This window comes from Lytechinus pictus, chromosome 2 (genome assembly GCF_037042905.1).
Source record: "Lytechinus pictus isolate F3 Inbred chromosome 2, Lp3.0, whole genome shotgun sequence".
In the NCBI taxonomy this organism is placed as follows: domain Eukaryota; kingdom Metazoa; phylum Echinodermata; class Echinoidea; order Temnopleuroida; family Toxopneustidae; genus Lytechinus; species Lytechinus pictus.
In genome coordinates this window covers 64,584,239-64,656,327 of record NC_087246.1, presented here as the reverse complement: position 1 = coordinate 64,656,327, position 72,089 = coordinate 64,584,239, and the positions used below count along the sequence as shown (strand labels likewise).

General features: G+C 35.7%; 3 protein-coding genes across 3 annotated transcripts; 2 read left to right on the top strand and 1 right to left on the bottom strand.

Moving 5' to 3' along the window:
- Positions 1–25,533: 25,533 nt before the first annotated feature.
- On the top strand, positions 25,534–34,560 carry LOC129253797 (p53 and DNA damage-regulated protein 1-like). The gene is made up of 5 exons (XM_054892225.2): positions 25,534–26,020; positions 27,236–27,323; positions 28,092–28,169; positions 28,793–28,873; positions 31,218–34,560. The coding sequence occupies exons 1-5, from the start codon at positions 25,931–25,933 to the stop codon at positions 31,310–31,312; spliced, it is 432 nt and encodes a 143-aa protein (XP_054748200.2). The 5' UTR covers positions 25,534–25,930; the 3' UTR covers positions 31,313–34,560.
- A 543-nt stretch (positions 34,561–35,103) lies between these two features.
- Positions 35,104–45,954, top strand: LOC129253798 (cilia- and flagella-associated protein 418-like). The gene is made up of 5 exons (XM_054892226.2): positions 35,104–35,378; positions 37,658–37,733; positions 38,633–38,784; positions 40,622–40,770; positions 41,275–45,954. Exons 1-5 carry the CDS (start codon positions 35,170–35,172, stop codon positions 41,379–41,381), a joined length of 693 nt encoding a protein of 230 aa, XP_054748201.2. The 5' UTR covers positions 35,104–35,169; the 3' UTR covers positions 41,382–45,954.
- Positions 45,955–53,083: 7,129 nt separating this feature from the next.
- On the bottom strand, positions 53,084–61,375 carry LOC129253799 (zinc finger protein 507-like). The gene is made up of 2 exons (XM_054892227.2): positions 60,877–61,375; positions 53,084–57,184 (listed from the first exon to the last, which is right to left on the bottom strand). The coding sequence occupies exon 2, from the start codon at positions 57,139–57,141 to the stop codon at positions 54,091–54,093; it is 3,051 nt and encodes a 1,016-aa protein (XP_054748202.2). The 5' UTR covers positions 57,142–57,184; positions 60,877–61,375; the 3' UTR covers positions 53,084–54,090.
- Positions 61,376–72,089: the final 10,714 nt, after the last annotated feature.

Here is a 72,089-nt window from a genome sequence, read left to right as displayed (position 1 = left end):
AATTTTCCACAAATTCTAGATGATTTATCATCATTTGCACAAATGACATAATAATTTTTTTTGTACATAAATCATGCAAGAATTTAGCTCTTCATCCTAAGTTTATCACAATACATCTTAAAAATAGCAATCCACAAAGAATTTATGACAGCATAGCTGCTTGTAGCGATGTCACAAAATCTTTGATGGTTCTTCATTCATTGACACTGCAGGTCCCACTGTCATTTATCTTTTATCATACAGCTTGACTCCATGGTTTACTTTCCCTTAAATGATTTGGGAGTGAATTTAAGTTATTCTCTAAATCAGTTTTTCATTCTCTTACAATCAAAGGGCTGTTGTAAAAATGTGATTGTATTGAAATCATTTAGTTTTTCTTATATGACTGGCATATCCAAGGTTTTTGATGTTGGTGTAAAGAGCAGTTACAGTGAATAGGAAAAATGGGTTGAAAAGAAAAAGCTTATTTACTGCTTCAATCTGTGTGTGTATGTGTGGTGGGGGTGGGGGGGGGGCAAGGATTATGACTCTCCAATTTATCAACTATTTAGTAATTAAATTTTCTTAGATTGTTTTCCGTAGTGAATTAGCAATTAAAGTAAAACTCAAGGAACTGAAACAACCTGCCCTTGTTGAGCAATCATGTCAATCTATAAAAATTGCACAAATCAAAGGTTCTACCCAGGGCAGACATCAATTGTTTAGACTAGATTAAGTTCATGTCTTTTAATTCAACCCTCTCTTTCTCCTTTTATTCAACATACAGTCATAAGCTGTATCATTCATTGTCAAGATTGTAGTCTAGAATTCAAGCCATTAGTATTATTTCAATGATCAATGTTGTAGTCTACCTTTAAGGTTGAAAGACTATTATCTTCGTTTGAATCTATTAGCAGTAGATGAAATATGCATTACTTTAAAACTCATCAAGTGTTTAATTTATTTCTCTTTTACTTTAAATTTCATAGGATTCTTTATCTAAAACTTAACTACAGAGTCATTGCTACTGATCGTAAATATTAAACTCAGTATATGGTATGAAGTTTCCCCTGGAAGTCAGGCTAGGCTTGAGACTGGCGTCGTTTGGGTTCGTCCCGAAGCCTTCTCTCTTCATCACCATGTCCCTCTCACGTCCTAATCCTATACTGACATTCCAATTTACCGCTCATCTTCATCCTCTTCCTCCATGCCTACACCCCTCTAGCCCCCCTTACAATGGGGGAGTGGGGGGCAGACACCTTACAATTAGTCCACCTTCCCTAATCCCCCCGCCGACAGATCATCTAAAACATTAATGCACCACCGTAATAACCACACTCATCAAGTCCATCAAATTACATCATGCTAGAACCGTCTTTGGGTTAGGGGTTGCGGGACAAGGGCTTTCCTTCATGTAAACTGTCGCTGACGATACGACGTGGATACACAAAGAGTAACTCAATGGACTGATGAATGAATGAATGCCCTGATTCAATTGATGTGACACAAGTCAGATTTGAGTCAAATTTATGCGCTTGTATTACTTAGGCTCCCTGTTATCGCGAATCCGTGCAATAGGGAATACATAATATGCTGATCATAAGTTATTGAGGCAAGCCAACATTTTGAGTAGGGTAAATTTATTTGTGTTCCTGTGTAGATGTATATTAAGGACGTTCCACAGTTAAAATGAAATCCATGTCGTATTCACAAAATTAAGCACAGAGTTACTTTAGCACCTAAGTATTCCAAATATGCAAAATTAACATGGGTTCATGTGCTTGATCTTTTGCTATCAAGCTTTAAAGTTCACACGTTTGCAAGGTCTCGAGAAATATGCAATGAAAATAATTTTGTGTTTTTAAACCCCACAAGATCACAACGTTGGGTGTAAACCTCTATTACTCAGTCAAAATCCATCTAAATTTCACAAAATTTTACATTATAGTTTGCAGTCAGACCGCAGGTCCCTATGCTAATGAGGAAAAAGGCCAGATTCATCCAAATCATCTCGTGGCTGAATCCTCCTCCTTGCAAAATCTCGTGATTCGTGAGATTTTCTTTCTCTAAGAATTTACCTGTTTTAACCTCAAGTTAAATGAAATATTATTGCACCATCAGATAGAGTAAATGTTACTCTTTCATATTGGTTATTTATTTTGTATACAATATTTTGTTAAATAAGTAAATTTTTGGCCTGATAATGTGCCTCAAAACTGAATTTTCTTCCTCTGTTTTCTTTTGCAAATTGTGCAAAACTTTTTATTTTGAGCCTCAATGATATATATATTACCATAAAGCCGAACTTCTGTACTTTCTCACGATGCCACTTTTGATATGCGGCACCTTTTAATCGGGTCAAGATCACACTTTTCCCACCAAGGTACAAGACGAGATTTCTAAAATTTTGAACTTGCATGAAATCCAGAGTTCTGATTGGCTGGATAAGGTTCACAGAACAACAGGCGCGGGGAATTTGAGGAGATTACCACATGAGAAGTGTGATCTTCCATTGAACCCATGCACTGGAACCCTTGGAATTTGCCTGTGTGTGGTCTCTTTGACCAATCAGAGTGCAGTATTCTTGTTTTCAAGCTGGTTTATGTACTTGGCCAATGAAAAGTGTGATCTTGACCCGATTAAACCAATTCTTATTTTGAAACCTATACCATTTTAAAGCATACATATTCAGCTTTGTCATGATGTAAAAATCATTTGGGCTCAAACAAAAATAAAGTGTGAAAATAGCAGCTTTTGTCAGGTGAAAATAATTATTTTGTAGCATATTTTAGATCAAATATTACAAAATTGTTGAATAAATTTAAACACATGACCTGAAAGAATGATTCTTCTTCTTTACAATGATACCAAAATCATGAAATTCGATGCACAATTAGAGCAGCAATGACCGAATGAAAAGAGGTGTTTTGGTCCGCATCAAGCTCATTAAATATGCAAAACATCTCAAGTCATGAATATCACTTGGATGAAAGAAGCCACTTTCTTGGGACCTGCCGTCTGACTGTTTGGAATTATGTAATTCAGATAAAGAATCTACTCATACTGCTATTCGTTTGCTTTTTAAAGAGTAATATAGCACCTTAAATGTTAAAAATAAGGTGTGAAAGGTGACAATGACATATCTAAATAATTTGAAATTTATAAAACAAATTTAAGAAATACAATAAATGCTGCACTTTATTTAAAACACATGTCATTTTCACCAAATTTAACATGGTTGTAGAGAAAAGTATACTAAAGAGGTGTGAATATTAAAAATTGAGGGTTCATGTGCTTTTAAAAAAAAAGCAGCACTTTTGTTGGAGCAAATATGCTTTTAAAAACACAAAAACGTGTCAAAAGGCTTGTATCTTCATAAGGGAAAATTCTACACCACTATCCCAATTGATCAAACTCGAGGTCATATTCGTCATACTTTTGCAGCACTGCAGAGTAAAGTATTCTAAAGAGGTAGAGGCGTTTAAAAAGTTGGTCCATTTACTATTTCTAGCTAACAGCTTCGTAAAATAAGACATCATGATTTGCTGTTAGAGTGCAGATGCTTGGAAAAATCAACTGATACCTGATTACTCACCTGTTCACTTATTGGGACGTCAACGTGCATGGTGTAAAATATGCGCAGATAGGGATGCGCACAAACATAACTAGGGAATGTCGTTTAGTTCAGTTCAATTTAGTTGTATTTGACATCTTCAAGATATAGACACACAGTATTCATTAGTAAATGCCTGTATGTCAAGATAAATATTAAAGTTATGATAATGACAGGATTCCAAAGTAAAAGTGCCTGAAGTATAGGAACCCAACAAGTATAAATAACGGCAAGACATTCATGTACTATTGACATTGACAATACAGATATAGTTTTTTTTTATTAATTAACATTATTATGATGGTGTGTATGAAGAAGGGATTGAAGAATGGTATTAATGGAAAGATTACTTATATTACCATACATGAGCTCTTAAGAAAATAAAAGGATGAATTTTAATTGATATTTTCATTTAATATTTCTTATCAATCATTGATGGTTTATTAGATCTTTTAAATTATGCACTATTGCTAACTCATCTTTATACTTCAGTGTGTAGTGAGTTATTTTAGACATGCTCGTGCAGAATGGGGATCTTTATTATACTGGTATTAATGCTTATTGGTATGGTGACCCTAAAAATTTGAACCCAAAGTCAAAGACAGGAAATTTAGGAAATTGTATTACATTTAAATTTTTGTTTCAAGCTGGATTGCTTGAATATATTCATGTATTTTCTTTCTATTTTCATGAACAGTTTCATTTTTTTTAAATTTACATTGATGTTGGGCATAAAGAATAACAAACTTATTAGCCCTGCTACATCTTCTTTAAAATTTTCATTTTATATATTATCATCAGTTTAATGGATTTCACTTCACTTCATGCATACATTTTACATAAATTGACATTTGACAATTACTGACAAAATAACAAAATGAAATAAGATAGTTCATACATAGTTTATTCATTTGGTTGCAGAATATTGACTTGTTTTGAATATTTTCTATTAAACTTGCAACTAAATGCTTTATATACGATATTAGAAGATTATGGTGTAGTATGTGGGAGGGCCTAGGATGAAAGCTAAGCTTGAAATATATTTTTGCCCTCTTGTTTTTGTGCAATATGCGAAATGAGCAAATTTCCTCACATACATGTAATATACACCTTGTTTATGAAATCATTTTATTACTGTATCATCCCAAAATATGTATTTAATATTTAATAATGCCGCTTTATAATTTTTAAAACTTGATTTGTCATGAAACATTCTTTTTATTGCAGTCCGTGATTTGTCTATTCAATGTAAATTATTTATCCTCTTTCATTTGGTTAACTGTATTAACATTCAGTGTCATGTACATGTAAATGAGGTACATTGTACACAATTGTATCAATTGAGTCAAAAAATATGTAAATGGCAAAATCCTAGCTGCTTTCAGAATCAAAGATTGAGGTTTTTTCTTTCTTTTCAACTCATCATATTGAAAGTGATAGCTTTGATACTTTGGGAGGGAATTGCATAAACCTTTTGCTCTTTTCTCTGTTCAGTTTTCATCATTCTTGATTATCCATCCTCCATATGATTCTTAATCTCATGAATTTTGTCTTAAATTGATGTTGAAATACAGTACAAGGCTTTTGATTGATTTCTTACATGAATTTGAATAGTTATGATTAACTTGAATTAACTTTATGAAATGACCCTTTGAACATGGTGGTCTTTGATATGAATGAGAATTTGAGATAATTTGTCATTGATGAAAATCTGTTTTTCTGAAACTCAAAAGTCAATGAAAATCAACAGCATCATAGTTCAAGATAAATACCAGTTCTGGTAACAATCTCAAAAATTAGTTAGAAAAGAATCCAATTGATGAAATGACCACCCAGGTGTTTGTTGTATGAATAAAAAAATATAAATGTGTCAAATGGCTCTGGAATAAAATGTGTAATTGCTGAGAAATGAGCAAAATAAGCACAGAATTCCGTGATATGTCAGGTATTTTTCCAAACAATTTTAAAGGTCAAGTCCACCCCACAAAAGTGTTGATTTGAATAAATAGAGAAAAATCAAACTAGCAAAATGCTGAAAATTTCATCAAAATCGGATGTAAAATAAGAAAGTTATGACATTTTAAAGTTTTGCTTATTTTTCACAAAACAGTGATATGCACACCTCAAATGGTACAGTCGATGATGTCCCTCACTCACTATTTCTTTTGCTTTATATTGTTGGAATTATACAATATTTTATTTTTTATAGATTTGACAATAAGGACCAACTTGACTGAATCATATAGTATTAATCAATGCTCATTCCACATGTTCAGGGGGAATTAATCGTTGTTTCACTTGACAATAAGGAGAAAAATAGGATATTCCCTATTTTATACAATAAAATACAAAAGAAATAGTGAGTGGATAACGTCATCAGTCTCCTCATTTGCATACCCTCCAGGATGTGCATATAACTGTTTTGTGAAATTAAGCAAAACTTTAAAATGTCATAACTTTCTTATTTTACATCCAATTTTGATGAAATTTTCAGTGTTATGCTTGTTGGATTTTTCTCTTTTTATTCAAATCAACTTTTTGTTGGGGTGGACTTGTCCTTTAATACATTGTCTCATATATGGCTTTTTGTGTTACTGATCATCAGAATGATTGGTTTTCAGCTATTTCATGTTTTAACAAAGATAAGTTTATTTCAATGTACCAGAACTAGATCTATGATAGTGTTGTAGTATTAAACCTTTATTTTAAAGACTTTCTCATGAAATAATTGATTGCTGCAACTGCTTTCTTTTACCTTTGAACTGGATTTAGATTTAATAGTTAATTGAATACAATAATTTCAAAAAGTTAATTGACACATTTATCCATGTTTTCCATTTTGAATTGTGTTGGTGTAAAAAATCCACTTAACCTTCCTTTCCCATGTGTGTTAAAATGCAAAGTCCTAATGATGTTATCCATCTTTTGTCTTCCTATGCAGTGTGTCACAGCAGTGGAGTGGACAGTGCAGAATATGACAGTGACAATGACACCACACTTGAACAACCCCCTCCTGAGGTCAAGGAAGAAGTCTTGGAGGATCTGGACAAAGAATCGCCAGAAGGAAATCCGGCCACCTTGACCTCTAAGCTTTATGAGTACCCTGTGGTGAAGAGAGATGAGGCAGAATGTCCAGAGGAAGGTATCACAGTCTCCCCACTTGCGGGACTCGAAGCCATGCAACCACCAACGAGAATCGGCAAGCCAGCCCAGCATGCTGCTGAACTGGCAAAGCAGAGGCCTAGCATCCTTCTCTCATCAAAAAAGGATGTCTACAACTCACAGAACTTTATGATTGCTGCATCGCAATTGGAGTCCCACCAGAAACGAATCAGCACTCTCTCTCCTGGAAAAAGTTCTTGTTTGGGTGGTAGGCCTCAACCAAGTCCGCGATTGTTGAGATCCTGTTCGTCGACTGGCTTCCAGGATGAAGCTTTGGATCTCAGGATGGGACCAAAATCAAGAGACTGTGGAAAGATCAAGGAAGTTAAACACAAGGGGAAAAGTTTACACAGTAAATTGGACACTCTGTTGCTGAAGAGCGCAGGCAAACCTGAGAAGTTTCCCAGAGAGCAAACAAGTTTTGGAAAAAATGTACTTCAAAGCCACACAAGACATCTATTGGATCATAATCAAAATTTCTCCAGCTCTGTTTTGAGGTCAGACCATGGGTCAAACAGTGATCAGAGAACTAATTTATCAAAGAGAAGTAGCCATCATGATAGAAAGAGAGAGCAAGGAGAAATAGGAGTTATTCGTAAAACTAATGAAATGTCCAGTCATCAAAAACCAAAATCCAACGTGGCTGGAGCTAAAACAAACATTACAAACTATAAATGTCCAACGTGCAATCATTCATTTGAGAACTATCTGCGTTACACAGTGCATCTAACCACTACCGGTCATGATAAACACCTGTCTAGGGTACGCAAACATTACACCACAGAGGCCATCGACTTTCAGGATGAGAAATCTCGTAAATTGGTGATGAAGTGTGTTGTTTGTGATGCACCGTTTTCTAATCTTGAGGAACTGACATTTCATATGATGCATAGTAACCACTACAGTACAGTCCTTGGCCAGTCTGGTGCAGAAGAAGCAGCTAAGGCAATCAGCAGAGACATTTTCTTATCACAAAGTGACAATGAAGATGAAAGTAATAGCAGCTCCAATGTAGATTCTACTATCCATTCCAAGCTTTCTTCGAGAATGCTTTTTCCAATGTACAGTGCAAATACCTTACAAGTCATCACCGGGCCTTCACTCGGGCATAAGACTGTATTGACCCCACAAGCTGTTCAACAATTACCTAGTGATTCCACCGTTATCAAACAACATTCTAGTGACAAGAAAGTAGTTGGAAACCAAGTGGCTGAGAAGCCTGCTGCTGTCAAACCCACTGTGGATGTTCGTAAGAAAGTCACTAGTATCCAGGATTCCAAGATTAAATGTCATAAATGTGGAAAGGAGTTCAATCATGCAAGGAGTCTTGCCAAACACCAGAAGCTCTCAAAGAGCACCTGCAAATCCAAGCATTCAGTCAATGGCTCACTGAAAAGTGGGAAGAAGAAGAGCAAGCATCGATTTCACCTCCATCATCACCATCATCACCACCACCACCACCACCATAGTAAGAAGCACAAAAAGCGGCGGCATGAAAAACGAAAAGAAAAAGCAGAAAGGCACCGTTTACGCCATTTAAAAAGTGCAGAGTCAGAACACCATCCCAATGGCAAAATTAAGAAATGTCATAGAGAACAAAATCTTACAAAAACTGATGATAAGGACAAAGAAAATCCAACAAAGCCAAGTCTACTTGGTCCTCTGCTGCCACCGGCAGACGAGGAATTACCTGCGATTGAGCGGTTGTCCAATTGGGCCAATGCCATAGGACTCATGTCGGAGCATTATCCTCCAGCAGTTGAAGCTGAAAATGTTGTAATTCCTAAAACAAGAGTCGAATGCTCAAGTAAGTACATCAATCCTGATGAATTAGATGTGGTTCTGCCTACCGGATCAAGGGTCAATACTGCTTCTTTGGGAGGCAATCCTCTGGGAAATCTGGCAAGTATGGTTGAGACTGCAAAGGAGCTTAACTTCAGTCCAGCTGCATTCAGCAGCAATACCAAGAGCTGGGCTAGACAGAAAGAAGAATGTCTCGCAGATGTAGGAACATTCAAATCAGCAGCTATGTCAGGATCAACAGTTGTCTATGTTCCGCCAGCATTGGCCCCACTACCAGATCCCAATTCCATGATGTACTCACACTCAAAGCCCACCAATCCTTGCTCTTCTGTTCATTCTGAAAACAGTCCAGAATCCAGTATTCCACAGGGTAGTCCAAGCAATCCTAATCATTTCAAAGAGTTGAAATTCACCATGGCTGAAGCCATTGAAAAACTTGTTACAAGGTCTTACTTGAAAAGAGCCATTCAAGAAAAATGTGGTGCGACAGCTGACAAGGAAGAAAAGCAACAACAAGTGAAGAAGTCTCGGAAGCGTTCTCATTCTGATGGATCTGATATGAACAGTGATGAAGGTCAGATCCAGTCATTTTCAGAATCTACAAATAAAGTTGTCACTATTCCATCAGCTACTACTAGTCAGGGTGTCTATTATGAAGGTAACTTCGATGGAGAAAAGATTAACAACTCTTCTACAGTCATTTCAAATATTAAGAAATTGCCAGAGACAGTTGGTAAAGTGATTGTAGCTGGGATTGGGAACACTGCTATGGAGGAGGACACTGAATCCAAAGAATTGCCTGTCTGTGAGCAAAGTACATCTCCTGTCAAGACATCAAGTAGCTTGCAGCAAGATTTTAAGGAAGCTGGTCATACTCAGCATTGGAAGAAGAGAATAAAAGCCTCAGAACAAGCAGCTGAGTTGACAAGAGGAGCAAAGTCACCGATCACAGAAAAGAGCTTTTCACCTTCTGTAACCAAGACGGAAGATTCTAGTTCTTCAGAGTTTGATATTGCAAGGAGAGCAGTTCCTGTCATTCAGCCAGTCAGCAAGATTACAAATGGTCCTGAAAAAAGTGAAAATCAGCTGAAAGCAGGATATACCGATATGAGTTGTGGATCCAGTCTGCCAAAGAAAGGTGATAGCGAGAAAAATATAGATTATTTTCAAATTGCAAATGGTAGTGGTCCCTTAGAAAAGCTTGCACAACTTGCTTGTGAGGCGGCAGCCACTCAGCCAAGTACTGATGAATCTTCTCCTGAGCAGGAATTATATAAGCAGTCAGAGCTACCATCCTCTCCTAGGCAGGTACTCAAAGTAAAAGTAGAGGTCAATAACGAGGAAGAATCCAACTCAGAGCAAATCCCTGAAAATCAAACCCAGGAGTCTATTACCAGAAATACTGCAGCTGTTAATGGGTTACCAGTGAAACAAGAACCAAAAGATGGAGAGGGTGATAACTGCAGATCAGAGAGTCCTGCTCTTGAAATGAAAGGGACAAGAAGTGGAGAAGTGGTTAGTCAAGAATTGCTCACTGGAAATAGTAAGAACAAATTGGAGGATGCTATCAGTTCTTTGAATGAAAGCAGCAAAAAATCAGCCGGAAAAAGCAGCCCACCTTCCCCTGCAAGAAAGCGGAGAACTGTAAACTCCAACAGAGAAGAAAAACAAGGTGGTTCTCCATCAGGGAAGCTACCTTCTTCTGGTAAGATCATCGACCAGCCTTTGAAAGTGAAACAGGAGGTTGTGTCACCTGAACCAAGCAACTCTGATTCAGGACTCATGGATCATGACATAGGACTGTCTAATGGCAATCATACTGTCAGTGCCCTTGGAAATACATCTCCCCCATCAGGTGCAGTGCCTACCAGTCAAGCACTTTACATAGACACCCAGCCTGAATGCTCACCATTCAATGCACTTGCAAACCTTCAATCCTTTACAGATCGGGGAATATCAGCTTTGAAGAACTCTAGATCCAGCTACTTCAAATACAGAAGTGGCTTTATCAGTCATAAGCCAAAGCCAATAGAAAGTCCTGTTTTGCCCAGTCAGAATCCACCTCTCCAAAGAGATGGGGTCATCTGTGCACCAAGACGATCCTCAAGTGTCATGAGCAACAGCTTTGCTGTTAGTGCAGAGCATGGACAGGTTCACAGAATAAAGACAGAAGCAGTTGATAGTGATAGTGAGGATAAAAACCGCAAGAGCAGCAAATCCCTGAACAGCTCAAAGGCAACTGGGTCGTCAAGTAGTGATGATCAGCTCATGACATCGCCCAAGCGAAAGACCACTGCTTCTAAGGGTGATAGACCTCTCACCCCAGATGTGAATACCACCCCTTCTGTTTCTGCTTATGTCATGCCCTCCCTATTCTCCTCAGCTACTGCCAGTGAGGGCAATCCTTTGGATGCTATGACCAGGTTGGTCAATAAGACTGCTGTTACCACCAATTCCTCTCATCACATTCCAGCCAAAACTGGCAAGCTGTCTGCCCCTTTCAAGGCCCTCTGTGCCAGGAAAAGGCCAGAACTCTATGCCCCTCTCATCCCTGCTACCGATTCTATTCTAACCAACCCCCTTGAGGAAATGAATAAAATGGTAAATGGGACTTGATACTCACCATTATAAATCTCTATATTTTCATCAAAATTATAGAAAACATGGAATTCATTAATGTAAGAGTTATATATTTAGAAATTATAATCAAATGTTACGTTCAATTTGGAGAAAGTTAAGGGATATTTCCACTTTCAAATCAATCATGAAAAAACTTTTACTCTTTTAAAATGTTTGTAAATGTTGCTGAGAGAGACATGATTGCTCCCAAACAACTGTGATTTAGGCTGCAGAGTCCAACTAGGCCTCTGTGAATATGAATACTCCAAAACATATCACAGCAGTGAATCAAACTACTAAATATTTTAGTATCCTTATACATTAATTTGTTTCGGTTCCTTCAGATTTGGTGCAAGATATATTCTGTGCTTTTAACTTTTTCATTGGTGCAATTTTTTAGAGACAAGCATAGCGAGTTTAAAATTTACTACAGGAATATTAATTTCCTTTCTAAGAAAAGAGATATCTATTTGAAGTAAGGCTAACTTGATGGTTTAACATTAACTTTGATACATGTATATTTGTCAAAGGTCAACTAAAATAATACAGTTGCAACTAAATCTACAGTATTGCCTTTTAGGTATGTTTAGATATCTTGTGCAGTTTTTTGGCACTTGATGCTCATCATTCATATTCTCAACGTGACATAAGGCATATTCAAGACTGACTAGATCACTGGAATGCCTGCAAAATATCTAGCAATTGTTCAAGCCTGAAAATACCTGATAATTATTTTCCGCATTCATAACGACTTGAAGCATATCCTGTTGGGGTAAGTTCTCCTAGAAAAAGCATGTGTGATCAAATTGGTATCTCAGCCGCTCCTTGTGCTCGTCCCCACTTCTAGCTGGGCTGAGAAAATTCTCACAATTCTACAATGCAAGAACGCATGGGTCCTTGGAAAACTAGCTGCAAAGTTCTTGTGATTTTGGCATGCACCTACTATTTAGTGGGTATTTTCTTCTCAGAATATTATGGGTATTTCACTTTCAGCTTGGCAAAAATACCTGGTATTTTCTGATCAGGGTAGATCAGGATATATTTCCCGATCAGAGAATACCTGTTCTTCTTGAGCTTTTAGTCGGTCTGAATACGCCTTTTATAACACTACTTGGATTTTCCAATAGCAAAGATGTCAATCAACTTCTGTGGATTCAGCATGCGTTGCGCCATCTATCACTTGCAGCAGACAGGCCAATTTCTAACCTCAGGGTCAAGATTGAGTGCAGGTCCAGGCAGCACTCGGTGCTAGTGTACTGTAATATGACTGTGATGCTTCAAAAGTGAAAACCATATGGCAAAAGTGGAGGAAGAATTCACCGAAAACGGTCAAAATTTCGACAAGAAATATGCTGCAAATTTCTCCCCACCTCTTGGTCCCTGATAAACAGCATAATTTGATGTAAGCTGGCCAAGCTGCGTCGGCCAGTGCAGCATAATCGCATGCATGCATATAGTGCATGCACCAGATGTCAATTTTTCCCATGTAGCATTGTGAATTTCGGCCTGTCTGCAATAACCGATAGGTGGCGCACCGTATTGTGAATCCACCAAATTGAATGGGATAAAATTTATTGACCAGTGTTCATTATTTAATTGCTAATAGGTATTCTTCTACTCTTCATATTGGTAAATTTGTCTCGTCATCCATGGTCCAAATGTTGTCAAATCAAGTAAATGAATGCTTATGATTTGATTCAATGGTACATCATGAATGGCTGAGCCCCAAAGAATTATGTATGACACAGGGATTTCCATTGCTATTCAAAGAGTCTGGTGTCATTTTATGATCTACCTTCCAAGAAATGTCAAGGCAAACTAAATTTTATTCCTGACATTATCCAGTGACAATCCCAATCAAATTTTTTGCCATCTAATTTATCTTTATTTTGTATTTGTACATGTGGTTGACTTTGAGTATGATGTAGCATTAAAAAAATTGAATGTGTCAATATACAACTTTGTTACTTTTTGGTTGACCAGGTTCACCTTATACGAAGGTTAGTGATTAATTGATAATTTGAAAGACGGATTCTGATTGGCTCCTAGTCAGTCTATCGAGTAAAATGCACACGCAACGGCGATCCTGATAGGCCATTTCATTTAGTGATTAATCAAGAACCTTTGTGTTACAGGGCCCAGGTCCTGTTCAGAGGCCAAAGGTGCAGAGGTCAAAGCTAATTGAAATAAAACATGGTTCTGAATCTTATTACAGAGGTGCCAGTGGTCTTCTAGCCTAAAATCTAGGTGGTGGCTGCAGCTATATCTTTGCTGCTACGTTAAACGTAAGCAATACGTCTTGTGCGGAACACTGCAAACAGTGGCTCCAAGATGCAAAGCTGCTACTGCCTATACACTCCCGTTTTGCTAAAGTTGTATTTCTTTTGATTGACCAGTATTCTGTACGGGTTTTTTTTTCTTTTAAAACACTTCCCCTGGAGATTTGTTGATAAAAAGAAAGCAACAACTAAAGCAAGACTTAATGTAGAGGTGGATCACAGCCACTATTCATAATCTTCCATATCAGAATATTGCTTATGTTTTGCGTAACAGCATCAGACTCGTTAGTGCAAAGGCCATAGCTGCAGGCTCTGCCTATATTATGGTCTAGCTGTCTTCAATCTTTTGCCAGACTTAAGGCCCTGGGAACTTCCCATTTGTTGCTCTGTCAGGCTTGATATTACACTGCACCTATGAAGCTTTGAAATGTCCTTGCTTTGTTTTCAGACCTAGTGAGTAAAACAGACTGGCATCCCTGTTATTTGTGTGACCCTTGACCTCCCCATTTGACCTTCTGATTCTTTGGTCATCTTGGAAATGCCCATTTTAAGCACAAACAGAAACAAATGTGCTTCTTGCTTTCTATTTTCCAGTGTTTATGTTTTATTGGTATCAGATTATATACCTCAGTGTAACTAACTATATCTAGGTGCTTTTCAGTATTTCTGCAAACCGTCAATGTACAATCCTGTATAAAATTGTTTTGTACTGAAATTTAGAATTCTGTAAAATCATTGTTATCTTGAAACTTTGACACTCTTTGCACTATTATACTCACATATCAGTAGTCACTTTTTTAAAGTATATCATGTGGTTTGAAGTAATGTTTTTATGTGGTTACATGTTTGCTCTTTTGGGACAAGGGTTATCCATACGGTCGCACAGTGTTCTATTGCCCATACTGTTTTGAAGCCTTTAGAAAAAAAAAAATTCTCAAACTTCTATTACTTGAGAAGTAATGCACAAAATATCTGTTTTTAAAAATGTTTTATTTTACAGGATGTAAAGCGATTCAGTGTATCTTCATTGCACAGGTACATGATATTCCTGAATGTTTTAATTGCGTTAAAGGGATGGTCCAGGCTGGAAATGTTTTATATCTCAATAAATAGAGTAAACTTCACAGAGCAAAATGCTGAATATTTGATCAAAATCGGAAAACAAATAAAAAAGTTATTGAATTTTAAAGATTTGCATTATTCCGGTGAAACAGTTCTAGGCAAGTTTTTATGAATATTCATTAGGTGGGCTGATGATGTCATATCCCCACTTGTGCTTTTGTATTTTATTATAGGACATTAGGTTTACGGTATTCAAAATTTTTCTACCAAGAACTAAAACAATTGGATTGACAACTGATTAAGTGCATTAGTTATTTATTGCCGCAACTCATTTCATCATAATGGAGACACATCATTTACACATGTATGAAAAATTAAACATTTATGATTTCATGTAATAACATAAGAAAAAGGAATGTGGGGATGTGACTTCATCAGCCCACCTAATGAATATTCATGACGATGTGCATATAACTGTTTTCACAAAATATTGATAAACTATAAAATTCAATAACTTCGTTATTTGTTATCCAATTTTTATGAAATTTTCAGCATTTTGCTCTGTGAATTTTACTCTACTTATTTAGATTAAATATTTTCAACCCAGACAATCACTTTAAGTGCATTGTAGTGTCATTTTATGTTAAATAGGCAAACCTGTGTTACTTGCCGCCTGTCTATAGCAGCCACCTGCCTATAGTGACCATTAACACTGATTCCCATGGAGGCAGTTTATGTGTACAGGAGCCTGTCTATAAAGGCCATATTCTGTATTTCCCTTGGATGGTCACTATAGACAGGTTTCACTTTATTTTTCATTAATTAACAAAAAGGAAATAATGCTAATATATACCTTGGAAGGAAAGGGCAAATATGCAGGGTCTGTTACTATTTTTTTTTTACTATCACTACATATCCTGATTAACGTTGCCAATGAATAGAATAGTAGTTTTTAAACCAGTGTGAAGACACATGCAAATTACCGTGTGATTTCTCGTCCATTCAAGAGTCTGGATGCTACCGTAGAGTTGGGTGCTGGGTGAAATTTCCAATGGGTTGGGTAGGTTTGTGTGTCTCCCTCTATGTTTGGTTTTGGGAAAGGTAGTATTCCTCTCATAGGGACCAACCGCATTCCTGGAAGACTGAGGAATTTGCCCTATATAGAGGCCATTTGTTATACCCATTTCTGAAATCCACTATAAATTTGCTAGGAATCAATAGAAGAGTCAAGTATCTTTATATTCGAAGTGGAAAATTTTAGTCCTTATGCAGTTGGTTTCTGATTGAAATTCTTTTTGCTATGACTAAAACTGGAAATGGGTTTTAATCCAACATAATATTACTTGAGCCAAACTATGCTAATTTTATCTGAGGATGTTTCACAAGGAGTAAAGTTGAATATGAAGCATGATTCATCAGATCATGTTGAGACGACATTCATTTCTGAATGTTCATAAATGAGAATATATATCTAAAGGTCAAGTCCACCCCAGAAAAATGTTGAATTGAATAATTAGAGAAAAATCAAACTAGCATAACACTGAAAATTTCATCAAAATCGGATGCAAAATAGGAAAGCTACGACATTTTAAAGTGTCACTTACTTTTCACAAAACAGTGATAAGCACAACTCATTGACATGCAAATGAGACAATCGATGATATCCTTCAATCACCATTTCTTGTGGTTTTTATTGTTTGAACTATACGATATTTCATTTTTTACAGATATGACAATAAGAAACAACTTGACTGAATCATATAGTATTAATCAATGCTAATTTCACATGTTCAGGGATGAAATTAATCACTTGACGATGATGAGAAAATTGCAATATTTCATATTTCATATAATGAAACACAAAAGAAATAGTGAGTGGATGGTGTCATCAGTCTCCTCATTTGCATACCGATTAGGATGTGCATATAACTGTTTTGTGAAATGATGCAAAACTTTCAAATGTCATAACTTTTTTATTTTACGTCCGATTTCAATTAAATGTTCACTGTTATGCTTGTTGGATTTTTCTCTTTCTATTCAAATAATATTTTTGTTGGGGTGGACTTGTCCTTTAATGAATGTATGTGTTGGTGCTCAAGCATTATCATTATAGTCCCACTGAACTCTTTGTGAAACAGCTCTTAACTTGTAATCCATGAAGGCATTTTACTCTGGTATAAAGCCACCTTGACTATGCCGTGGTGGTCAAATTGTCAATATTCATTTCAGAGTCAATGCAACTAGTTGTGTTAGCCGATTACTTTTGCACCTTTTTTTTTAAAGATTTATATCACGTAACTTGTTACTTACCTCTCTTTACTTATGTTATTTCTAATTCATTTGCACAAAATGCTTTTGAAAAATGCATGTTTGGTATTAAACTGAGTAAATGTTTTATTTGGTATATTTCACCTCATTGCATCAGTATTACAGAGTATTTTGACTTTCATATTAGCTGGACCTCTCTTTATCGGTTGTCATGAGGGCATTTTTATGATTTTATGATTAACACAGGGGTCCATTATGAAAAAAAAATGACACAAAATCGGAGTAATCTCCTTCAAGATAACAATTAAATTAGTTTAGATTAAATGTTGTGTAGTAAATTTGTATTGATGTAATCTTATGTCCATATCTAATTCCATGTTATGTTTATATTTATGAAGCCTTAAATATCTGTCTCTCTTAACTACCTTCTGCTTTTTAATTATTTTTTTTTATATAAACAAAAATGCTTTGTCATGCTCTTTGGATAGACCTTAGCACATTTTGATCCAGGTATTTCCAAGGAGGGGGTATAGTTCAAGTGCTAATGCCAAAGCAACGATGATTTTCACAATGAATGGAAAAGGAAAATTTGCCAGGGGGATAGGTCAATTTGACACTGCTTGGATCTTCTGCTGCGATTGAAACAATGAAGAGACAGAATGTACCACCGTTAGTTGCAATTTACGATCTAAGTACAGGTACTATTTATTTCACTTTTGCTACTTTAGAAGACATTTTTTTATAATTTTTGATGTTGTAGGCTTGCCTTCACTTTTAGCCTTGTGTGCTGAAGTGCTAACAAGAATTTTTTTAAGTATTGTAATTCTCTTGCCACCTTCATATTTAAACTAGGGAGTTGCCTCCATGTTTAAACACAGAACAGCAGTACATCAGATCGTAACTCCTCACTTTCATTCGCTTATCTTGTTGTTAATGCACATTATTACATTTTCATTACTGGATACAATGTTACATTCTTAAACTGCATCATGTTGGTCATTATCTATGTTCCAGCCAGGTAAGAACATTTTGTATAGTTAAATCTCATGTTGACATGAGACAAAAATACATTTTTTGTCAAAAATTAAGGCACACTTGATATGCAGGGAAGCACTCATTTTATCTGGTCATAAATGAGTATGTCATTTTCAGAAAAATATATATATGATCATTTCACAAGTCAGAAAATTGTAAGGCCTCCATTTCAGTGAATATTATTAACTCCGGTGGATCCAGGATTGGGGGGGGGGGGATTTTTATAAGAAAAATCTGATACCCCCCAAAAAGGAAATAAAATGGTCCTCACTCACGTATACCTGCCATTTTCCACTACAAATATTTGTCCTAGATTTCAAGGGGGGAGAGGGCTGACACAGGCCGGATGTGCCCCCCCCCCCCTGGATCCGCCACTGATTAACTACAAAGTGCTATTCCTTTTTTCATGATGATAAGATATTTCATGAAATATTTGCTTCCTGTGTTCAAGGACAGTGAGAGATGGGCAAATATTTGGATGAACTTATTTCTTCAATTGAAATTGATTTATTTCTTTAATCAATTTTATTATTGCCATTTTCATTCATGTTTACGATGTACATGAATATCATATTTATTTATTTAGTGCTTATAATGATCCTCTATGATTGTGAATAGTGAGTTTTTCATAAATCTTAAGTTATGAATGATTTTACAATCAACTGCAATATGGCTAGCAGATTGTAGTACTCAGTCATTTTAAATCATGCAAAAATTGGAATATGATTGCTTAAATAACTAGCATGTGAAAATGTAGTTATTTTACATGCAAAATGCCCTCCTTATGAGCCTGTAAAAATACAAAATCACTATTATTGGCCCTTGTGCTTATAATATTGCATTCAAACAATAATTACTTTTCCAACAAGATTCATTTCTTCTTGCCTCTATAACCAAGTTGGATTATTGGAAACAGTCACGATTCATTAAAAACTTATAAGGATCTATTGTTTCACTTAATATTTTTTTTGCAAAGTCTGGTGTATCTTTATGATCTGCTGTATAAAACTGGCCTCTTATTTAAAGAAAGAAAATATAAAATGCCTGTATGGCATATCAGTAAGTGGTCAAAATGATACCTTGAATGAAATAGACTGGAAATGGATTCTTCATGATTTCAGATTGTAAAATATGTCCAATATTATGATTCAATTGTTATTAATTTCTATTATTATAATGGTGCTGAAACTGCATATTTTGTTTTCAAAACAAGTTGTAAACTCATTGTGTCATTATTGAAACCGATTGTTCATTTTATTACTCATAACTTGTAGAAAAATGTTTGGTAAATTGTTCTGTATGACAAGTATGATGCCTGATACAGGCGATTTGTGTAAGGTATTATGTGAATCAATTTAGTCCTAATTGTGATTGAATTTTGTTGTATTTATATTTTGACTTTTGAGGAAGAAGGAAAGGAGAAGAAAATGACGTCTGTAAATTGTTGATAATGAAGAAAGAAAACAGTACATTTAATAGGCCTGGATAATTTGGGAAGGAAAAAGATATATAGACATTGGTATATACCTTTAAAGAGAAAAAAAATCAATGTAAGATATTTTTACATCAAATCAGAGTTTAAATGAATATGTAATGTTTGTTATATATACATCTATATATATATGTGTGTGTTTATGTAAATATATATAACATTGTTGTTGATGTACATGTAAAATCCGAAGGAAACGTGTAACAAAGATTTGTGTTTATGTTAATTTGTATAAATTAATTCTAGCCATTAAACTATTGATAAGTGTTATTAAAGCAACAATGAAATTGTATTTGTTTTGTTTATAATCTGTGAACGTGAATATCACAAATAGATCACTTTTGCTTCACAGATTTAAGATAAGTTTATTAAACTAGATCCAAAAGTTTTGATTGCAACATGTAGTGCACACTTAGATATTTGGGAAATAATTCATTTGTATGTTGTTAAAACACATTAGTCTGAATGTCTGAAACAAATATTGGAGCCTTGGAGCACATGAGCAGACTCATCGCATGGCTTAAATGATAACTCAACTCAATCAACTAAAAAGATTTTCAAGCACCCACAAAATACATTTGCTGGAATTTACTAAAATTTGCTCTTTTGAGAAATCATTATTGTAACACACAAGAAACTTTATTCACCAATGTTTTTATTTGATCAAGAATAATGAGCAGATCCTTCAGTTTTTCATTTAAAGAAGGGGAGATGCCTCCTCAATAAGCTCAATCGCTTTGTTCACTTGCACAAAACATCCTGTGTATGCCCTTGAGAGAGGAGGGGGTATGGGTGTATATGCTTCTGTGTGAGAGAGATATGAGTTGAATTACAACAAAAAATCAGAAAAGGGGAAGAGTGAAAGTGAGTCTTGTGGAACAGGAAAATGGAATAGAATATCATTGCGAGGTATGGGGGTGGGAAGGAGAAGGCAGATTAGGTCTACAGATGCATGCATCACCATGGATACTGTAAAAAAGGGATAATTGGGCAGATGAGAGGGAGAGACAAGCATATGACGAGGTATAAAGGTGGGAGGGTTAAAGAGCTGCAATTATGTGAAAAACGGGGCCCTTGGAACGATTTTTTTTTCAATGGATTCTGTTGTAAATTTGACAAGCAAATAAAAAGGGTTTCACTGCAAAAGTCCAGAAAAATTTGCCAAGCTTAAAAAAAGGGGTCTCACTACAAAATGCACCCCGCTTCCCAAGGCCATGGGCAAAACCCACAAGTAGTTGCCAGAAATGAATTTTCATTTATGTCCACCCAAGGAATCGATGTCCCTCACTATTCTTTATTGTTTGAATTATACAATATTTCAATGTTTACAGTTTTGACAATAAGCTTAGGACCAACTTGACAACAAAAAATTGTTTCACTGGCAATTAAGAGAATGGGCTTGTTGGATTTTTCACCTTTTATCCAAATCAACTTTTTGTTGGGGTGGACTTGTCTTTTCTCCTGACCGAAGGAGAATCTTGGCTTTAAAATAATTATAACTCCCTATATTATTGGATGTTCCTAACCCTCATAAGGGAGAAGAACATTGACTACGACAGAATGTTTCTTTGATAAAGGAGGGATGAAATATTTGTCAAATAGGATTTGTCTATGTGCCCCTTCAGGAGTGAGAAAAAAGGGAATTGATGAACAAAGAACAAAATATTTTGCACAACAAAAAAGAGTCAACTTCAGTGACAAAAATGTGCAGATTAAAAGAAAGTGTTATACTTCACTAAGGGCACCGTTTAGTTTTGAAAGAAAAAATAAACAGCACATTTTTTTCCTTAGGGGGGCAATTCCCCCCCCCCCCCCATTCCACTGCCCCTGTAGAAAGGAAAGGGTGCTGATTGCAATGACCTTACATAATGAAAATTCAAGGTGAACAAAAACAAACTGGAAAAGAAAAGGGCTTTTATCTAGTAAATTAAGGACACAAATGGGGCTCTTAATCAAAGGGGCACGTATACTGCAGACTCAGAGACTCCAACACTCCCGCTTTCGGCGGGAGATCTCCCGCCGAAAGCCCTTTTTCGCAAAATCTCCCGTTCTCCCGATTGAGATTTTATATCTCCCGCCCAGGCCCTGTGTCTCCCGCATAGGATGTATTTTCTCCCGCCTTAAATGATCTTTCTCCCGCCCAAACACCTTTTTGAAAACCGGAATTAAACTTTCATATCCAAGCCGATATTCAAGTTAAGACTAAAGTAGAGCGTCAACGCTGCGCGCGATCTCGCCCATCGCTATGGCGTTTGGAGCAATCTTACTCCAGAGATCATCAAGTCATTGAGACAAGATGGATGGAAATGTCAACTTTAAGGCCGTGAGGTAGTATGTCTTCACTGGTTGATACGGATAAAGGTACCGTATCACAAAAACGTATGATTTTGTAGATGCTTATCAATTTTATATGCATGCATAAAAGTTTTATTAAGTTTTATCAAGCCAAAATGTATGATTTGATTCATTCAATTGTTAATTACTTGGTACCCTCCTAAGTCGTACAGATGGGTGGGGGGCAAAAAAGTCATGAGGGTGAAATGTGATATTATCATTTTTTAATGTGTCGAAATCTATAACAAAATTGGATTTCTGAAATAAAACATCAAAATTTTCGCTCGCTCGCAACTGTTTATCAATTTTACGCGATATGCCATATCTAGCCCCTTCGAAATTTTTAGCTCATTACGCTACTGATGCCATCATATTAAATAAATAGCCTGATATAGCATAAGAGAGCATTTAGAACCCTTTGAGTGGGCCCATGCAGGACCCCGCCGCAAGGGACTTCGCGCTCGTGATGTGCGCAAAAAACATCAAATTAGAGTCTCCAGGCGGGAGAATCTCCAGATCGGAAGGTGTTTGGGGTTGGAGTCTCTGCAGACTAGATAATTCACTATGATCAACTGAAATAAAGGGCCGGGCAATACTTTTGAAAGTGATTAAACATGCGCTTGCAGAAGGATCAAAGGAAAATGGTTGCTGATCGGGGCATGGCAGAGTGGCTTTGAGAAGGGTAACGAGAATGAACATCTCAAAGTCGTAGGCAAAGTTCCCAAGATGAAAAAGTAGACTGGATATTTTCTTGGGTAAAAATTTTAAGGGGCACTCTCGAGCTTACACAATAGGCCTAAGGGGTGGTGCCGTACGTGCCCGGCCTGCTCCCAAGGAATGCCGCCCCCCCCCCCCAGCAATATACCCCTTTCTTTCTTTCTTTTACATGATAAGGCTTACTCTCAGAAATTTTGCTCGAAACATATTTCATACTCTCCCGGGTTACTGTACTCATCATTAGCATTTTGGGAACATATATAGTGATATTGAAACTTGGTCTGAAAAATGAAGGCTTTCTAAATTCTCTGAGTCAAGCACCTCTAGGGCTTGATGATTAATGAGTACAAATTTGGGAATTAATGGGTTTTTTTTTTTGGGGGGGGGGGGTGAGATGGTCTCAATCGAAAAGGTATATAGGCTTCTCTACATAAGAAATGACATTGCATTTAATATAAGAGAAGACTTGACTCCAAGAAATATTGAATCATTGTGGATCAATATTCTATTGCCTCGGACAAAGCCCATTACACTTGGTGCTCTTTACAGACCCCCTAAAGATAATAATTTAATTGAATCACTCTCTGACACTTTAGAAAAATTTAAAAAAGATGATGAGATTATAGTGTTGGGGGACATGAATATTTGCCTTTCGAAAAAGTCTCCTTTATCCCAGAAATATGAGAATTTACTTAATCTAAGTGGTTTAAGCCAACTTGTAAAGCTGCCCACACGTACAACTCAGACATCTTCCTCCCTGATAGATCACATATTATGTAGTAAAGAAGAGCATATTAGTCAAAGTGGTGTTATTGACCTAGGTATAAGTGATCATTTATTGATTTATTGTTCAAGAAAGATTGTCAGGCCCGTATTTGGGCACCACAGAACTGTGTCCATCAGGAGCTTAAAAGGTTATAATGTAGATGATTTCAACTTAAATTTATCCCGATCAGACTGGTCCAAGGTAACTGAATGTAAAGATGTAAATATGGCTTGGGCAAATTTTAAATCTATATTCTTGTCAATTATAGATATGAGCGCACCTCTGAAAGAGGTAAGAATTAAGCAATCAACTGAAAAATGGATGAACCATGAAATTATTGTTTTAATTAAAGAGAGAAATGTAGCTTACAAAAATGATGAACTAAATAGGTTGAAAATATCAAAAAGTACTGGTTTAGATATGATACCTGCAAGATTTTTAAAAGATGGGGCAAGAAATTTGTACAAACCTTTGAATTATGTTATTAATTTATCTCTTATGTCTTCTACCTTTCCTGATGATATGAAATTCGCAAAAGTTACCCCGCTACATAAAAAGAAAGATAAAACTGACGTTAGTAATTATAGGCCAATAAGTGTATTAAGTGTAGGCCCTAGTGTCGAAGATTTTGGAAAAATCTGTTCATGCTCAAGTGGAGAAATACTTCCAAGAAACCAACCTAATATATAAATTTCAGTCCGGCTTTCGTAACGGATATTCCACTGAAACTTGTTTAATACATTTAACAGATTTTATCAGGAATGAAATTTCACATGGGCGCATGGTTGGAATGGTTCTCCTAGACTTACAAAAAGCCTTTGATACTGTGAATCATAGCATACTTTTAAAGAAATTAGAAGTGATGGGTTTAGACTCTGCATGTGTGACATGGTTTAGATCATATTTATCTAACCGTCATCAGGTAGTTACCATGCAGACGGTTCTTTCTGATTCACTGCCTATTAAATGCGGAGTCCCTCAAGGAAGCATTTTAGGCCCCATTCTTTTTATGTATTACATCAATGATATGTGTACTTGTATTAACGAATCTAAATTAATTTTATATGCTGATGATAGCGTCTTGCTATATTCGGATACAAATCCCAAGATAATTGATAAAAAACTTAGTGCTGATTTGGCTAATTGCATCGAATGGATGTCTGACAACAAGCTTAGTTTACACGTTGGGAAAACGGAAAGCATTTTATTTTGTTCTAAACGAAAGTTAAGATATACACACGATTTCAAGGTTTCATATAATAATCAGGTAATTGAAAGAAAAGATTCAGTAAGATATTTGGGAATTAATTTAACAAGTAACCTATCATGGACGGGTCTGGTAGACTCAATCGCCAAAATGGCTAATTCACGCTTGAAATTTTTGTATATATAGATATCAAACCTGTTTGAATATGAAGTCTAGACGTATTTTATGCTTTGCGTTAATACAATGTTTATTCGACTATGCTAATGCGGCTTGGTACGGTAGTCTGGGTGTTACGGATAAGAAAAAGCTAAGAATAATTCAAAATAAAATTGTGAGATATATAAATGTTTTAGGACCAAGAGCACATGTCGGATATAATGAACTTGAAAAGGCAGGATTGCTTCATGTAGATCACAGGTCACAACAATTAGTATTACACCACGTGCATAAAATATTCTATTCGGATAAATTAGATCATTATATAGCAAATAATTTCACCTGGGTATCAAATATCCATAGGTATACGATACTCGAAATAGTAATTTTAATTTCGTATTACCAAAACGTGAAGGACATATTGTAAACACTTTTTATTTTAATGGCATCCAATCTTGGAATGCTCTTCCTGATAACATAAAAGCCGTTAAATTCTTTTGTCAATTTAAGAGTGCATTAAAAAATCACCTAAAACTGGAAACTGCCCGAGAACAGCATTACCAGTAAAATAACACATTTTGTACAGTTGGTTTCTAGTATAGATAATGTATACTAGTACATTAGGGTGTGTTGAAATATAATCTTGTTTCACATATTAGGAAGATTATTGTTTGCTTCAGATGTTTTCAAATTATATGACTGATGGATATGTTTGTATGTATTTTATTTTTTCCCCCCAATATTCCAGTACTTGTCGTAGTTTATATTTTTTGTTACAATATGTTAATGTTTTATACTAACTATAGGACCCCATTGGAAATAAGCCTTTCGGCTTTCATGGGCTATCAGTGTCAAGGTATTTCCTCAATTTCATTGTAATCTCCTGTGATATTCTTGACGAATAAAATCAATCAATCAATCAAGCATAAACCCGTGCAAAATGGACATTTTGCAAAGGGGATCAGCTAGCGAGGCTTTCATCTTTTTTTTCTCTCTGTCAAAGTTTGTGTTACAATTAGACCTTGTCATCGGCAAATACACACTACAGTGGGCCGGGGAGCTAGCTAGGGGAACCCCCTCCATTTCGGGGCTAAAAAAATGTTCACAAAATTCTCCAGAGACATCAATTTGAAGGGGCTGAGTTTTGGATTATGCGGGATCACACGTGAATTGGAATAGTCGAATTTGAAAACTTGTAAGTGGGCCCAGCAAAAAGTAAACAAAATAGAAATAGGCCTAATGAAAAATTATATTAATAAATCTTTGAAACAAAGTAGAAAAAAGGAAGCAAAACGTGATTCTTCCATTGAAGCCATATACGGTATGAATAAATGCAGCTAGCTAGCTGCAGCGCGCCGCATGCGGTAGTATAGTAGTGTGTGAGAGATGTCGCCTCGGCGAAATCAGCTAGGCCAAGACCAAGTCAACCGTTTCATGCAAAATGTCCAGATCCAGAGATACGAACTTCGTCTTAACGCATCTTGGTGAATTAGAGGCACTTGCAGAAGAAATTCTCACCGAAAAACAGCAGGTATGTTTGTTTTAAACTAGTTTTTTAAGGATGCACTGTTGACAAATTTGCTCGGTCATTGACATGGCAAGTGGCAGTGCGGCTTTGCCAGGAGGCTCCTAACGTAATACTAATAGAGGGTTACGGTACGTGTGACTTGTGAATAAGATAAGCAAAATATTCGCCCAAATTTGTAGTCGTTGTCTTAATGTAAAGTCAATGGAATACAAAACTAATTTTGTGACCATTTTGAACCCAAGTCTTCAACAGGCTCTAAGTCTAACTTCTTTGTTTTTGAGCCCTTTGAAGTAATTTAGGTATCCATGGAAAGGTGAATTGAAAGAAAGCTCAATTGATGTGTAACTGTAATCATGTCTCTTTGTAATTTTCCTTCGTAATTTGTGTGAAATAATTTTTTATAATTTTAATTAATTACGCAAAATAACAATCACTCGCCTCTTTTTTTTGCAAAATGAAGGTGATTATGATAGATAATTTATATCAAAATTAGTTGGCATCAAAACAGCTTCATGTAGATAATTTCCTAAATGAATTTGTTTAAAGTATTGTTTTTGTAATTTCTAATGTATTTCGTTGTTTTTCTGATATAAATTACAAGCTCTTTTTCAACTTTAGTATTGTATACATGTATGTACGGGGGTCTTTTTTTACATATGAAAATTATCATTCCTTTTGGACTTTGTATGACCAAATAAAAATACAAGTGTGCTATTTTCTGATGTATTTGATTGTTTCACCAATTCCTTATGTATTCTATTGTTTCAACAATTTGTTATACATGTATGATATGTAGCTTTTGATTTTATAGAGACAATGGACATTTGATTACAATTTTTTTCGGAGGGATGATCATGTTGTCGCATATCTTTTACTAGAATCTTGCAGATACCTGTGTGCACAGACTTAGGGGACCTTACCATACATAAAAAAAAACTGAAAATTTATTATGAGAATATCAGATGTATTGTAACTTACCGATGTTTACGTCGCCATCTTGTCCTCTTCATTAGTAGCTAAGCTACGACATGCATATAGAGGGGGCATGATGTTAAACCCTGGGTTTAACACTATACCCCACCCAAAACCTAACCCTAAACCCAATGGCAGTGAATAGATAGACCTAGATCAATAGCATTTTGATGATTCAGGCTCCTGGTATAGCAATAAATAGGCCTACTTGTTCACATTGCTTGTGTCCATTTTGTTTTTACTTAGATTGTAGATCTTGATCGAAAGAGAAACCAAAGCAGAGAAGCAGTTCGAGCACTCAAAAACCAGACAGAATCTCAGAAGAGTAAAAAGGGTATGTAAATAATGAAATTTCCAACTCCAGAGAAATTTTTACAGAATAAAAAAGCTGAAGCATTAATTGTGAATAATTGTGTTTCATTTAGAGTTCCCTACATTAAATGTAAATTATTTCATAAATTTCCATAACAAGTATTGAGTATTAAATGCTTACATTTTGAACATTCTATGGTCTTAAAGGATTTTCACATTTTGGTTTTAATTAAAGGTAAGTCCAAATGTTGAACAACTGTTTACATGTAAGCATTTTTGTTGGGGGGGGGGGGGGGTAAGCAATGGATATTAATGTGAATCAAACCATTGATGTAAACCTTATATTTCAAGTACCTTCTCTGGACTTTGAAAAAAAAAAGAAGAATTGTTGGGCATTACATGAGAGTTCAGTCAATAATAAAAAGCAAGTGAATACGGAATATGAAAGTTAGTTGTTAGCATGTGCCATCCAGTGGAGAATAGTACATGTACACAAGATATAAATTTTGCTTTTTTTTTTCAAAGTGAACATTTTCTTTATGCAAAATATCATATTTTTTTGGAAAATTTTATGCATAGTTGTCTGACTGAGGGCTCCTACATAACATATGTGTAGAATTGTTGCATTTTTAGCATTATTACATCTGTCTGTAAATACTTATTTCTTTTTCATATTATTGAATCTGCACACAATCTTGATAATTCTAAGATCGGCTCCTCTAGCCCTTATGCGAATAACACTGGTTACACCTGACTGATTTACTTATGTCCCTTTTATTTCTTCATGTAGAAGTCAAAACATGGGTCAGCTTCGGGAACACTTTCATCAAATTTCCAGCCAAGAATGTCAAGACGATGCTGACCGATGGTGAGTTGCCTGAAAACTGTTTACTTCTTTGAACATATTGATCCTGAATGACTGCATCAATGTTCATCATGCTACCCCTTCAAACAAAATATTCAATTATTTTCTTCCTTTTTTTTGTTGAGGCATTATTTAGGGCATTTTGCCGTTTTCACAGCCGTCAGACACATTAAAAAATAGGGCAAAATGCAGATTCTCCTTGCGTGAAGTATCTGAATATTCAGGATTACATGTAGGCTATTATGAAATCCAGGCAAAGTGAGGACAGAATTGAGGACCGTCCTCTTTGTACTTTGAATACAGTTAGTCAGTTGACTATCAGATATGACTCGTACATCACTCTAATGAATGGATCTGCTAGGGATCATAATGATGTTATTAGGTTGTATTGCTGAGCATCTGTGCTTGATTTCAGCAAGTAAACATTTCTCATTGCACTAAGCATAGTGAATTTGAAGTTCTGTCAGACCATTCCATTCCCACATATTCACATTTCTTTTGTGATCAGGCTTTGAAGAAGTATAGAGATTTGCTTTTATTGCACCAAGAGCTGTTACAGGACATTCTGTCTGTCAACTTCAATCTAAATGTTCCCATTTTGTTTGTGTATATACAACACCTTACAGATCAGAAGAAGCTGGACGAAGAGATCAATGATCTGAGGAATGGATTAAAGCCAAAGGTTGCCAAACTTAGAGAAATGGAAGGTACTGTAAAAATCCTCAATCATGTCTGCTTTCAAGCCTTCCATTAATTGGCTTTCTGCGTGGGTAAACATTCTCTAATACTATGTTATCATTATGGGGACTATAAAGTGAAATGTTTACCTCAAATAGTTGGTGATTTCATGTACGGTGTTGAAATCTGGTGTTGGTGTTGTGACAACACCAGCCACAACACCGTACTTGAAATGATGCTCGGAAAATATGACATACAGTTGAGGCTAGAAGTTTACATACACCCAGGAAATTCAAAGAAAATTAGACACTTGCCAAACTTCTTAAAATTTACTGTATCTAATAAAATATTTGTGCTATCATGATGAATTTGATATCAAACGAATGAGTACTAGTATGTCACCCCCCTTCATCACATTGCTTTGTCATCAGGAGATGAAAAATATTTATTTGTCATTTTTCCCCAAAACAATTTCATATTTTAGACAAATTAAAAATAAAAACTTGACAAAAACATTTGTGCGAGTTACTTCTCAACTCAAACATTTCAGATTACACTTTTTTGTTCAGTGGTGACTTGTCATGATAAAAAGGTAATATGAATCATAGATTTGACATTTTATATATTTCTATGAAACGATGTTTGAAAATATAATAAACAATAGAATACATTTAGCACGAATATTCCTTTTTTTTTTCTTCGAAGAAAATTCCAGCTGAAATATACTTTAATCCCAACAGCATCCTAATCACGTGAAAGGGCTTAGTACGCTCTTTCATTTGATACCAAATTTTTCATGGTAGTATTTATATTCCTGAAGATATAGTAAATATTACGATGTTTGGCAAGCGGCACAAATTTCACTGAATTCCATGGGTGTATGTAAACTTTTGGCCTATATCCGGCAGTTCGTGTGTTTTAGCGCTGAATCTTGTCTGCTGAACCGAGCATCACAGCTGGTGTTGACGATCTTTGTGTAATTTCCCCATTTACTAGCACCAACACCCAGGGATTGGGAAAATTGTGATTTCAAGTTCGGTGTTGGTGTTGGTGAATTGAAGCCCACAAACAGGCGAACAGGATGAAACATCCCATAAAATTAGATTTTTACAGTAAGGATGAATGCAAATCATGAAAGCCTTAAACAATTTAATGGACAATAATGTTTACTCTTTCTGATTATTAAAGTGATTTTAGCCTTTGCATTCTGTACAATGAGATTTTACTGTAATTTCTCCCCGATTTCACTTTCATTGTTGACAAGTTCTCGCGTAAAGTGGAGATGATGCAGCAGCACAGAGGCGTGACGTCATAGTTTAACGTGATTGGTATGATTCCTCTGAACCCAGCTCGGTGTTGGAGCTCTGTTCAGCAGCGTTTTCACACTCTGTACACCAATACCAATATACCGAACACCCAATGTGATAACTTCCAATATAATTTGGTTGTCTCGTGTGTGTATACTTGATCCCCCCATTGACCTTTGGTTGTTAAGGAGGCACACAAATTTGAATGCATGGTTTGTATCCAACCTGCTCTGTCCTGGGTTTATATTCATTTGTTCTACAATCAGTTGGACTCCTTCTCAGATACTCTATTAGGACATGGTCTAAACATATATGGTCTACCCTAATTTTGGTCTAATGAGTGTTTTGTCTTAACTACACCTGGCCTAATACCCAATTAGTCTAATTGTGATTTAGTCTAATGCCCAGTTGATCAAATCTCTACTTTGTCTACTTTTTTTTTTTTGCTTTGTCTTTTTGTCAAATGAAAATTTGATTTGATAAATAGTTCATCTAATAGACTGATTGGTGATAGACAAAAGTGGATATTATTCAAATATGACCTAAGTGGAATTCAGACAAAATGGTAATAGGTTTAACCCTATCTAGTCCGGGGGGGGGGGGGCCTTGGAGGCCCCTTCCTCAACAATTCGCTCAATATTTTCGCCACGGAAATTCTTTGACCGCGCCGCTCGCTGACTTTTTTACTTTCAAGTCTTGCGCATCTTGTGAGACCAAATTTGCGACACCCTGGGTACACGGTTCTGAAATGACGCAACATTTTGTAAGTGCGTGTCAGATCAAAAATTGCAACTAGTGTTTTCAACCAAAAATCATAAATTTATGATTATATTGCTGGTCTAAATGGATTTATTCTAGGCCATTTATGATCTCTAAAGAGTCCCCGACAAAGTTCATCAAAAGAACAATGAAAAACAAAAGGTTAAAAAACAAAGAAATCATGAGAAATTGCAAAAACCAATATGGTACATAGGAAATTGATCTGATGTCGCAATTTTTATTGCTTTTTTAATGAAAGAATGTAGATTTTTTATTAATGAAGCGATACTTTCTTTCGTTCTTTCAGGTCAAGAAGAGAAAAAGGGGTTTGATCTGAAGGCAATGTCTCGGGATGAACTGAAGGCAGTGTACCATCCTACAGGCTTCCAAGGCAACACCTGATGGCTTAGATCAAATCAAGATGGACACTGCAGTCAACAGAGGAACAGTCAGTCCTGTACATGACACCATCAAAAGAGGGAGTCTTTACAGATGGTTATTCAGGTTGTTCATTATGTACTGGCTACAGGAGTGGCCAGGTCCCACTAGGGAGCATGTTGCCATGAGAGCAATCGAGAATTAGTGTGGTATTCACATGAGTTAAGACTAAAAATTCTCTTAGTTAAGAATTCTCTCCCAAAATACAATTCTAAGTTAGCAATTATAGTTGTTCATCTAGAAACCTATTCTTCAGTCACTGTGTCATTCCCGCACAAGTATGATTCTTTCATACTAGAGGGAAATTATACATGAAACTAAGATCAAAGGTCCTATGAAATACAGCAAAGATGCTGATTTATTCGTTAGCTTGGTGGTTACTAATAACGATTCCATCAAAATTTTACCCGAAAAACATCCCACATCAGGTTCAAAGGCAGTTTTATATTGAAAATTGAGCCAAATTCGCCACGCCCACAAAAACTTCAGCCCGATTTGGTTTCGTATATCACGTGACGATTATGACGTCAGGGGAAGAATCTGCTGAGTGTTGCTGACGTTTGGTGCGTGAAGTGCCTATTGTGGTTGCACGTGTGGATTCACATGTGCAATAACTAGGGGTCCGGCTGCACAGCTGAGAAAGCTTTCTTTCGATGACGTCATGATGATTGACAGGTCGATCGGCCGACTTTTTCAAAAATTTTAGTGGGCGTTCCCGTTGAAGTTCATTTCCATGGAATAACTCAACACCAGTTCGTACACAGAAACCGATGGCAAATTTGTATTTTTCAAGTAAAACTACCCAAGAATAGATATATATCCAAAATAAGATGGTTTTTGTCTCACCTGCATAGCAGAGTGAGACTATAGGCGCCGCTTTTCCGACGGCGACGGCGGCGGCGGCGTCAACACCAAATCTTAACCTGAGGTTAAGTTTTTGAAATGACAGCATAACTTAGAAAGTATATGGACCTAGTTCATGAAACTTGGCCATAAGGTTAATCAAGTATTACTAAACATCCTGCCTGAGTTTCATGTCACATGACCAAGGTCAAAGGTCATTTAGGGTCAATGACCTTAGACCATGTTGGGGGAATCAACATCAAAATCTTAACCGAAGGTTAAGTTTTTGAAATGTCATCATAACTTAGAAAATATATGGACCTAGCTCATGAAACTTATACATAAGGTTAATCAAGTATCACTAAACATCCTGCATGAGTTTCACGTCACATGACCAAGGTCAAAGGTCATTTAGGGTCAATGAACTTTGGCCGAATTGGGGGTATCTGTTGAATTACCATCTTAACTTTGGAAGTTTATGGATCTGATTCATGAAACTTGGACATAATAGTAATCAAGTATTACTGAACATCCTGTGCAAGTTTCAGGTCACATGATCAAGGTCAAAGGTCATTTAGGGTCAATGAACTTTGGCCAAATTGGGGTATTTGTTGAATTACAGCCATAAATTTGAAAGTGTGTTGGTCTAGTTCATAAAACTTGGACATAATAGTAATCAAGTATCACTGAACATCCTGTGCGAGTTTCAGGTCACATGATCAAGGTCAAAGGTCATGTAAGGTCAAAGAACTTTGGCCACGTTGGGGGTATTTGTTGAATTGCCATCATATCTCTATAAGTGTATTGGTCTAGTTCATAAAACGTGGAAATAAGAGTAACCAAGTATCACTGAACATCTTGTGCGAGTTATAGTAGTTTTCAAAATCAGCACTGCTGCTATATTGAATCGCGTGATGCAGGTGAGACGGCCAGAGGCATTCCACTTGTTGTGTCATAGGACCTTTAATTGTAATTTGGGAGCCATGTTTCTTTTTTTGCAGTCTTCTTGTTAATCATCTATATTTCAGTATAGATATATATCCAAAATAAGATGGTTTTTGTGTCATAGGACCTTTAATTGTAATTAGGGAGCCATGTTTCTTTTTTTGCAGTCTTCTTGTTAATCATCTATATTTCAGTATAGATATATATTCTTACTAATTACCAGTTCCCTTGATAATGTGCATTATATTTTTGTACTGGATTGCTCTCAGATGTTAATCGTTATCATCTTTTTAATGTGAAAATAGGATCTGATTGTCTTTAATTGATAGGAATCGGAGATTCCCATAATATTAAATCAAAATAGTGTACACAGGAGAAACTTATGAAAATGCACATACAGGTGAAAGTGATTGTTTTCCCTCCATTTTTCCAATGCATTTTACATTTTCAGAGATTATAAATCTGTTTATAGTAATTTTCATGGAAGATAATTAGAAAACACCTGTTGTTGAGTATTGCTCAGTTTTTATCATAGTTTATGAATAAAACAATGCAAGCTATTTGCCCCCTTTATATTGTAGTAGGATGTACCTGCTTTGACCGTAGTAGTATTTTGGGGGGGAAGAGAATGAAGGACTTTGAATTAAAATCACAAGATTATATCAGACTTAAAAAGGAGAGATATTGATATCAATACCTGAGCTTGAATAATATATTAATAAAACACTTAGTGATACATGGCAGGAAGGGATGGAAAGAATGTATTAGAGAAGAAAGTATGAAGGGGGGGGGGGGGCAAAATGGGTAGATTAGTCTGCAAGCACAGACTTATATTTGACACTTGAACCAATAACAGGTCTAGAGTGAAGACTAGACTCCAAAGACTCAATGTCGAATAGAGCCAGCCACATTACATAGTGAATCTAGTCAATAATTCAGACTCTGCATTGTGCAAAAGCCAAGGGTCTGTGCCTGCAGACTATGGGTAGATAGATTAGTAGACAGATCAATAGAGAGAGTGAAACAATAGTGAGAAGTAGGCGGGGAACATCCTGAAAGAGAAAGTGTGATGTTAAAGGGGTAGTTCACCCTGAAGAAAAGTTTGTTGTAAAAATAGCAGAAAAAATATTGGTGGAGGTTTGGAAAAAAATCCATTAAAGATTAAGAAAGTAATTGTAATTTAAATTTTGGATTTGTGACATCATAAACAAGCAGCTGCCCCATATGTAATATAAAATGTTTGAATTTCAATTTTTTTAATGATTGGTGATAACTTTCTTTTGTTTTCATTTTATAAATGGGTGTGATATTTGTCTATTGTTATACTAAAGGTTCAGTAAATTTCATTGATTTTTGTGTCATTCAATGTAAAAAGCTGCTCGCTGTGACGTCACAAATAAAAAAATTCTAATTTGTTTTATTCATTGATGGATATTTCTCAAAACTTCTGCATTTTTTTTAATTTTTTCTGGTATTTTTAAAATAAACTTTTTGTTAGGGTGAACTTCCCCTTTAAGGGGGAGAGGAAGAAAGATTAGTAGACAGATGGAAAGTGAGAGGGAGAGGGAGGATTAGAGGGGGGTGATATTTTCTGGAAAAAATTGTGGAGAGGAGAGTAAAGATTAGTAAAGACAGAGAGAGAGGATGAAAGAGAGAAAATTTTCTAGAACAGAGTGTGAAGGGGAGAGGGAGAAAGATTGGAAGATGGATGAGAGAGAGGGGGGGGGTGTCCTGCAAAAAGAATTAAATAATGATTGATAGGGGAAAGAAGAAAGACATAGGCAGATGGAAAAGATGAAGAGGATGTAGGGGGGGGGGGGGGAAGAAAGAGAGTTGATGAATGGGGGAACATATTCTAGAAAACGTATGAAGGACGACAGATTTTTCTTTCAAATTTGAATAACAAGTTAGAGGCACCCCCCCCCCCCCCGACATCAGAGCCCCGCGTCGCGCCGGCCACCTGTCAGTAATCGGGAATTTATAAGGCCGGCGGACCGGCAGCGGCCGGGATCAAAACTGATCAATTGTCGTGCATGCCGCACACGTCGGACTACGTACCGGTACTCGTCATTCACAAGCACATCTCGGCTTTTTTTCACCAGGATATGGCTGACGACTTAGATGATCTCCTGAACGAGGTCGAGACCAAGTTCTTTACGAAGTCCCCAGCAAAGTCAGGGTCAGAAGACAGGGCGATTAGTGCGAATTCAAGACTGAAATCGAAGCCAAAACTGAGCAAAAGGTATGGGTACATAAATTAGCTTGTGGCTGCCATGGCTACATGATACACTAATTTACGCGGGGAGCATCGGCGTAGCCAGACCGTGCAATTATGCATGGCCAGCTCGGCGCCGCTGCTAACGCTCGGGAAGCCGTTCTTGCCAGAACCTCGTGATGACATTCTTGAATAATCTTGTGAAATCAGGTAGATCTATAGGCCAGTAACGATTTTTTGAGTGGGGGTGCTGATGTAAATTTGCAAGGCCCCCCCTCCAAAAAAAATGTATCACTAGACACCCAAGCCAGGGTTCATTACATGCCGCCGCGCACAGAAAATTCAAGCCATAGAACTAGAAGTCGTGTGTTGTGGACCCAAGAAGTGAGATCCCAGCACGCGCGACCCACTAGTTAGAAATCCACTGCCAAACGCGGTTCGTGGTGCGAGGTTAGTATACTAATACTTAGCCAGGCGGCTTCTAGAGAGTAAAAATCATTCATTTACTAACGTAAGGTCACTCTCATGAAGCCAGGCCTTCTATCCCATATACCCAGTGGTTGTGTGTCCGGACGGGTTGGGTGTCCGGACACATGACTTTTACTCTCAATTTTGAAAAGTTTACAAGCAATGTCTTTAATTCTTTTTAGCACAGAATATAAGAAAATATTATAAAGAACAAATATTGATGGTGAAAAAAAAACTATTCAACCTACATTTTTGGTTTATTCCTGAGATAAAAACAAGGCTTCATTTCTGTTACGTGTCCGGACACCCAACCCCCCATCCTACTATAGACCCACACAATGGAAGCCAAAACCTGAAACTTTCACCCCCGAGATTTCTACTTTCCTTCTAAAAGATCTAGCTCTAAATCATGTAAATGGGATAAAACTTCATTTCCGACATTTCTATGCTGATGTTATTTTGAAAACAAGAATTCATCAAAAAAATCAAAAAATATTGTGAAAAGACGGAAGAGACTTGCCCGATGTTTTTACGCGGCGTAGTATTTTAGGAATATTAGCTGAAATTTGATTCATATCGTTTGGTAAGTTTTGTAGAATAATGTTATTCTAGTTAAAATCTAAGAAATCTGTTCTTGAATTCGCGTAATCCTGTGCAATCGTTGCATGTGCCGTGCCTGTGATTTTCCTGTGCACGGCGGCATGTAATGCACCCATGGGTGGGGTGCTTCAGCACCCACGCTTCCCAGGGCCATGGTATAGGCTGTATAGTATGGTTGGAACTACCCCTTATCGAATAAAATATTTTCTAAGCATCGTATCTGCGAAAATATAAATTTTACCTAGTTTTGTCTCATTTGTGCAGAAAATTGAGCAGTTCAGATTCCCATGTTTCGATCAACGACTTCAATTCTATTCGCGTATATATTGGTGAACAACGAATGCGACGATTTAACATTTGCTCTTTTGCACACTTCTTTTGAAATAGACCACCCAAGATTCACTTTACGGCCGATTCTTGTTGTGGTGGCGAAATATTTTGACTCTTCTAAATCAGTTCTATGATGTCAACATGATTGTCTCTGTACTTCCACTGCGAGCTCTGGCACATGATTTGATGATTGACGACGAATATTTGTTCTAAAGCAGTTTTCTATCGGATTCTTGTTATGAACAACAACGGCGGGGATCGGGTCTGGTCAATACAATTTTGATAAATTTTACTAAATTTTTACCTTTTTATCCTTCTTTTTCTCTCGTAAAATTGATTCTTACCGTTCCTATGGACACTGCGCCTACACTCCTCCGTGTATAGTTTTTAATATGCAATGATTTTAATGCACGCAAGGTGGTCGTTTTCAAAAGAGGTGGTCTATATGACAGAAAGGGGGCAAAAAAATCTATCTTGATCTACATGCATCGCTCCCAAAAGACCAAGGGCAATCCAGCTGGCACTCGGCAAAATAACAACATTAACAAGAATTAGCATGATTAGAGTTAGATCTAATGTTAGGCTAATCAAATTGATGGCTGATGTTGCCTAATACTAGTCTCTCTCTCACTCCGGCTCAGCTGAGCTGAGTTGATCGGTCATTTTTAAGAACCAGAATCCATTCATTGCCAATCATGCAATGCCAATGCTATTTTAGAATTAAAAGAGTCCGAACTCACTTACACTGTATATATGCACTAGCATGACTAGATCTACATTTGATTATGGACTAGCTTCTTTTGATTTTCTGATTTTTTCTTAGGCCTATAATTGCTAGTGTTCTTTCTCTTACCATTTCACAATTATTTTCTTTCTTTTCTCATTTTGTCTTTCAAATGTACTACTAGTGCTACTGCTAAATCAAAGGAGAAGGATGAGCTAGATTCTATCATTGATGACATCATAGATGTACCGGAGCCTTTGGTAAGACAGGAACTTAAAGATACATGTAAATGTAATAAATTGAGCGGGAGGGGGAGAGTAAGAATTAATTTGTCCAATACATGAATAAACAACACCCTTTTTTTTTTTAATGCAATTATTGTTCAGGTAGTTTTCTCCACTATATCCACTTCGAGTTGTTGTTTAGGTTGCAGATGGGTGGGTGTGTTTGATTTAAAGCAAAGGGAATTTTTAATAGCTTGGCAGTGATTAGAAAGTTATTACTCAAAAGTTTTATATAATTTTGCCTATAATTAAAATAAATTGTGAGAAAGTGGAAATATCACTGATAATGTGAGAAGCTAGAAGTAGCTGTAATATATATTTTTGTCATGTATATTTATTTTTATGTATATGCCTGTATTTGTATTGTCTCTAAAGGTAATTACTTTCAGGTTGCAATTTGACTTTAAATAATCTTCTTTTCTGAATTGATGGTTTATGTACTTCATTTTGATTCTGTAATTGTTCTGATTTTTATTTTTTTTTTTTTTTTAATGGTGACTTTATGCATAGCACATAATGTTATTTTACCTGTTTTTTTTTGTTTTGCTTTTGTTGCTTTCATTACATAGTGAAAATTAATTTGAATTAAATTGAATCAGTTGCTGTTCATTTGATATATTTACCCCTTTTTCAGATGAAAGTAAAGGAAGCTTTTGTTACATGATTGAAGTTTGTCTTTAATCACTTACAATGTAAATTATAATTACGAAAATGGGAAATTTCAAGTACAAATGAAATTACTTCAAATCAACAACAAAACTCAGCAACAAATGACTTTTGACACTCGACCGACGCTTTATTTCCTTTACATTATGTTACATCGTCAAAATGAAAGGTATTTTATTCTTAGAAAATTGGTATGTATTATCCCATAGGCGACCATATCACATCGATCAGGACCGCCTTCCCAATCTTCCTCTTCTAGATCAGGTGGTGTGAATGGGGTATCTTCAGAGAGGAGATGCTTTCCGGTATACTTAGGTGGTAGTTCAACAGCAATGGGTGTGGGATCCACAGTTGTACAGAAGTAAGTATACTTCCTCAGAATTTAATAATTCCTTGTTGATAATAAAATAATTCTGGGTGAATATATATATATATATATATATAGGAAATTCAAGAATGTAATATATATAAGGAAAATATCCTACGTTAGTGAAAATTATATATTTTTACTGATTTGAGAGAGTAGTTTAAAGAAATTGTTTACAAGTTTGTGTCCCTTCTTATCGTTTCCATTTATTTGAACCTATTTGTTTTATGTAGAAAACCTTGTATTTGGGGGTGTTTTTTTTTTCTCTTTTGAGTCTTAAGGGGGGGGGGGTTAAATATCCCCTTTAAAAAAGAGTATCGGGTACAAAACTACCAGTGTGTAGAGTGTGCCAAGATAAATTTTCTGAAATATTAACTATTATTTTTTTTCTCAAATGGCTGTAACACCCTAGTTTATGGCATAATTTATGTAAGGTTTTATCTTTTTTTAAATTTTGTTTATTTAAAAATTCTTCAAAATGACTGGCACTTGTTTCTTTGGGTTAATGAGGATGAGATTTTCCCCTGGGTATTCCCTTGTATTTCATTAGTTATTTCTAGTTCCCAGTTGAGTCATTAACGTCCAATGTTAAGTTTCGGCCAAGACCCAAGGGACTAATTACAGAAGCATAATTCTAGCATTTTAGACTAATCTGCAAAGAAATGTTTTCATTCAGATTTGATAAAGATCATATTACTTTGGTTTGTATATTGTGTGGCTAATGATTATGAGTGTTCATGTTTTTGTGTTGGTGGGAGGGGGTGGGGGTGTTGGTCCAACCTTCTAGCATACTATATTACTTATTCTGCGAATTCATTCAGGGCCTTGGTGTTTCATTTATTTACAATCCATTTTTTTTTCTATAATGCTTTTTGTCAATATGGGGTAAAGGAGATTATATACCTTTCATTCCCTTTAACCGATCTCCTTCCTGTGTGTGAGTGGTACATGTCACCACTTGTTCTAATAACAGATGGTCTGTTATTCAGATCATCCATTACCACAATGGCTAACCCATTTTTTTATTTTATCAATATATATGTAGTCCAGTCTGATACCCATGGTCAACTATTCTTTTTTTATGACAAATGGTCCGAAATTTTAAATTTGATCACTTATCTTTCGTTATTATTTTTTCCATATCATTAAACCGTGTGTTATCTTATCAGCTGTTGTAAGCAGAAAGAACATTTAGTTTGGTAATGTGTAGTGATCAAAATGTGATCAGCCCTACAAGAAAGGATCCCACTTTGGTTATTGAGCAAACTAGTTAGAGATAAAATAGGATGAGATCATTAGACCAAATAGAGTATTATAGAGCATACCAAATAAAAGAACATGTTCCATTGATACTGTAGATGGCAATCATCAAATATGTTTTTATTACAGATTTGACATTAATAGTAAGAGTATAATCTCTCTCTTTATTTGAGCACAAATACTTAATGAATCATTTGGACATGATAGATTACAAACAGTAAATACAAGGCTTTCAGAAGCAATTTGTTTTACAGAAACTCATCTGTAAATTTGTAAAGAAGCATGAACAAAGAACACAAGAAATTAACCTGCGCAACTTTATATTTTGACTTTATTTTTCCTTCTCCTGTTCCTCATATATGTGTGAAATATTCAAATCATAGGAGCAGTTTTCAGAATAAAGAAGAAAATCTCATGAACCATTTGCCTGAGCTGGAAAACGTAACTCAAATTCCTGATTTCCCTTTTTTTTGAGACACTGTAAACAAAAGGACATTACACCTAATGTCAGGTCAACATGATGCAAGACAGATGAGATTTTAATTCATCTCTATTTTCCTTGTGATTCTAGGGCCTGTGATCAGCTGCGCTGTACCTCCTGTGATTTCAAAATAGTGTTTTATGATGATTATGAATGGGACCAAAGCTGCAATTATCTCTTCTTCAGGAATAACGTTCCAGACTTCCAGAAACTGCGTGCAAAACTCAGAAAAAAGAAAGGTTAGTATCGCCAATTTTTTTCAGGAAGAACTACCAGAGTTAATATTGCAGACATAATGAATTTTTATATTTTTTTTTAAGGGGAAGGCCAGCGTTCCACAGGTTGCATTTGTACAATGTTACAGCACAAGTGAGAAAATGAAAAATCTTCAGTCAATGAGAGTGGCATTGATGGGCCAGTCAAAAGGACTTTCATAGCCATCTACGACCATGTCCTTCGATGTCCTTAGATGAAGCCCTGCTAATGGTTGGCCATAGATGGATAGTACTTTATTTCTTACACATATCTCATTTCTTTGCTACTGCATCGTGTTTGATAGAAGGGGTTATAAGGTTCATTTGCCAAAAGAAGGCTGATTATGAATTTACAGGAATTCATTTTACCCCCACAAACACTTGCATTTTTAGCAAAATGTTATCTTTTCATGACAGTTCCTTCAATGTCAATTGTTTTTTTTTTAATCTTGTGTATTTTTTATCTGCTTTTTTGTTTTTGTTTAACAGGTTGTAGGGCATATGCATGCCAGTGCTGCTGGAGGTCAATCAGAACTCTTACAAATCTTAGCGAGGATCATGATCTCAAATGGGTTTGTGGCAAGCATGTCAGGTGACCTCTGATGCCATTGTCCAGGTAGAGGGGGCATTAGATTGTGGCATTAAATAAATAAAATGGTTATCACAGAGGGAGAGATAGACAGAGAGGGTGAATGAGAGAAAAAGTTTGAGTGTAGGAAATTTGGTATAAGAGTATTATTGACTATAATCGGTAAAGAGAGATAGATAATGTTTTTATAGCAAAAAACATTATTAAGCCTCATGCATCTGAAGAATTCTGTGTCAAAGGAGTAACACATGCATTCATTTCGATCACATTTACAGTTTTTGTGTTGATATTCTGGGGGTGTTTCACAAATATTTAAGTATGACTTAGAGTCGCACTTAAATGATATGCGATGCGCAATCATATTGATCAATGCGCAGTAGTGGCATGATCTGACCAATTCAGTTTTGGCATTTAAGTGCAATTCTAAGTCATATTTAAATCTTTGTGAAATGCCCCTCTGGTCAGATAGGCTCGGGGAAAGAAGCAATAAAGATTGCCTTTCCTATTTCCAAAGTGAAACATATCAGACATTGTTTGCAGGATGTAAAATATCCTGTGGACATTCTTTATTGCTAGAGGCTTATATCACCTTGTATGTAAATGTGAAATGTTTTGACAAATGCTCATATACTAGGAATTTATGGTTTTTATCATTTAGAAATCCTGTTTTTCCATATCTCTAGAGGTGACAGAGAAAAAGAATGTTTTGTTTATGGGCAAGTATACCCAAGCCAAAAGTTGATTTAAATGAAGAGAGAAAGTAAACTTGCATAATACTGAAAATTTCATCAAAATTGGAAAGTTATGACATGTAATGTTGGATGAAGTTTTGATTAATTTCACAAGTTATATGCACATCCTGGTCGATTTGCAAATGAGGGGATTGATGACATCACCCACTCACTATTTCTCTTGTATAAAATATCAAGAATAATTTTTCCTCATAATGTAAAACATGGTTTGACACCTTGAATAGGTGGGATTGCCATTGTGGCAACCTATGGTGATTCATAAAGATGTTTCCTTACTGTCAAATCTATATTTTGTATAATAAAGTACAAAAGAAATGGTGAGGGAGTGATATCATCAACTCTCACATTTGCTCAGTGTGTTGTGCATATAACTGTTTTGTGAAAAATAAATGAAACTTTTTATTTTACATCCAATTCCAATGAATTTTCAGTAGGCCTATTATACTTATTTGATTTTTCTATTTTTATTTGAATCCTCTTTTTATTGGTGTGAGATGGGTAGGAAGGGGGAGTGAGATAAATGATTGGGGAGAAATGATATTTCTCAAACTGAATTTTTAAATTATTAATCTTAGTTATGCACTTTTTTCTTAATCACTTTCATAAATGTTTTTTTTTATTTGAATAATTTTTATTTTGACGAAAAGTTGTAAATTTTGTAGAAAAGAGACAACCAAAAATTAGTAAAGGGCACTAGCGTTTCCAGCATCAACTATGACAAAGATATGTATGAGGCCATGCACAAGCATAATAGAGTCACAATTGGGCCCATGAAATACTTTGTGGGATCTGATGCTGGATACGTGCCTGAAGGGGATATGTTTTCGAAGAAGAAACTTCCTTTTCTCCTTTTTGGTGGGTTTAGCACCCTAGATGTACCATGCACATATTGTGATATTAATATGTTCCCAAGATTCAAGAAGGTACTGTTGCACAAATGTGCGGACGACGCCAGCTGCCTATTGACACCAATGTTATGTGATGCACATGCCATGTTTTGTAAGCCAGAACTCTGATCTTTCGCGTATGCTTTGGCTGTTGCTCGAAAATCGTGGCAGGTTGGCTCTGCCTCTGTGTGAATTGATGTCAGCAAATGTTTGGGCCATGGCTCAAAGGCCGATGTTGATGATCTTTGTAATAAAGATGGCGGCAAGTACAGCACGTAACAAAATTTGTCCAATAGTGCCCTCTTGAATCCTGGGAGCATATACGTTTAACCAGAAAAAGTTTTTTCTGATGTGTACGGCTGGTGTGCCAATTTGTGTTCTGGCCACCCACCCCACCCCCCTCAATTTATTTTTAGCCAAAGGGTACTGGTATTTGAACTTTATAAAGGTACACAGGTATGCTGCAAAGTATTGTCCTTGTTCCTTTCATAAAACCCTATATTGCATATGTTATTTCTTAAGCGAAATAATTACATGAATGTCACAATAATTTTTAGAATTACCTCAAGATGTACATTGTAGTCAGGTTCTAAAGCAACTTTTGATTAATGATTTATGGTAAAATGTAGATTTGTTTCACTCCTGAACACTACTTTGAACAGAATTGGCAGAATTTTTTTTGTAGCCAGAAATTAATACTTGTTGTTAAATCACTGAAATGTAATTTTGTGTTTATTTATTCAAAAGGCAGGAGTCCTAGGTACTTTACCAAAGTATTATTTTTGTAGGCAGCTATTATTGTTTTGATGGCTTGTATTATGTGTATTAATTTTAGATAAAAATTTATTTCGATGTTGTTTACTTCATTCCGTCTTGTCTTTCATGTGAAATATCAAAATATCGTCATCATCACCCATCTATTTCAGTCAACATTTTCCCTCTTATGAAGGGTTACTAACTTTTGTGCCATGATGGCACTCCTTCCTTCCAGTTCTTTATCCTCCTTGTTCAGACCAACGTTGTCTTTTTTTCCATCTCCATCACTTCTTTCCATGTTATCTTTGTTCCTTTTCTTCGTATCCCATCCACATTCAGATCCCATGCTCTTATAGGTTCATCATTTTTCCCTCCTTGATACGTTGCCCATTTACCACCACTGGTTCCATGTCATTTGCTCCGGCGACAATTGCTCCGCTCTAAAATCCACACTCTAATTGAATAACCAAATTCAACCCTAGGTTTAACACTACCCTAAACCTTGCATAAAACCCTATTGCAACCCTAACCCTACATGTACATCTTGGATGAAATCAAGCCCAGAGCAATTGTCGCAGGAGCATGTATCGTGTCACCACCACTTCCACAACTGTTTCTTCCAAGCCCAGCTTTTTAATGAGCTTGTGTTCTTTCTATCACCACACATTTTCGGTATCATGGTCTTTTCTTTTCTCCTCAAGATACCATGTTTGTCTTCACATTCCATGTTTCTGAGCCATATACCATCGCTGTTGTGCACTTGGATATGATTGAAATGAGATCAATTTGATGAAATTGTGAAGTGATGGGATAAAACTTCATTTATTTGAATAGGGATTAGAACAAACAGAATTCGAGCTTTGAACTTAAATCAATTAGTTATTCCATTTCCCATGTTTATGGTATCTTTATAACAAGTTGCCCTTGGTAATGATTTTTTTTGCCACGCAAAAGAAGTATATTTAATTTCAGATTTCAGAATAATTTTTCTATACAGATGCACAAAAATTAAAGGTATTATTAATGTAATTTTTTTTCTCCAGTTCATTGTGATTTGTTTTCAACTTATGTACGCAATCCACTTCAGATGAGACTGGGGGTGGGATGTTACACAAAAGATTTATTGTGACTGACAGTAAAGTCATGCTTAGTGCTGATGCGCACATGATATTTAAATGTAACATGTAATCACATTGATCAACAAGCAGTAGCACACATCCTCTGAGCATGATGGACCAATTCATTCATGTGTTTTACACAGCATGCAACTGTTACTCTAATAAAAGTGACTCAAAGTCACACTTTACTCTTTGTGAAACACCCCCCCCCCCCATACAGATAATTTAAAATTGTGTGTTTTCCGTCCGTATTCAGACTATTGTAAGACTTTTACTTGTTGTTATACCTTGATGTATTCTCAGTTGAAAGATTTACTCGTCAGATGTGTGATCTATTGCAGAGTACTAATTATTTGTGTTATATAATACAAGAGTGCAAGTTGCGCCCTTATTGTAGCATAACTTCGTAGCGTACTAAGGGGGATGGTTACAGGGGTTCAAACCCCCCCCCCCCTTTAATTTTTACCTTTTTTTGCTTGTAATTTGTTTTTGAGGTACGAAACGTTGGCTGACAAGAGTGTACCCAAAATCGTCGACCCACAAGGGGTTAAATTCTCATGTCCAAGTATAATAGATGTTGTGCACTTGGCAACCATGCTCGTTCACTTTTGTTTTTCAACTTTAAAGCTTTTTGATCTGTAATAATCTATGTAAACCAGACCAGGGCCCCGTTGCATAAAAGTTACTATTATGGTAACTTTACCATCCAATGGTAATTACCATGGTAATGATGATCAATAGCCAATCAGAATCAAGGATTGCATGCAAGTTACCATTGGATACCATAATGGTAGCTTTTATGCAACAGGGCCTAGGTGGCCATTTCATAAAGCTGTTCGTATTGGTGATTATTTAGCACATAAAAAGGTTAAGCTTTATGAAACGCCCACCAGGGCATTTGATCAAATATCCTTGCTTATTTGATGTTGGCCTTTTTTGTGTCTTTCACAGTCACTATACATGTATACATGTAGTATGTACTATTTTGATATATATATATATTTGTGAGATGGTTTATAGCTTTGTTTTGTGTATAATTAAAATATACATTACTGATTCATAAGAAATTGTTTGTCACTTTTACTCTTTATTGAACTCACTGCTTGATATAAATGTCAACCATTCTAGTGTATTGGAAAAAAAAAAAAAAAAACATCTGTACACAAGAATCAAAACCATACATGTACGATGATTCTTAACAAAACCGATTGTTTCAACACTTTATTGCAGCAAATATTATGCAATACACAAACCCCAATTCTACTTTGAGGCAAACTTATTTTTTTTTACATCTCCAAAAATTCAGTCTATAGGAAGATAAATGAAATGAAATGAAATGGCAGCAACATTATTCTCACCCACTGTAAAATGTTAGGCTTTAAATAGTCTAGGAACTAAAATGACTTGTAAGCACAAAAAATTCTAAGGATTACAGTAGACAATGTATGACCGACTACGAGCTAAGTGTAAATAATGAATGTTCGGCTTCATTGGTACAGTGCATGACACAGACAAATTACACTACATAATAATCTGGGGACATACGTTTCTTGTATACTCCTGTACACACACATCAAAAAAATTAATAATCCTCACATTAAAGCCGGCCTATGCTACTTGCTACAAACTTTTATTCAAGTCTTGCTTGGCCTATGTTTCAAGCCTTGTATTGGATGGTCTTATAACCATCCCACATTTAGTAGGTGTGTCACAGATGACCTTTCTGAATCCCATAAAATACCCTTCATTTCACCAAGTAAATCAAATTCTCGCATATTTTGTAAAAATCTAGTGTGATAACACAATTTGGAAAATAAAATTGGCTAAAACTGATGACCTATCAACCCCTTTGTTGTCAGACAGTAAATAAGTGCCCATGACCTTTTTTTTTGCTTGGCTCGCCAAGTTCCCCACCTTTTCCCCCATAATTTGAGAACATTTTGTTATAAAGCTTCATGTATGTAATATCTCAATGAGTGACAAATGTACATCATGCATTCATACATGTATCAAAGTTTAAAAACTCAAAATAAAATATTCACTACAAATAGTTATACTTACAGAATGTAGTTTTACATACTTGTACACGTTTCACCATCACAAAAAAAAACCTCAACTTGAATTTCAAACAATCGCGTGATCTGAAAAATATATGTTTCATTTTATTTTCTTCAATAAACCAGGGCTCTGTATAGCAAAGCTTTAATATCAATAGGGTTTCTTTGTCATTGACTGAATTCAACATTATATGTACAGTCGTGCTAAAAAGTTAGTGAACCCCACCAGAAAATGCACTCCTTCATGCTGAGTGTTGAATGAAACAAGCTTTATTGAATGTTATATTTTATCACCTGACTTCACAACTAGATATCTAAAACATGGCAGAACTTGCACTTAAAATATGCTCGTTTTTTAGTGGGGTTCACTAACTTTTTAGCATCACTGTATGTGCAATCAATGTAACAGCTCAACTCAATCACAAAGTTTTGTGTTACAGGGCAAAGGTAAGGCAATCTACTTGTCTTCCATTGTACCTTCATATAATGAATGTAACCCAAGAGATCTATAAACCTGACTTGAAACCAACAGTAATTTCAATCATCTGTTTGCAGCAATGTCAAAATAAAATAAATACACTTGTAAGAATAATTTTTTTTTTGCTTTCCTTTGCTTGCATATCTTGTATTGAGAGTAGTTTTTGTAAAAGAAACATTTGAATATTTATACTCAAATGCATGTACACGTATTTTAAACCATTACAAGGTTTCCATAAAAAAAACAGCAACAACAATCGGATATCAGGGTTGACAAAACGGTAAAATTCAATCAATTGTAGAAGTAATTGTAACCATATGCAAGCTAAAAAAAAACTGTATATATGATATAACTGATCATAAATATAACAGAATTTAATATATACCACCAAGAGGCCCTGATTCATAACATCACAGAAGAGCAAAGATTCCTTTGACTTAGTCAATTCTGTAAACTTTACAGACTGAAAGATGGGTTTTCTTAAATTCCAAATAATTCATTCATCACAGGAAAATGATGGTATTCAGAGCATGAATAAGATTTTTGTGTTTACATCAAAAAGTAATTAAACTTGTATTTTCATGAAGCAAATGAACTATCAATTGATTTTTGTGAATGGTAAATGGTGGTAATTTTTACCTGATTGCTAAGAAAGCATGAATACTTGGAAGCAAGCAACCAGAGGAACAACGGCTTAAGGTCCTCTCCAAGGGACCTGGTAATGAGGGTTAATACCTGACCAAAGGGCACAAGCACACCAAGTGGGAATTGAACCAGGGTCATTTGAATCCGAAACCCCCGCTCTACTGACTGAGCTATCACGCCTTGTCCATATTTATCTTTAAAGGGGTGATGGAAGTAAAGAACACATTGTTCAATAAATTTTTAAAATTCGGACAATTGATACTCTGATAGATTTTTCGCCAATCCTTCAATGTTTCCCAAACCCAGAGCTGCCAACATTCAACTTCACCTTCTAGGGAGAAGGGAGATATATACAAAGGTAGGAGAGAGATCTTTCTCAATTACACACAATCCAATAATAGAAATCAATGTCTGAATCAGGGAGATGTTGAATATCTGTAGATTTTCACCTGAAAATCTGTAAAGTTTGTAATATTGAAAGAACTAAACTGTGATTTTTAAATACCAAGATACACCAACAATAGACATTTGCAATGTTTTGTTGCATCAAGTGTATTTGGGAGCACACAGGTACCGCCATGAATAAAAAAAATACAACCTATTTACACTATCACGGAATACCTCCACTTTTATATTGTCAAACCAGACACTCTGAAAAGGGAGATATACACAAATGTTGCTTTGACAACTCCCAACATGTATAGTTTAAGACATTTTAGGACATAGTTAAGACATTTTCAGAATACAAAATTATAAGGTTCAAATGCTTATTCAAAGAGCAGATCAATTCCCTCAAAATTGTTGAGCAGTTAAAACAGTGATGCATGTATAAAGTTTGGAAGAAAAAAAGAATCAAAATCAAAGAAATTCAATATCTTGTCACATTATGTTGCATTAAAAAAAATGACACAGCTGCTATTTATCTTGCAGTATTCAGTGGATTAAAAATAAACAGTAATTGAAATGAGCAGCTTTTAAAAAAATAATGCACCTGAGCAAAGTACACCCAATAAAAAGCTTTATTTAAATGCATTGCTAGACTTCTAATCTTCATCAAATTATTATTGGTGGATTAACATGACAAAACAAAATGAGCTAATTCACTGAATATTAAATTGTGTGGGAATATAATTTTAGTGTATTAAAAACGTGCAAGTAAACTACAATACTTGACTTAAAGAGACAAAAAATAGGGGCAATAATGTTGGTGCTTTGTTGTTGATACATGAAGGGGATCCTGTGATAATGGAGTTATGACTGATGATGGGTAGTCATAAGCAGTGTATAATGACCACGCAGTCGTGGTTTTGAGATGATGGATTGTCAATAAGCAAGTATTGAAATTGCTGTTTTGTTTTTATAAAATCAAAGAATACATCTCATTTTACCTGGGATTTATTGTTATTAATTACCATCACTTTTTTGGCCTTTGAAAACCATCCCAATGCCCTCAGCTCTGCCTTGGGCAAGTTAGAACTTTACCAAAGGTACCTTGTGTGAGAACTTCTTGTTAATGCCCTTGCTGAAAAGTATAATCTGTATAATGGCAATTCACAGTTTATGTCACGAAAAGAATTTTCAATTTTTACATATTAACAATTTTCTCGATAAAATTATCTTTGAACACTATTGTTCACTCAATTGAAACAGTATCAAGTAAACTTTTAAAATTTCAGGCAAATGCATGTTAGGTGTCTCTATTCATGCAATATACAACTCTTAACGACATATCCTGTTCAGAAAAATATCAATATTTGTTCTGTGGATACAAGATATATTTTAGATGTGGAGCAAATAAGGGTCCTAAAAATAGAATCAGAAACCTATCTCCGGGTGCAATCCTGGCCTGTCCCCACCCCCATGCCCTAATCTTGGTCATTCCTTGGTCCGTATAAAGTGGGACCTCCTTGGTATGATGTGGATACAGGTATGACATGTGATCTCATTACCTCAAGATGGCAAAATCCTTAAAATGCAGTCCTGCACACTTTTACGTAACCAATGCATGAAGTCACTGTCATGGCAATATTACTGTACTATGGCAACTATCAAAATCTAGGATTTAATAAAAGTTACCATTGGACAGCAGAGCTCCCATAATAATGCAACAAGGACCTAGCCACACATATACTGGCTTGGCATCAAGACATTCACCTATATGACAGACATTACAGCACCATCTTTGGCAACTTGCAGCAAGTGCATAAAATGAGTAAAAACCCAAATCTGGACTACCCATTAAAAATGCTGACCTACAATAGGGTAATAAAGCTAGCTTTCTGCCTAGATGATAATCCCAAACTTTCTAAACCTATAACTTTTTGATTTGATGAATACTGACTGTACATGGAAATAAATATTATTTTTTTACAGTACTATGCTTATTTCAATAAATACAATTTTACATACATACCAGTTCTACATACAAATTCACATTGAATACTGTTAAGGCATGCACTTTACATTTACATTGTCAGTTTAAAGACTGCAATACATTTCGGAGCACTTCAAAACTTCACTCTATCTTTGTCAAATTCTCTGTGAAACATTCACATGCTTTTTTTTCTTTTGGTATGTAAATTTTCAAAACTTTTTTTATATATTTCTCATAACTAGCATTAAAGATGAGGACATTTCCTCGACATGATTTGAAAAAATACATTTCAGTCATTTTGTGTATTGAAGTTAATGGAGTTGTTGTTCTGTCATTACATATGAGGCCAATTTGATGCCCCCATGGTATTGTGATTACAATAGTTTCCCTGTCGGTCTATTCAAACTTCTTTGCTGATTTTTTAATTTACAACTTGCATTGATATTTGTTCTTTCAGTGCTAATAAAATTTGAATATACAAGTTTCAGAGCATTTGACTGAAGAGTCGAAAACAAATAAAAATTATTATTTTCATCATTCCTATGAAAATATATACTGGTATCATTCAGAAAATTATTTAAATAACTTTGGCAGTTTCCATTATTTCCTTGACAAAATACATTTTCAAGATTTTGTTTAAATGCAAATCATTACCATCTCTTCAATGTGCAATGCATTTTTTTTAAATCATTTAAAAATCAATGTGTAATAGGAAAAGAAATAAATAATTGAAGATATGAAAATTCAATTGCGAATATTATTAAACACTAAGGAATGAAAACAAGGCATTGTTTTCAGCATGCAATTCACCTATACAAAAAGAATAACATCTTCAAGTATTAAAAATATTAAATATACTTTAAAACTTCTAGACATGGGGTGGGAGTACATGGCTACTTGGTTTGAGTAATGCACATGGATTACATTCAAAATTTTAATTTAATTCCACACTGCACTCAATTTAGCATTGAAGTGAAAATACTCAATTTGTTATTTTCACTTCAATGCTAAATTGAGTGCAGTATAATTAAATTAAAAGGCCATGTAAGTTGTGCGTAAGATTTGGTTTAATTTCTATGGGCAGCCGTTAGGGTAAAAATTAAATGGCCGGGTAAGTTAAGTTAGGGTGAGATTAACTTGCTTTATCTGGGCCTGTTACGGCACATTTTTTGCACATTTGGTAATTTATCAAAATGTGTCCGAACAGCCCCCCCCCCCACACACACCGCTGTGGCACATGGCCCGCTCATAATTGGCCTACTATTAGCTACTTTACACTCCACTAACACGATTGTTTAATTTTGGCCATTAGGACTGCCCATAAAAATTTACCCAACATTTACGCACAACTTACACAGCCTTTTATAACAAGCCCAAAGTGAGATTGATCATGCATCATGCATGTCAATGATTGTATGCCCAATCAAATTAATAATATACAATGATAAACCAATAAAAGTTACCTTCAATGGTCAGCAAAAAAAAAGGCAAATATCTTACAAAGTTATCACAAGAAAGCTAATGAAAATATACTACCGAATAAATACTAAGAACTTATGTAAATTTTACACATGTTAAAAAGTGATTAAAATATGAAGTTGCACATTATTTTTGGCAGACTGAAATGAGGTAACCCTGACGATTCCAAGCACTATCCAATTTATACTGAATGGTTAGAAAGCAAATTCTTTGAAGGGATGGTCCAGGCTAGAGATATATTTATATCTCAATAAATAGAGTAAAATTCACAAAGCAAAATGCTGAAAATTTGAACAAAATCGGATAACAAATAACGAAGTTATTGAATTTTAAAGATTTGCATCATTCCGGTGAAGCACTTCTAGGTATGTCTTTATGAATATTTTATTAGGTGGGCTGATGATGTCATATCCCAACATGTTCTTTTGTATTTCATTATTTGAAATTAGGTTTATTCAAAATTTTTCTACCAAGAACTAAAACAATTGGATTGACAACTGATTAAGTGCAATGGTTATTTACTGCAGCAACTTATTTCATCATAATGGAGACACATCATTTACACATGCATGCAAAAATGAAACATTTATGATTTTATGTAATAACATAAGAAAAAGGAAAGTGGGGATGTGACATCATCAGCCCACCTAATGAATATTCATGACGATGTGCATATAACTGTTTTCACAATCAACTTTTTTATTTGTTATCCGATTTTGATGAAATTTTCAGCATTTTGCTCTGTGAATTTTACTCTATTTATTTAGATACAAATATTTTCAGCCCGGACCATCCCTTTAATGAACCAGAAAAAAAAAAGGGAGCACTTTAATGTATGGCATGCCACGTGTCAAACTCACTAATTCACAAATTATGAATATAATTATATTCAATTTATTTTAAAATAAATTTATTATGTTGTCAATTTGGGAACATTTAGTGACAAATTACTAATCAATTTCCAATATTTTAGAACTTACAATTAACACTATCAAATTCACCTTGATAATTTGAAGAGAAAAGAAAACAAAAGAGGATTATGTTTTTAATTACGTACACCTTGGGAAAATTTAATTCACATACCGTTTCTTTTGAAATATTGAACTCTGAACTTATTAGCGAGTCAGTAGACTTAGCTTAATCAATAAATATGAGGGGAGAGGAAATCTTAATTACTAATTTACTTTGATACAAAAGTTTGGCACTTGGCATTCCATAAACAAATAACTCTAGCTAAAACAATGGTAACTATATGGCGTGGATATATGCATTCATGATCTTTATGGAAAGAGAGGGTTAAGTTAAGTCTAAAGAAAGTCTGCCAAATTACAGCCATTTATCAGGGAATGTTACTTGTATATTTCTTTTTCTGAAATAAGATATAAAATTTAAAATGAAGTTTGTCTTTAAAATGAGTGATAACACGTAACAACTGAAAAAAAAAAAACTTTAGATGCAGTAGCACACAAATTCCAATTTTCAAATTCACAGTTCCTTGGAGAGGGACCCATCCATCAGACGAGGTATTACCAAAACAACTGAAATACACATAAATCCATTATTCATTTCATTTTGATCTTGTTCCAATATGTAGCATAACTCAAGGTGCGTCGCTGTTCTACAACAGTTGTCATACTGTATACGACTTTTACACAGCACACTGAAAAATAAAGTACATGTACAATGTATACATCTGCAGTCGACAAGAATCCTAGTAAGAAATTAATTTGAATTTGAACGTATTATTGTGATGTGAATTGACAATGACTTTTGGATTTGCCTAATTATGCCATAAAATCTATCATTTTTTTTATTTTTTTCAATTTGAAAGCTGATAAATGACTCATAACTATGAATCTCCAACACTAGAAAAATGGAATACAATATCAACGCAGGACATCAACTTCGTACGAAGAAACGCTCGGCATGTTACTAATCCTACCCCCCCCCTCCCTCTAACAGAAAAACAAATAGTCATGAACAACTTGGACTAAAATTGAATATTCTCTACAGATTTGATATGGCACTAAAAAATCTTGCAGCAAAGATCTATTAAAATTCAGCAATGCAACAAAATGAAGGAAAAAACCCAAAAGAAGTATTTTACATTGCTATAAATCCACAAGTGTTTGTCAATAAGAATTGCGTATAAAGATAAGAGAATGGATCATTAACTTTTTCCTGAATTGTCAATGTTTGCTAGATGTTCTCTCAAGTGCTCTACTAGGCAACTGTGATCATTACTCTTAAAGCCACACTGAGAACATTGAAAGATGACAGAACCATACTGTATTTGCTTAGAATTTGGAGGATCCTTGGGTTTGTCAGGTGAAGGAATTACTGCTGATTTTTTTTTTCTTTCTTCAGCTTTATCTTTCATACGGGTGTCAACGATACTTGCTTTAGTAGGGACTTCTGACAACTTTTCCTGTTGGTCCTTACCCTTGGAGTTGCATTTCTCGACTTTGACAACCATCTTGATGATGTCTTGTCCATCGTAATCATAGCCTGGATGACTGGTATGGCGCCACATGTGAGATTTCATTGATGGGAGATGTCCACTGATGTAGGGACAGAACTTGCATTTGTACTGTTCACTGGATAGACTTGGACTGCTGGTTGAATGCTTCTTCATGTGAGAACGTAGGCTCTGAGGGTAGGCACCACTGAAGTCGCACAAGTTACACTTGTAAGGCTTGTCCGCATTGTGGAACTTCATGTGGTTCTTGATGCCATTAGCGGTGGCTGAGGAATAGTTACACATCCCACATTTGTACGGTTTCTGATGGGTTTTTTGACAATGGGCCTGCAGTTCCTCCATGGAGCTGACCACATAATCGCATTCTCTGCAACCGTACCAGCACTTCAGCACGCAGGTCTGCTCGTGGTCCTTGGGGGATTCATTTTTCACCTCTTTGTGGCAAGTAGGGCATATAGTGGATTTGGCAGTAAGATGGACTTTCTTGACATGATCCCTGAGTGCTATTTCACTACTGCAGCTGAGGGAACAATCACTGCATTTCAGAATAGCTTCATGGGTGTCCATGTGGTGCTGTAGTCTTTGAGGATGCCAGAAGGTGGCTGGGCACCTCTGGCACTTGAAGACTGGTGTTGATCCCTGGGAGCACACATGGGTTTGGACAGATGAGTTTTCTGAATTCTGCATAGATGTGACAGTGGCAACTGCATCCATAATACTTTCTTTGGCTTTGACAGGGTCACTGCTTGATCTGTCCTGATTGATTTTCTCCATTTCTCTTCTCACCTGTAATGCATCATCTACCGCACTTAGTAACATCTTGCTGATACCTGGCTTGGTACATATCTTTTTACTATCCAGGGCAGGTGAACTGCAGGGTACTTTCCTCTTCTGGTTCCTGCTATGTCTCTTTTCTCCTTTACCTTCCTCCCCATCTGATTCTACATGCTCCTGTGCTGGTTTTTGTGCCTTTTCTGTTTCTGTAATTGCATCACAAAGCCCAAGTTGTGCAAGAATCATATCCTCTTCCTTAACAGCGATTTCTTCATTGGCAGTGGTCACAACTTCTTCTATCAAAACATCGCACACTGAAAGAGGCATAACATGTGAATATGAAGTGTCAGAAACCTGTTCATGGCCAATGACATTCTGATGTTCAATGACCAAAGAGTTGCACAAACGTTCGTCTTCCTGGGAACAATCCTTTGTTATCTCAGGAGCCCTCTTAATCACACTGACAGTTGATGAAGCTGCACAATGATCTTGCGGGACCAATGTTGTGGGAGAGGTGTTGCTCTCATTTTCAGGATCTACTGTGGTGGCATCTGCAAACACCTTCTGCACAATACCATGTTCCTCTTCTGGCAGCATGATAGGAGAGCATTGGCATTTACCCTTTTCTTTGGTTTGTTTTCTTCTTGGACTTTCCCTGACAAACTTAGCAATTTCGACCTCCTCAGTCACTTCAACATAGCTGAAACCAGTTTCACTGTTGTGATTAGTAGAATCCTCTCCAGATAGAATTTCACTAGCATCTTGTAGTTTGTGCATGACAGGATATGAACATCCTTCCTGCCCTGCATGTCTCCAGGCATGTGCCTTAAGGGTAGACAGTTTCTCACAAAGATATCCACAGAGCAAACACTTAAACAACTTGGTGTTCATATCTTGCTCAACAGCAGATTGGACAGTTTTCTTTAGTTCTTTCCTTTCCTCCGTCTCTGATCTGGAAGGGGATGAGGACTTGTGTCTCCTTATCTCAAGTTCTTTCTGACTTTGTGGCTGTCTTTCTCTGTCTGCATTGACATGACCCCACATGTGATCTCGAAGACCACTCTCACTTCTGGTACTGTATCCACATACAGAACATTTCAGAAGGATTTCTTTGACGCTCTGGTGCTCCTTCTTTATATGCACTTGAAGGCTGCTGAAGTCACTAGTCTTGTACCCACATATATTACATACACATTTCTTCTCATTTTTTACCATATGGACACTTTGATGGCTCTCAATAGCTGCGTGCTTTGTGGTAACAAAGTTGCAGAACTTGCAGCGGAAGATATTTGCATTGTGTGTCGCAAGGTGATAGAGGAGTTCATCATATGTTTGTGCCTTGAAGATACAAATATCGCATGCTATTCCCCCATGGTCTTGACCATCTCGTAGACAATGAGCCTCAGGAGTGTATTCTTCTTCAATCTCCTCAGGACTGGTACATCTGCTGTCTCGCAAACAACAGGAGCACAGCTGACCTACCTTGTGTTTTTGGACAGCAAAGAGACAAGGGCAGTTGGGACACTGGTACAATTTAGTTCTCCCATCATGTTTGCTCTTTCCCGACCTATGTTCATCTTCTTCACCATCCTCAATATTCGAGTCAAGGTCATCCTTCTGCTTCTGCTCACTGTTTTTCACCAATTCAGTAAGTTTCTGGATGACCACAGACAACACCTCATCCTTGCTTGGAGTTTTTGATGTCGGAATTCTTGGCGATACCTCTTTGTGAACACTCCCATCTCTCCCAGGGGATATTTTATTCTCTTGCAGAGCAATCTGTAGGCAATTGTAAGAGTGGTCCTGATGGATCTGTACATCCTTCAACCCTTTCTTCATAGGGATATCCCTCTCTGGGCTAGCTCGATGACTGCCGTGCTTTCCCTTGGCAATCTCACGTAAGTCAACAAACTCAATGGGTTCTACAAGAACCCTTCCGGGAATGGCTGACTCCTCATTCTCTTTCATTGTGGAAGATGCTTCTTGAAGTCCATCCCAGTCATGTCTCTACCTGTAGCACACAAAAAAGTAAAGAGCAATGATGTGATTTCTGCAGTAACAGAGTAACAAGTTCAAATAAAAATAGCCAACCCCTTGATTTTTTTTTCAATTAAAGAGGATACTGCATATTTTGGGTTCAAAACATCTCATCATTACAGTAGCTAATCAATGAATGCATCCAGTATGTTTTAATAAAAAGAAATATAGCAAAGATTGAAACATGATGTGACAATGCTTAAAGGAGAATTAAGGTTAAAATACATGTTTAGGGCTTCTTACAGCTGACATTTATATCTTTTAACTTGACTAAACACACAATATGTCTTATTTTATATATTTGAGATTAAGAGTATCTTACTTGAAATCAAACGAGTGCGATCTTACGTGAAGCTATAAGCTGCCATTTTGTTTGGACTTCTAGGGGAGTGTGATGTTTTTGCGCTCTACGTGTGTGATTGGCTATACTGTGGCCTACTTTCACTATTAAAACTATTCAATAAACGCAACTACGCAAGTTACGCAACACTTAAAAATATTTTCAGTCGTATTTTCCAACCGAACTAAAATGATTTTAGCCTATACTATATAAATTTTTTTCTTCAAATAGTTAAATTTTACATTTTAATAGTTTAAGAGCATAAATAACATCAAAATTTTCACTTCATCACATTGATCATCAAGCTATCGCGTAGTCAGTTGCAGATTGTGTGTTTTGCTTGTCTACTGCCGCAAACGCTATTCGTTGTTTCATTCTCTCGCATACTGTCTGGATCAATTTGAGCATTTTACTTTCAGATTTTCACCTCAGCATTTCATTTTTATCATATTTCATATACCATCGGTAAGCTCTCTAGATTTGTTACTTTAGAGTTTTGTGCATGTCCTGCTCGTATTTCATCAGGCTGGAAAAGGTCACTACAAATCACATAATGCCGGCTGTATTCGTACAATGATTTGAAGAATTTTTCAATTTTTATTGCTGCAATCCACTTATGAAAAAGTTCCTTGTTTCTGTCTTGGCTTCGAAGAGGATGAAAGGTTTTCCCCACTCTTCTTTCCACTTTTATTCATACACCCGAAGGCCTGGCAGTATGGCATGATCTTGAATGCTAGCCAAAGATCACATGGCTACTAATCGCGGCATACGTACATGTAATTACGTACAGGATACCAGGTTGAGCATTTCACGAGTAGAGCGCAATTTCGTCATGTCTTCGCTTGTGGCTGCTGGAATCCCAGGCAGCCTGCTGAAAACCGAATACGCATCTTGTAGCAGACAATGATTGCAATTCAAAATTGGAGTAACTTTTGTTATTTGGGGGCCTACAGACCTGCCCGATACATGTACATAAAATTGTGGGTAATAATGTTCTCTATTCGATATCAATGTAACTATGCCAAACCTTCTTTCTCCTTTAACAACATTTCTTGTACAAAGTAAAAGTAAATGGAATATGAGGCATAAAAAATGTTGCTTAGACAAAGCAACAACAAAAAATGATAACCAAAATTCCTTCATCAAAAACAAAAAAAGGATAACCCAAATTCCTAAACAACAACAAACATGTATGATGATAACCCAACTTCCTTTATCCAGAGTCGTGCAGGCAAAGTAGGTATTGACACAATTCGACATGATTAAAATCTCACATTTGAAATCATTAGACATCATACAATGATTGAAAGGATGCCATGAGCTTGGCAAAGCTACTTTTGACAACATTTTGTGAAGACTTGAAAGTGCGCTGCAACTGTTCAAACCGAATTGGTATGATTTGCCTCACCTTCTCTGAACAATACAAACTAGCACATCAATGATGTGGAGCTCATCCGGCATTTCGCAACGAAATTTAACACAATTTTAATTTCAGCCCAGTTGACACTGTAGTGAATTATAATGGTGTCATAAATTGAGGATATAGAATTGAAATTGATAAAGAAATGACATAGAAGCATTTTTTGCGATCTATGAATTTATTTCATATAAATTAAGCATAAATAATCTTTTACTCAAAATTTCTTAACTCTGTGTAGAACTTTTGTGAACCTCATGTAGCTTTCAGATGGAACAAAAATAATCAAAATTAATCAACAAATAAATAAGTATTTTTTGTGAGTTTTGAAAATGTATGAATAAATAAGCATATTTAATGAGTTTCAAAATTCTGTGTTGAAATTTTGTATCACCACCTCGAGCTATCATATAAAGCAAACAAAATTGAAATTGATCAACAAATGAAGAAAAAAGCATTTTGAAATTCAGTCAACAAATAAAGAAGAGGCATTTTCTGTGGTTTATGAATTTCACATAAATTACCATAAAAATTGTTCTAGTCAAAATTTCACAATTCTGTGTACAAATTTGGTGAACCTCATAAAGCTCTACCAGATGGAAGCAAAAAATTCAAAATCGGTCAACAAATAAAGGAGAAGCATTTTTTGTGAATTTTAAAAAATGCGCATAAATTTGCATATTTAATGAGTTTCAAAATTCTGTGTAGAAGTTTTGAATCCCCCACCTAGTGCTATCATATAAAGCAAACAGAATTGAAATCGGACTTGAAATGGCGAAGAAGCATTTTGAAATTGTGGACGGACAACAGACGACTGACGCCACGCCACGGCATAAGCTCATCTGGCCCTTCGGGCCGGATGAGATAAAAATGTTGCTGGGCTTTGTTATACTATATCTGAAATTTATCTATTGCACCCCAGATAAATATAGTAGAACATAATATGGATGAAAAATCTACCAAATCTTGTAGCTGAGATACACTGTGATCATGAGACAAGGTATACGGATATTTTTCTATTGGCATTTTGTTGATATGAAACCCTGTTGATGCAATGTTGTATTATCAAAGACAATTCTGCCCAATGCTAGATGTACATGTCCATGTGGCACTTTGGTGACATGGCTTAGACCTTATTAGTTTTGTCTATAAATCTATTCTCTAGATGAAGTGACTTTTTTGTCCCAATTAAAAGTCTCTATAACAATAATAAGGGAAGATTATTCTATTACTTATGACAGATTCTATTCTTAACTCTTCTGAACACTGAACATTTTGAGAAACATGCATACAACTTTATTGCTCCAGCTTGATTATTAGTAAATATTGGCTCCAAACAATATTTCAAATCATTTTAATAAATAGGAAACAACTTCACCATTCATTGAAGGAAAAAAATGAAGGGAAATTATATTGTGGATGTCATTTTTCTGAGTATTTATCAATAAATATGGTAAAAATAGCTCAAGTGCTTAACTACTCTTTCTGTCATCCTCATTCTCATTTCTATTGAAATGAAATTTAAAATAAAAAATATAATCAATTTATGCATTGATCAACTCCATGAGTTTTTGTTTGGGATTGTCAAACTTGTTCAATTTGCTCACGACAATCTTTCTCCTACATATTGTGAATGTAATAATTTGAGACTAATTCAGTATTGTTTGAAATTATATAAATACACATACTGTACACAAACTCAATGATTTAAAGTCAAAATCAATCATCATTCTTACACGTATATGTTTTGAAAAATGCATATTGTGAAGAAATTAAAACTAAACTAAATTAAAAAAAAAATCATTTGCAACACAACTTCCTCAAAACAAGCTCTAAATCTTTCAATACTTACATTATATTCATAATCAACCTTGATGCACAAATTTATTTCAAACAGAAAAACACTCACCTTCATTTGAATATCTTCTCAAAATAATCCAGTTCACATGTCCATCTAACATTCCATTGAAAAAAACAAAGATTAATCTGGAAGAAGAAAACAGAACAAAGAATCTAGATTAACATGATGATGACAGGAACGGCTCTGATCAGAGTCAAGACTTTTGAGAGTCTGTGGAAAGGGGGAAGAAAGAAACTTATTAATCAACTTACGAGAAGTCACTTGATCAAGCACGTTACTCTCGAGCACATCATGTGACTTCTCCTTCATGCGGTTGCTATTATGGGAGAGGAAATAGGTCACTACGTTCAGCAGTAGCCCCCTCACCCTACTCCCATTAAACCCTGTTCACATATGGGAAATATTGGTTAAATACAGGAAATCATTTACATGGCGACAGCTCGTAATAGTACTTTCAGTCAAAATTTTAACAAAGATCATAATTAATATAGGATGTTTAACCAAAAAAGAAAAAAAAATACATGACGACTCCGGACAATTTCACCCTAGAACTGCTCAAAAGAGCCCCAGGAAATAAATAAAAAAGCCCCTGAAAATCCCCATTCTCTGTAATATTAAGCTTATTGAATGTTGCATTTTCAGGCGTTAGGTCGGGAAAAGTAGCCTTTGTAAATAAATAATTTTTTGCCTGAACCAAAGAAATATAAAGTACCATAGCATGTATGATACATGAGTGCATGAACAATCCAACTGCTCAAAGAAACAGAGAGACAAATAAAATAAGTAGATTACAAAGGAAAGAATTTCAATTTAGTTTCTTTGTTCTCTTCTTCAACATGCACACAACTCTAAATGCAAATTATTGAATGATAAAATAGAACATGACTATTCAAGCAACAGAATAAAATGATAATGAAAGCAAAACAACATTTGGTTTTGTTTATAGTGGTATTTCTCATGTAAACATGCAAATGCACATATTTACTTGAAAAGAACACAAATTATAGAATACTTTATTCACAGCAAGTCGATTATTAGTTTTACAGGTCTTTTATAGACTTGTCTCTTTCTCTCTGAGGTCTAAAATTTTCAAAAGAATCAAGTAAACAGGAAAAATACATATTGCTGCTCGGGCAAAACCAAACCCTCATATCTGACGAAAGTCATGTTCTGGAGAGGAGAAAAAAAAACTTGGCCAGCACGACATTTACTTGAAGAACTTAAAAAGGAAATGCTCCCATTTGACATTGTACAGAGGTTTAATTTAATGAGAAAGATTGTTTGGCATAGAACGGGATAGTTACTTTGTCAATATAAAGCAAAATGGGGATCCACCTAAAAAGAATGTATTCATATAAACCTTTAAAATCCTTGTGATCTACATGTATAAATCAATGCTCTGAGATCATTTTCAAGTATTTTTTTTGTTGACAGACATTTTTTTTCCACATAAAGCCATATATTAAGACTTTTTCAAAGTTCTCTATCAATTTAAATTTATTCTTAAAAATGTAACAATATGATGATTCAGCATTTTTTATGTTTTATTTGATGGGAGAAAGATATCAATTAATAAAAAACAATTATGTAGTGTACAACAATGAAAACCACACTTTTTATTCAAATCTCTGTGGGAAAATGTATAAATATGAACAAATCAAATATCTGTTATTCTATCTTCGTCTAGGACTCAAAGGGAAATGTCTCAGGTCTCTGGGGCTGAGACAAAGGCAAGACACTAAAAAAGTAGAGCTCTATAACAGTGTTGGGCATCTAAAAGACAGCAATTGTGTGCCGTGTGTCTCATCATGCTCTCAATTGATTCTGGACACAGTATCTCAGTCTCTGTCTTGGGTTTCAATGTCAATTTTCTGTGACCGTCTTGGACCTACAGTGTAATAGTCCCTTTTCTGTTAAGATTCAAGTATCAAGTTAGTTTTCACTAACATGAAACTCTTGAAATATACTCAGGTGAAAGGGGGCTTTGTTCCATTCTTTTGTTGTACCGTAACTTTGAAAATATGTTTTGAATGAACCCAATGGCAGTCCATGGGGCTACCTTCTAACTGACAAGATTTTTTTTTTTTTCATTTTTTTTTTTGGGGGGTGAAGGTGGTGCATCATCCTTTACCCCCACAAGAATTCTTTGTTATAGAGTACAGTACATAAGCAGATGTGAACACAGCCAAAGCGAGCGGCAGGAAAGACTGATGAAGAAGATGGTGACAGGAACACGTTATAATTAGCCATTTATTTGGGTTTGACAGGACGTGTGATTGTGGATGTGTCGGGCAGTATTTGTAAGGGTCATGACCCCAGACAAATATACGCAGTGGCGTAACTACGGGGGGGGGGGGGCATGGGGGGGCACGTGCCCCCCCAATCGGCTGACCAAAAAAAAAAAAAAACGGGGAAAAGGAGAAAAAGAGGGAGAAAGGAAGAGAAACGTAGTGGGAAAGAAGACATTATTATTCATTGTAATGTAATATTATATCATAATTAAGTTATGTTGTAATACATAAGACACATTTTTTTCATAACTTTATGAAACATAATTTGCTCAGGGCCTATGTATTTATTGCTCCTGGTGCTCGCATTGTCTGTTTAACGAGATATATAATCCTGTTATACTAAAACCTCCCGTTTTCAAGTCAATATACACCAAACTGCCAAATATATTTCCTCGCATTTCGAGTTATCATTGTTTTATGTACAAGAGTAGGCTTCTTTTTCATGACTACTTAAAGTGATTGCCCCATTTTAAGGTCTTAATATAAAACATTTCCTGCCCGTGCTTACGTTCGCAGTTGTGGATTGGTGAAATATGTCTGCTCTCCATGAATTCATAGTATCAGTCCTTAAAATTTCCCTTTTTCCGATCTGAATATCAAAAATTTTCAGCTCGCGCTTCGCGCTCGCATCATTTGGTTAGTGAACTACGTATGGTCTTCGTGAATTCTTACAAACAAGCCTTACAATGCCCCTCTTCAGGTCTGAATTTCCTGAATTTTCAGCTCGCGCTTTGCGCTCGCAAGTTTTGATTAGTGAGATGGGTATGTTAATCATGATTACAAGTGCTTTATGTGCATGTTTAGATGTAATTCTAACAAAATGAGCAAGCGTTTATTGGCACTCGCATTACATGACTATGGGAGATGTGTATACTCTTAATGGATTCCTAAAATATAGTCCTTAAAATCTTCCTGTTTGGGGGTCAATATTTATAAAAATTTCAGCTCGCGCTTCGCGCTCGCATTATCTAGCGAGACAGGAACGTACCATGATTACAAAAGATTGATTATAATGTCCCTTTTCAGGTCTGAATATAAAAAATGTTAAGCTCGCGCTCGCACTCGCATTATTTGACCAGTGAGATGAATATCCATTTAATGGCACTGTCCTTAAAATGTCTCTATTAGGTCAATATACCTGGCAACTGGGCGCGCTTCGCGCGCTCACTAAGTAACTCAAATTTTTTGCTGGTGCCCCCCCAATGCCGTGACCCACGGTACGCCACTGAATATACGAATCCATCCTCGAGTCCTTCAAGAAACACTTTTAAGCAACAATGCCATGATCAACTTTGAACAGATCAGTCTCTTGAATGAAGGAATCCTTACCCAGAATGCACTTTTTTCATCTAGTCTACATTGTAGAATACGATAACAAATTTTTCTATTGTCTGCTAGACTGCTACTACAGTACATGTACATGTTCGTACAACAAACATAATTACAACAACTAGTATGATACCAATTGCCAAGGAATACATTATGTAGTAAATATTCTTGTTTTCTGATAATAGATCAAATTTCATGTATCCTGTCTATCAAAACTATTCAGAAATTAAAAATATAAAAAATTGTATACTTGTATTGAAAGCTCTGACTAATGGTCACTATGGTCCATTGGCTTTAATATTGAGGATAGTAAGAGACCAATTGTGTAATTGATCTAATAAAAGATGCCCCCCCCCCTTTAAAGCTTATCAAAACTTAAATATTAAAAAGAAATGATCTGAAAACTCAAATAAACTGCCTCAAAAGATAAAATGTGAGATCCCTTGACCCACTCATGATTTTTGTTGAATTTCAAAGGTTTATAAATAACTGCTCAACACATTGATCCAAGCCTATCCCAGTGAAGTGATGATTTGCTGACTCAATTTGTGAGTAGGAGCAAACAAAACTCTCATTGGTTTGTCTAAAAATACCCCCCCCCCTAAACAAACAATCTTAAAAGTAGGAAGTAAAAACAAATAGAACAATCCCATGAAAAAAAAATCAGACTAAAAAGGTTAAATAGATGGCATGAGGTGAAAAAAATTGTCACTGTACAAAAATCATCATTATTTTGCATGCATAAAATGTCATTGTTATTACCCCCATGTGCAGGAATACACTGAATTTGTCTCGTTATACAGGAATATTATCAACATGAACATATATGACGATTTGACGCTGTATACGGTCACTATATATCAGGGGTCCATTTCATAAAACTTGTTATCATAACCACTGGCGGATTCAGGGGGGGCACAGCCAGCCCGTGCCCCCCTTTTTAAAATTAAAATTTGTAACGTAAAAATGCTGTTAAAACAGAAGTGTGCCCCCCCCCCCTTTGAAAGTGAAGACCTTTTTTTTTTGCTTGTCAATGTTTTTGGTGGACGAAATACCCTTAATTTTGGGTTAAAATCCTTTTTTTTCTTATCTATTTTTTTTTGCTTGCCAAATTTTTTTGTGGACGAGATCCCCTTAATTTTTGGTTAAAACCCTTTTTTTTTCCTTGCTTGTCAAATTTTTCCATGGGAAATGTGCCCCCCCCCCTTTCGAAAAATCCTGGATCCGCCCCTGATCATAACAAATTTACATTAACAGTTAAAAGCTACTGAAATCTTTCAATCTGATTGACTAATGGTAAATTTGTTATAACAAGTGGAATGCCTCTGGCCGTCTCACCTGCATCACGCGATTCAATATAGCAGCAGTGCTGATTTTGAAAACTACTGTAACTCGCACAAGATGTTCAGTGATACTTGGTTACTCTTATTTCCACGTTTTATGAACTAGACCAATACACTTATAGAGATATGATGGCAATTCAACAAATACCCCCAACGTGGCCAAAGTTCTTTGACCTTACATGACCTTTGACCTTGATCATGTGACCTGAAACTCGCACAGGATGTTTAGTGATACTTGATTACTATTATGTCCAAGTTTTATGAACTAGACCAACACACTTTCAAATTTATGGCTGTAATTCAACAAATACCCCAATTTGGCCAAAGTTCATTGACCCTACATGACCTTTGACCTTGATCATGTGACCTGAAACTTGCACAGGATGTTCAGTAATACTTGATTACTATTATGTCCAAGTTTCATGAATCAGATCCATAAACTTTCAAAGTTATGATGGTAATTCAACAGATACCCCCAATTCGGCCAAAGTTCATTGACCCTAAATGACCTTTGACCTTGGTCATGTGACGTGAAACTCATGCAGGATGTTCAGTGATACTTGATTAACCTTATGTATAAGTTTCATGAACTAGGTCCATATATTTTCTAAGTTATGATGACATTTCAAAAACTTAACCTTAGGTTAAGATTTTGATGTTGATTCCCCCAACATGGTCTAAGTTCATTGACCCTAAATGACCTTTGACCTTGGTCATGTGACATGAAACTCAGGCAGGATGTTCAGTAATACTTGATTAACCTTATGGCCAAGTTTCATGAACTAGGTCCATATACTTTCTAAGTTATGCTGTCATTTCAAAAACTTAACCTCAGGTTAAGATTTGGTGTTGACGCCGCCGTCGCCGCCGCCGTCGGAAAAGCGGCGCCTATAGTCTCACTCTGCTATGCAGGTGAGACAAAAATCGTGCATTTGTTATTATAACAAGTCTTTAATGAAATGGGACAAAGAAATAATACTGGACTGGGATTTAATAACAGACCAGTACAGCCACAAATGATTCTCATTGGTTCTATAGAGCCTACATGTATATGACAACCAGCACAAATTGAAGGGAAAAATACATAAGAGATCTGCCGCTATTAAGGCAAGGTCAAACAGGTGGTGATATGAATATCATCAGAAACATTAATAAATTGATGATGTAGGCAAATTTTCTTTCACTACTGAACATTTTGGATTAAAAAGATCATCATTAGAGGCCAAGGCACCCCTATCAACAAGTTAATTTGAATTAAACAAGAAAATCAAACATGCAAAGCAAAAGCATAATGCTTAAAATTTTCTTTCAAAATTGAAAAACCAATAAAAAAATAACAGAGTTATGGATAATAAAAGTTTAATAGTTTTAATTTGTGATGAGACATACAAGTACAAAAAAAACCAAATGTCATATGATTCCACAAAATGCCATTTTATCACAAAACAGAAAAGAAAATATTTTTACCTATTCAATATTGATAGCCAGTTCTGAGAAAAATATTTTCAATCATCCTGAATCACTAATAAATGGAATAACATGTATTACAAGTCACTTGGGGTACCTGCTTCTAATATTTCTGACTGAAACATTATCTGATGGATTTTGTCAAACTTTCATCATTTTTTCTGCTTTTATTAAAACCAACTCAATTATCAGGGTGAACTTCCTTCTTAATCGGTAAAAAAGTCTCTAGGTCATCAGGACAGGTGTTGTCAACCTTTCCTCTCAATGCCTACATAAGGACTTCATGTACATGAACAAGTAGAAAAACAATTAAATTTTACATCTGAAAGCAGAGCAGAGAATAGCGAAAGTATCACCATGACTAGTTACATAGTTACCTGAAGATAAAGGAACAGGAAACAATTAAACTAGATACAAACCAATAAAACAGACCGTAGCTGAAAAACCAAGCACAAAATCTTATAGCATACATCTTGGCCAAGCATTTGCTCTGGCAACAATTGCTCTGAAAGAAAATCTGCATTTCAAGCCAAACATAAAAGCTAAAAGGCCTTCAAAACTAAATAAACCCCTTATATTTACATTGTTCTGCACCAAAAATCTATTACGATCCTAACTCTATGCCCTCTGAGATATCAAGACTGGAGCAAATGTAGCCAGAGAAAATGTCATGTCACCCATACAATGATATGCAATGATCTACAGGTACCTGTCTTTTAGTGGAGATTCTAGTAGAGATTCCACTGCTAGCCTCTTTTGTGAAGTTTTAAAAACTTCAAAATGTCAACTTTCTCATTCTCCATATATCCAAGCTCCATCCAATCTTTCAACTTGTTCATTCAATTCGTTCAAATCAACTTGCTAGTGGGGTGGGCTTGGGCTTTAAAGCAGATATTGTGATCATGTGATGACCATGAAATGTATCACCTGACAGGTAGAAGTTATGGAAACCGTCAGGTGACTTTCATTATTGCAACCAATCACTAATTCAATTTCATATTCCATACAGACATGTATTGTACATGTTAGTCTAGGCTGCAGACACATACCTATATTTTTTTTTACATTAGAAAGTGGATATTTGCATCTTTAGAAAGTCTAGTGTTACAAGTAGTTCAAACTTGCTGCTTAGAAAAACAAGAGGGACCTGTTGCATTAAAGTATATGGTAACTGCCCTGAAATCCTTGATTCTGATTTGCTGCTTTATGGCAATTATCATTGGATGGCAAAGTTACTGTAACAGTAACTTTTATGCAATGGGGGTTTCAGAACTATTGAATTCCCATTCCCCTCTGGTAGTCTAAGAATTCAGAGTCAGACCATGAGTTTGCAGCTGCTGAAAAAGATAAACTATATATATGAGTAATTAATCTCCAGCAGATTCGCACCTTGCAAATCAGGAAAGGAAAAATTTCTGGACTTTTTCTGATCAAGTTTCCTTTCCTGATCAGAAAATACCAGTCATTTTAATAGCGAGTGTGAATGTATCTTGTACATAATCCTTGGGGGGGGGGGGGATCCTACCAAGTACCAACTACCAAAGCCATTTCAGTTTCAGGGGAATGGTCAAAGAGAAAGGAGAGAAAAAAGAGAAAGATGCAGACTTTGTGGAAAAGAGTAGAGGGTGGGACTGATGGAGTAGGAGGCTGCACAGAATACATTCATCAAGGGGGGGGGGGGGGGTAATCAATTGGATTTGATTAAATGAGGCAGCCATAAAGAACTGGACTCAGAAGTGCAATCATCCCAATGTATTAAGTTAAAGCATTTCAACGAAGATTATAAAATTTTCATAAAATCTGCATGGAATTGAACCAAATAAACTCTTCATACTCATGTCTTAGGCCAATCAAAAAACTTCAATTTCTTTTCCCATATACCACTCATGAAGCTGATACAATCTTTTTATTTTTAAGTTGAGAAAAGACCAAAAAGCATTAATAAAGTTGAAAATATGTATTATTCTGAGATTATCCAATGGCATAAAAATGTGTTCTAAGAATCATAAATTTTTGTTGTCCTCACCAGAATAGATTTGTTCTTTTGCTGTATGATTTACACAGTGATGCACATGTACATACTGTTCATAGCCTAATACCAACTGATACTGATAAGTCTGAATCTGAAATCTATTATGCAGCATCAAGAAAAGGAACATTCCTCATCTTAACTTCAAACTTTATTTTCATAGCTAGCATTTCATCTTTTATTTCAATCTTTCATAAACTTTTCTACATGGTACATACTTTGACCCCCCTTATAACTTCTAAAGGTTTCCATGGCTAAGAAGAAGAGTGTAGTGGTTTCATTTCTTTCATGAGCATGTGTTGATCCTGAAAAGGTCCATCCAAACTTGACGTTTCAACAAGTGTGTTCTTGTCACTTTCGCTTCAGGAAAATGGAGAATGTCAAGTTTGCAGGGTTAGGCTCAATTACAAGGCAATTGATCAATTATGTGATTAATTACATCTATTTTTTTGAGTAATTGTATTAGAAATTTTGAAAGGGAAAGTATTTGTAATAATGTAATTGACTTCAATTACTGCCAATTAGTTTTAATTACTTCCAATTACCTCACAATAAAATTACTTAATTTATGACTTAATTTCATGACCCTTTTCATGTCAACTGCTTCAGCATCAGAGTGTAATAGGCAAAATCCATGCTCATTAACATAAATCTTCATCTTGTCAGTTTCTCTCTAAATTTAGAATGTTAAAATAGGTGGTGCTAGTGTATACAGAATACAAATTGATTTCATTTATAACTTTCATAGTTCTAAAGTAATTGAAGAAAGCAATTGAACCTAACCCTGTGACCTTTGGTGCTCCATGTCTTCACGCCCATTCACATTGAGAAAGCATTGATGCTGTTTATAAATTATACATAATTACTATAGAACTGTTTTACTTATTCTGTAAATCTTTAAAATGTCATAACTTTGTTATTCCTTGTCAGATATTTTTCAGTGTTTTGTTTGTCTGATTTTTCTCTATCTGGTGAAATCATAAAAATCATAATAATGTCATATTTTACCTAGGAGGGCAACTTCAGTTCCGAAAATAGTTCTCCCAGCGGGCCTTGCTGCTCAACATGATTATGTTATTATTACCCCAGCTTTTGCATGGCTACCTTGATCGGGCGCTAAAGCATTCGAGGTATTTCTTCCTACTGGGTACCCATTCACATCACCTGGGTCGAGTGCAGCACAATGTGGGTAAGTTTCTTGCTGAAGGAAAACACGTCATGGCTGGAAATCGAACCAATGTCCCCGAAATTGAAAGACAAGTCTCAACCACGAGACCATGATGCTCCCACATCATATCATTTTTAGCCTGGAGTACTCCTTTAGGGCAGGATTTGACTTTCTAAAATTAAATTAAGTAGACCGAATCTACATTGTTCTCTGGTTTTCACAGACTGTGAGTCAAAGATAGCTAGCTGACTGGTAGTGGTAGTGTATGTCGAACAGAGGGCAGGGGCTGTCAAACAGCAGGCGCAAAACATGGCGATACATTTCAAGATTTTATTGAGATAGAAGGTGAAAATAAGCATTACGATTGAAAATGGACAAATATATTCAACAAACATTGATGCATATCTCATTTTTGAAAAGACATTAAAGGACAAGTCCACCCCAACAAAAAGTTGATCTGAATAAAAATCGAAAAATCCAACAAGCATAATAATTCAGAGAATTTCATCAAAATCGGATGTACAATAAGAAAGTTATGACATTTTAAAGTTTCGCTTAATTTCACAAAACAGATATGCACATCCTGGTCAGTATGCAAATGAGGAGACTGATGACGTCATCCATTCACTATTTCTTTGTATTTTATCATATGAAATATGAAATATTCTAATTTTCTCCTCATTGTCAAGTGAAACAACAATTAATTCCTCCCTGAACATGTGGATTTAGCATTGTTTAATACTATATGGTCCAGTCAAATTGGTCCTTATTGTCAAATCTGTAAAAAATGAAATTCAAACAATAAAAAACAAAAGAAATAGTGAGTGATGGACATCATCAAGTGACTCATTTGCATGACTCTGAGATGTGCATATCACTGTTTTGTGAAAAATAAGCGAAACTTTAAAATACCATAAGTTTCTTATTTTACATCCGATTTTGATGAAATTTCAGCATTATGCTAGTTTGATTTTTCTCTATTTATTCAAATTAACATTTTTTCTGGGATGGACTTGACCTTTAAGAACAAAAAATATTGCACAAAAGCTCAACATGTCGAATTCTGTGCAGCTTAGATTTTCTTTCAAATTTTGGCACACTTACAGTCTTACTCAGTCATATGGAACATTAATTATCAACTGAAATTCTTTGTGGAGTAAAACTAAATTCATATTTAATCTTATGTTGATTTTTTATGTGCGCACTTTGTATGACGTAACTAGTGGGATGGGGGGCGGGGGAGGGGTGTCCGGAAGTAGACGTCTAACGTTACACTTTAATATTTTGAAACCTTCTTTTTTTGTCTTGACTTTGAGAATTTGTCTGGATTATGCAAAAAATATGAATTCAAGATCTAACGTAGGGGAGACCGGGGTTAGTTGGAACGCGGGGTAAGTTGAAACATTGTAATTTTCTTTAACGCCTTTAAATAAATGTATGCAATACTGCCCTCAATTTATTACTATTATCAACAGCCATCCACCATATTACAGACAACACATGTGCAACAAGCCTGGTGAAGTTAGAAAGGAATTTTTGTTTTTTCACCTTCTGAGTAATTTTTTTCTCTTTCAGAAATGTTTTATTATCTCAGAGAAGTTTATAGAACAAGTTGGCCTGTTTGGGGTATAATG

Excerpts from the sequence above, each read along its gene's own strand:
- LOC129253799 (XM_054892227.2), bottom strand. The coding sequence starts at position 57,141 with ATGAAAGAGAATGAGGAGTCAGCCATTCCCGGAAGGGTTCTTGTAGAA.
- LOC129253798 (XM_054892226.2), top strand. The coding sequence starts at position 35,170 with ATGCCGCACACGTCGGACTACGTACCGGTACTCGTCATTCACAAGCAC. Across the intron at positions 37,734-38,632 it reads TAGATGTACCGGAGCCTTTG|GCGACCATATCACATCGATC; the intron begins GTAAGACAGGAA and ends ATTATCCCATAG. Across the intron at positions 40,771-41,274 it reads AAAACTCAGAAAAAAGAAAG|GTTGTAGGGCATATGCATGC; the intron begins GTTAGTATCGCC and ends TTTGTTTAACAG.
- LOC129253797 (XM_054892225.2), top strand. The coding sequence starts at position 25,931 with ATGTCCAGATCCAGAGATACGAACTTCGTCTTAACGCATCTTGGTGAA. Across the intron at positions 28,170-28,792 it reads CAAGACGATGCTGACCGATG|ATCAGAAGAAGCTGGACGAA; the intron begins GTGAGTTGCCTG and ends AACACCTTACAG. Across the intron at positions 28,874-31,217 it reads CAAACTTAGAGAAATGGAAG|GTCAAGAAGAGAAAAAGGGG; the intron begins GTACTGTAAAAA and ends TCGTTCTTTCAG.